General features: G+C 35.2%; 3 protein-coding genes across 9 annotated transcripts in view; 1 reads left to right on the forward strand and 2 right to left on the reverse strand.

Moving 5' to 3' along the window:
• The window catches only part of LOC120769076 (uncharacterized protein KIAA0513), an 11,394-nt gene extending 9,779 nt beyond the window's left edge, over positions 1-1,615 (reverse strand). The window contains exon 1 of the mRNA XM_040095936.1: positions 279-1,615. Within this exon, the coding sequence (XP_039951870.1) occupies positions 279-482 (204 nt within the window). The 5' untranslated portion in view covers positions 483-1,615. The remainder of the gene's footprint in view (positions 1-278) is intronic.
• An 8,057-nt stretch (positions 1,616-9,672) lies between these two features.
• On the forward strand, positions 9,673-38,506 carry LOC120767787 (E3 ubiquitin-protein ligase lubel). 6 transcript variants are annotated; one of them, XM_040094040.1, is made up of 21 exons: positions 9,673-9,940; positions 10,409-10,792; positions 19,867-19,967; positions 20,040-20,244; positions 20,308-20,444; positions 22,399-22,527; positions 23,082-23,426; positions 23,699-23,983; positions 25,113-25,416; positions 25,486-26,838; positions 27,223-27,443; positions 27,507-27,602; positions 28,161-28,265; positions 28,324-28,807; positions 28,939-33,668; positions 33,755-34,021; positions 34,091-34,396; positions 34,467-34,618; positions 34,688-35,065; positions 36,506-36,674; positions 38,121-38,506. In XM_040094040.1, the coding sequence occupies exons 3-21, from the start codon at positions 19,893-19,895 to the stop codon at positions 38,154-38,156; spliced, it is 9,777 nt and encodes a 3,258-aa protein (XP_039949974.1). In that variant the 5' UTR covers positions 9,673-9,940; positions 10,409-10,792; positions 19,867-19,892; the 3' UTR covers positions 38,157-38,506. The 6 variants fall into 6 exon arrangements, with proteins under 6 accessions (XP_039949974.1, XP_039949977.1, XP_039949978.1 ...); XM_040094043.1 differs by lacking the exon at positions 9,673-9,940 and having other exon boundaries at positions 10,145-10,792; positions 28,939-30,672; positions 32,716-33,668; XM_040094044.1 differs by lacking the exon at positions 9,673-9,940 and having other exon boundaries at positions 10,145-10,792; positions 32,716-33,668.
• Positions 38,507-52,979: 14,473 nt separating this feature from the next.
• Positions 52,980-72,089, reverse strand: part of LOC120769375 (serine/threonine-protein kinase meng-po) — a 50,012-nt gene continuing 30,902 nt past the window's right edge. For both annotated transcript variants that reach the window (XM_040096343.1, XM_040096342.1), the window contains exon 2: positions 52,980-55,027. In XM_040096343.1, coding sequence (XP_039952277.1) covers positions 53,694-55,027 — 1,334 coding nt within the window. In that variant the 3' untranslated portion in view covers positions 52,980-53,693. The remainder of the gene's footprint in view (positions 55,028-72,089) is intronic.

Below are 72,089 nucleotides of genomic sequence, written 5' to 3' on the forward strand. Positions count from 1 at the left end.
GTGGGATCCGTTTTTGGAGCCGTTCTTGGACCACCTTAGATCTGGAAACTGTCTTTGAATCGAAATTTTAACCGAGTTAGGTAGGTAGATAACGCATGTAAGACCTTTAGTAGGCGCATTTTGAAACCACTGGTTCTAAAATCGCCTCTCAACCTAACCTAACGCACTTAGTCACTAAAAAAATAAAATGGAGTAATATAAACAAAATTTATGATAAATATCCAATATTTCAAAATTTCCTACGTGTTGGTTCTTTAAGTAAAATATCTCGCACTCACCTTATTCGAAATACCGTTAAGCAGCTCATTGCTATTCCCAAGCACCGTTAGAAATTTCGACTTCAATATACCAATGCCGGGAGTGCGGCCCATAAAGCTTTTGATTTTCGAGCGTTCGCCACCCGGCGGCGTAGGCGGACAGGTATTCAGGTCCACCATCTTTTTGCTGCTGCTGTTGTTGTTGTTATGCTTGTTGTTCAGCATTCACACCAGGCGCTGCACTTAATTAATTGCTCATACGCCGTGTAGGCGCGCGGTAGTAAGCTGGTGTGCGACCTTGTGCTGCATAAATGCATGCGTTTTTTGTTGTTTTTTTTTATAAAACTTTTTTGTTGTTGTTGCTGTTATTAATTTTTTCTTTGCTACAATTATGCGTTAAGCAGTTAAAATGGACAATTTTTTTATATGTATTATTTTATTTTTTCTGTGTTGTAAATACGCGCACGTGTTTATATATTTTTCTATTTTGAATTGCTTTTTTGCTAAGTAATTTTAATTAAATATTTAAAACGTTAGCACAAATTGCACAACATTTTTGGTCAGCTGCACATATCCATATGGTAAACGCTCGTCGACCAACTGCTGTGAGTGTCGTGTGTATTACGTTATCGGCATAAAATTGCGGCGTCGGCGGCTGGCGGCGTGGCAAGAGTTGGTGGCGGAATGCGATAGCAAACGCGTATATGCAAATATGCGACTGCAGAGGCATGCCACACAGCGCACACTAACGCACTATTGTTTAGCGCGCTTATGTGTGTGTGAGTGTGTGCGTTCGCCTTTGTGTTACTTAGGTATGTTTATGGGCCAGCAGCAGCATTACCGTTGTTTATTGTTGATGTTATATCGATTTTTTCCGCTGCAGCTACACACGCACGCATACGTATAGCGGACTTCATATGCTGTCTTCACCGTTATGACTGTCTACGCGTGTGTTTGTGTGGCTTTTTTGTATATTTGCAGGCCTCCACGGCGGTACATGGCCAGATATTTCGTCAAAAGTGCTGCTGAATTGAAATTTTTTTTTGCTGCTTTGGGCAATTCTTTGAAGGTTATAATTTGGCAAGCAACGGACACGCCTACCAAGGTTGTACGACTGCTGCGTGGAGTGCAATAAAAAGTTCGCTGGTATATAATGGTTAGCGGGGTGAAGCGTCAGCAGCTTAATTAACACATGACACAGCGGGGCGTTTTAGCGCAATGTTTTTTGGAAAATATATATAATTTTTGCTGGAAACCCACCCAAATTGGATAGCAAGCTTTGGTTCTTACTTATGTGCGTTAATTTTTTTTCAAATTTTGGTGTTTTAATGATATTTTTTAACTTTTGTTATTATTGCTTCAAAATACTTTTTTTGATAATTTTTTGAATATATTTTTTTATTGAAATTTTTACTTTATATTTAATTTTTTAATTTTTTTTAGTTATTTATTTTTATTATTTTTTTTACTTAGTTTTATTATTTTTTCATTAAAAAAATTGTTTATAAATTTTTACCATTTTTTTTTAATATTTACTTTTATTATTTTTTTCTGCTTTTCATTCATTCATTCATTTTTTTAAATTATTTTATTTATTTTTTTAATTATTTTATTTTTTTGAATAATAAAATTTTCATTTTTTTATTAATTTAGTTTTCTTTTTTTTTGTATTAACTTTTTTTTTGCTTTAATTAATTTTTTTAATTATTATTTTTAATTTTTTTTCATTATTTTATTTTTTTGATTTATCTATTTTTGTTATTATTTCTTTGTTTAATTACTTTGCTATAACTTTATTTTAAAATATTTTGTTTGTTTTAATTATATATTTTTGTTTATTTTTTAATGTTTAATGTTTATTTTTTTTAATCATTTTTTGCTTTAATTAAAATTTATTTATTGTTAATTTTTTATTATTTATTTTCATAATTTTTTTAATTTTATTTATATTTTTAATATTAAAAAATTTTTAATACTTTTTTTTCCACTGCGCTGCCTAACTGCACTCACACACTTTTATTGCTAATAGCCAAGGCACTTTTTAGACGCACGCTTCTACATCAAATAAGCAAAAAATATCAATAAACCGCAGGAAAATATTTTTCTCTTACTTTCCCTCACCAAAAAATATTAAATTAATTTCCACAGCAAACTTAACACCACTTCACTGCGGATTTCCAATTTGACTGCAGCTTTTACACAACTCGCTGTTGCAGCAACACTGGCTGGCATTCGCCGCGCTCGACAAGGCTAAGCTGACTGCCAGCGCTACAATTGTACTCACGGCAATGTCCTTCGGTGCTGTACACGCCTCCAGCACAGCGTATAGCAACAAAAGTCGCGCCTTTCACGCTGCTGCCGAAAAACTATGCGGTCAGCGAGTGTGGGCAGCGTGTGAAATCAATGCCAACTTTTAGGCGCGTTAAATGCGCTCGCCGCACAATGGCCGAAGACAGCCTGACAAACGAGTGAAGTTACGAGCAAGTGGCGTAAATAAGTAATACCGGAGAGCGAATGGGCGTCGTATCCCAAAAAGAGAGAGTGAGAAAGCGAGAGTGAGCATCAGCGAAAGCGCTTTGAAAGCATAGAAATCTAGAGAGTACCAGCGTGAGTTAGTTAGAGCGCGCCCTACCAGCACTCAAAAACTCTCCTAAGCAAACATAATTTCTTAATTTCCACACACATTTCCTTAAAACACATACACAAATGCACGAGCATGTCATCGTGTAGGCGCGTCTACACGGCGTATGTGCAACATTTTGTTTGTTTACAGCGCGCCATCAGCTGTTTCGAAGCTTTTGCCTCACACCGGCTGGCATTTTTCGCAGCTTTCCTTTATTTACACTGCTCACTTAGGTGCTTATGCGCTCTTGTCGTGCGCTCATTTTGGCAGCGCTCTTGCTTCGCTGTGTTTTCAAGGCGAAAACTGCATTTTTTTGCCACAATTTTCTTTTACGCAGCTTCATGCTCACATCGTGCTAGCGCTCTTTTCTAAACTTTTTATTACCTGGTCTTTCGTTCCGCTAGTTGACATCAGCATTTTCTTCGTTTTGTTTACATTAGCGATTTCGAAAGCCGGAAGCAACAAATGCGCATGTGTTTTGTTTGTAGCTTTGTACGTTTGTTGCTGTTAATTTTGTTAATTGCGGCAAATTCGGCTTAATTCGCTGCAATGAATATGAAATTTCCGTTACACGTGCATACATATGCATATATAAGTATATCGAAGAGCGAGTGTATAGCGTTGATGTTGATGTATGCATGTGTGTGTTGATATAAATATTAAATGAAACCAAGAAAACTGTAATTATTACTATATTTTCTAAAATTGATTTTCTCTAATAATACACAAACTAATGCAGAAGTCTTTAAAACAGATGAAAGAGCAAGAAATTCTTAGTAGGTTGAAACTCATTGGAAATGAAAGATAAAATAACATATGTACACTAAAGGAACAACTAAGGAAGGGCTAAGCTCGGGTGCAACTAGCAAGAATCAAAGTCAGGGAAACATCTTATCTTATTGTAAAACGTCAACCAGAGGATCGGAATCTAACAATTTTATACATACATGTACTTTATATCTTATATAAAATTGCACTACACTGACCGACATATTCAACATAAGGTTTATTAGAAAAACGGAAACGGGTTGGAATAGTATCGGACCAAATCATGCTACACGTGGTGGCTTTTTCTGTGTTCACATACCGGCGAGAGATATGTGGATAGGGAGAAGAAGCGTAGTCAGCTTTGTCGTCGAAGCTGGGTGGGCTGGTTTTAGGGAGAGCTTACTGTAAGGAGCGGCTCGTCAATCTTGCTTCAAGCTACCGATCCGCAGTAGTTTTTTTCTGGAAAAATTGGCTCATATAAAGATGGTAGTAGACTAACTGCTACCAAGTGCAGCCTCTTTCAGAGAGGTGTATATTCACTCCAACAGCTTTCAAAGTTATTCGAGAAGTATCTCTCCTCACCAGAAATAGCATCAAGTTACTTCATTATCAGGCTCATTTGGGTGCCGGTCATCGCGGAATCGCTGACAGCTACACAGCCGATGAGCTAAGAAGAGGTGCTCCGATAACATCAGTGTGGGACCGAGTTGAATCTCCGGTTTCAACTTTCGTTCTAGCACTGGACTACTACTAGAATATAAATATAAAATATCCTGTTTTTAATGAGAATCTTGCTTTCAAAAATAATTCGCATCCTCTCCGAAACAATGATGTCGTAAAATTTCCAGAATTGGGTACAATCAACCAGTGAAAGTGAAACATCTACTTAAAAAATAAAAAATCAACAAAATTATTTTCTTGAAATATACTCTATATATATGTATATGATTGTAAATAAACTCTAAATTGGTACTCATATTTGCTCTTAGAAAAATTGATACTCATATTTGCTCTTAGAAAATATGAGTATCAATTTAGAGTTTATTCACAATTATTTGCTCCTTTCGATAATTATGGCGAGAAACAGGGAGATCTAAAAGACCAGTGTTATCTTTCTTTGGGTCTTCAATAAAAGAAGATAAAGATGTCAAATCCATATGACAATTACTGAACAAATCTTCGGAATAATATTTTTCAAGAGGGTCTTTACAAGTTACCGTAATTCTAGGAATTCGTGGTTTCTGAAGCAAAACAAAAAACGGCACCACAACGTAAAGGCATATGTCCTTCGATTAAATTCATTTTTTAATAACGTTCTGCTGAAACTGTAAAGTTAAAACATTGGCTGTGTTCGAAGATACCTCACTTCAAACCGGCTGAAGGTTGATAATTCGCAAAGGTAATGTCCTGTAATGTCATCATCCTCTGCACATACTTTGTATTCTGTCGACGCCACTTTACCAAGTTTCTGATGTTGTGATCTCAGAGGTAGATGCCCTGATGTACCGCTACAATGTTAATTAATGTCCTCTTGCCTAAAAGTAGAAACTTTACTTATACCCTGTCCATCATCAACATAACACCAAAGTAGTTTTCTCGTATGCTCTGTGTTACTAGCGTTCTAAAGTGTTCCTCTAGAGTCCACTACTTCAAGCAACTTTTAAAGCATTCCTGACTGCAACATTTCTATATGACCGAGGTGATATTTAGCGATTTACCCACTAATAATAGTATAGTTATTAACTTCTGTCATAACATTTAGCAGAAAGACTTAGTAAAATCTTTAATTGCCGCTTGGCTATACACCAGACGGTTAATGCGCTCGCTAGCTAAAGCATAACCCCACGTGGGCCTTCAGTTAGACAACGTCCGGAAATACTGTTGTACGACTTTTACTCATATAGTTTAAAGCCAGTCTCAGTAATGGATTCCAGGATTCCAGCTTTGAAATCTCAGTGAATACATAAATTTCACCGTCGAAACGGTCAAACACAGAACCATAGATCCATTATTATCTATTGGAAATTATAAACGTGGTGTTTAACTCCCCAGAAAAGTAAGAGCTCACAGTCTAACACATTTAGTTTCAAATACATTGAGAACGGCGCAAAATTAATGAAATCTCATTTGAAGAACAAGCGATCACGCGTAAGCTAGTAGTCTCACACGTCTAAATTCAGTAACCAGTTGACATCAGTTTCAGCCAACTCAACCACTTTCAGATCCCCTTGGACAACAAAAAGTTGTTGGGAAAAAGTTATGTTTTTAAGTTACCATTTTGAAACAAACTTCAGTTTTTTCCTAAAAACTTTAACTTTTTTAAGTGGCTGGCAAAAAAAACATAACGATATACATATCAATAAAAATAATCTTGATTTCGAGGGAACCACGTCCACATTTACGGAGCTAGCAAACAACCCCGCATATTTATGCATTTCAAATTCCTGAAATTATATTGATTACTTGTTTCAAATTCTTGTCTGCATTTTATACAGCTGCCAAATCACATACTGAATAATAGGCGCCGAAAATTCTGGCTAAAAGAGAGTCAACAATAACAAACCATCTAAACAAATGGAACAACTTTTGAGTGAAATGCAGCCAGCCTTTTGTTTGTTTTTGTTTATGTACGAAGCTTTCATTAGTATATACAATGTTCATAGAAATAAAACAACAAAATTAATAAACACACTGCATGAATGCATTCATTGATTAATTAACTTATGGAAATAGCATATAGATTAAAAAGAAGGCGTATTCACGCATAGACATAAACTATAATGACAATAAAAAATTACAAAACAACCAAACCGATAATAGAACACTTCATCAAGCTTTCAGGTAATGGTGTCAGGGTTCTCATATCCAAAAACTTAAACGGAAACGCTGATAGAAGAGAAATAAACAATAAACTAATGCAATAAATATATTGAATGCAATAAAAAATATTCATCTCATCTAAGCTTTTATTTCTACTTAAATTTTTCACTAGCACAAATCTAAGTAGGTAGAATCACTAATAAAAGTAAATAAATGCAGTTCAGTTTAAAGGAAAAATGTTTACAAATATACGTAAATTCATATGTTTGATGATTACAAGTATTTTGCTCTCAATCTACGAAATATTTTTATAGTAACAACTGAAGAGGTAGTTAGGTCAACTGGAAACTCTGCGCTTACAAGTATTTTGAGATATAATTTTTGTCTTACTATAATTCTCCGAGAGATAAAGTAGAGGGTATTTTCATAGGGTCGCTACAAAAGTAGATCGATATGGACAGCAAACAACGCCATATTTTTTCCGCTCTTTTGCCATTTTTCTTCAGTAAGTTTTGTCATTTCATCATGGAAAAGTTTTTATTCAAGAACGAGTCGAAATTATTAAAATTTTCTACCGAAACTCCGAGTCAGTAGCCTCAACTCTAAGAGCGATACGTCCAATTTATGGTCGTCATAATCGTCCTGTCAGATCTACAATTGAGCGTCTAGTGGAAAAATTTGAGTCAGGCACAGGCCAAAATGTTCCCATGGCTGTGAGACAAAGAAGTGCCCGTAATGTCGAGAATATTGCTGCCGCTAGAGCATCAATTGAGGAAGACCCAGATCAGTCTCTCTGTGACGTCGTTGTGGCGAATTTTGCGAAAAGATCTTGACCTGCATCCATACAAGATCAAAAGGTCTGAAGCCGCTTGACCACCAGAGTCGGCGTATGTTCGTGAATTGGGCTGAGCAACAACTCGAAAATGATTTGGATTTTCATCGAAAAATCAACTTCAGCGATGCGGCTCATTTCTCACTGAATGGTTTCGTCAATAAGCAAAACATACGTTATTGGAGTCCGGCAGCATTGCATTTCAAAAATATTATAGTTTAGTGCGATTCATGGGCCGGCGGCGTCATTGGGTCAGTCAATTGGCTGCCTCGGTCGTGCAATTTGACGCCGTTAGACTATTTCTGTGGAGCTACGCCAAGTCTATGGTCTATGCCAACAAGCCAACGACGTTTGATGAACTTCATATGAATATCTAACATGAAATTTCAAGTATCGGCCGATTTATGCTTGAAACCCGTGGAAAATTAGGTTCTGTGTCTGGATTTCTACAAGCGTACCCGTGGTAGCCATGCAAAAGAATTCGTGTTCCATACATAATGGTATCGAATGTAAAACTTTCGTAGCGCTTTTATTGAAAACCCCTTTAGTTATAAGGCTTCAGTACCTTCATCAAATTTTGTTTTTTTTTCGGAATTGTTTTTGCAACAGCATAGCAAGCGCTAAACTTGCTCAATATGCATTCAAAGTTATTCAAGCACGTCTTCTATCTTCACTAGAAATAACATCAAGCTACTTTATTATCAGCCTCATTTAAGTGCAGAATCGCTGGCAACTGCAAAGCCGATGACCTAAGAAAAGGGATCACTCGTGCCTTGCTCACAACGGAGTGGGACCAAATTGAATCTCCGTTATCATCTTTCGTTATAGCACTGGACCTATGCACTTCGCATGCGCTTAACAGGCTTTGGTCAACGACTAGTATCTGTGTGACTGCGGAAGCGGTTGGTCTCGATTAAAACTCAGGAGACCTTTTGAACTACTTGCCCTTAACAATATGTTAAAGTTGTATGGAAGAGGTAAGTTGGAAACAAACAGTCACTTTCTCCTCCATTGTCCAGTCTTTGCAAGCCTGAGATTGAAACATTTTGGAAGGCTTCGAACTAAGAAACGAAGCTGAAACTGGCATTTTTCTTTATTGGCGTAGACAACGCTTACAAGGTTATAGCCGAGTTTACAACAGCGGATGCTATTGTTTCCTTTTCATTGGGGGCGTTTTTTTACGTGGCGGGTCCCAAACGCAGCGCACATCGTTAGGGAGGGATGGTTCGACTTCTCAATTTAGCTCTCCTTCAAACGAATGTTCTTTAGCTACCCAGAGGATACTTGGTCTAAGACTTGGTCGTGAGCTGCTTGAGCCATATGTAAAATAATTGTTTCTGACCTCTCCCAAGTGAATGGCGCTCAGAGAACTTTCCTCACCTGCGTGAACTACTACATATGACTCCATCGTGCTGATATTAACACCATTAATAAATTGGCTCAAAACCTTTTGTCGATATTATATAAGAGTTTGAGGTAAATCAATGGACCGGCTTTGTTAGCTGTGAGATCTCTTTTAGGATCGACCAGTTAATCATACCTTATCTGACCAACATTCTTGAAACAATTTTAAATATTAAAGATTCAAAAACTTGCATAAGTTTCTTGTGAAAGAAGAGTTGTCTAAACTAGCTTGCAGAAGTTGGAACAATAGCGAAACATTAACAAAATATGAGCTAGTCTTCTTCTTTATTGGCGTAGACATCGCTTAGGAGGTTATAGCTAGTAAGTGCTAGATGTCACTATATAATAGAAGTTGGTCGCACTTGAAAGCTTAGAAAACGATCTAACAACAGACGGATTATTATAGACACCAAACATTTTCCGATGAGATCCAAGGTAGTTGAGGTGCTCCTCAACGAAACTATATTAATACTATCAATAAGAATTGACTTGTTCTATGAGCAGAAGACCAGTTTCATGATCCAAAATAGAGCAGAGCACTAGTTTCATGAACCTAAATGAGTATTTGGTAATATCATATTAGTTCTCTTACAACAACTACACAAATCTTGACTGAAAGAGCAGCCGAACCACGACAGAGTCCAAATTCCGCTCGCATCAAGCAATTGTAACAACAAATACAAAACCGCCGACAACGCCAACTAGAACGGATATAACATACAGACCGGCTGCTATGGCTGTTGGCCAATGGACCAGCCATGGTCGTTCAGTTGACAAACACAACGTGAGCGAATTTTCAATTTTCCGGCTACGCTGCGGTATTGCTCATCCTCACCGACACCCAAACGACAACCATTTGAAATACAATAAAAAGAATATAAAGAAATTGTGAGCATTAAAATTTTTGGGGGAAACATCGCATGCGAAAACCGACAATACATTCAGTTTGTGAGTGGAAGAACGACGATCGAGACGACGATCAACGAGATCAAGTGAAAAACCAGAAATCGACCAGCCGCCGAGCAAACGGAAGCAGACGACAAACGCGCCGCAGTGCCTTGCTTGCTTGCTAGAAACGCGCGTTATGTAAGCGTTTGACATTGTTTCGCCACTTTGGCTGCCAAATAATTGCAGTTGTGCCGATTAAGATCGACTAAAATATCTTTAGTTTAATAAAAATTTTCGCCAGTGAAAAAGTGCTGTAATTAAAAGTTAACGAAACGCGTGCGTGTAACGGTAATAAAAGTTGTGGAAAATTGTGACAAAACTAACGGAAAAAAGTTGGTGGAAAAATTTATTTTTGGAAAGTGTTGACACACGCACCACAGCGCCGTCTTACATACGCATATAAGTATATACATATATATAAATAGCTACGGAATATCCGTATATGCATATATTAAATATATATACATATGTACTCAACTCAACTGTAGCAACTTATATGAAGTGTTGTGTATGTGCATTCGCTTGTCAATCAGCATTGCAGCACGTTTTGGAACACTCCATACACACATACACACACACGAGGCGTATATAGTCAATCACACACGCATACATATGTGTGTGTATGTAAGTGCAGTGTAGTGCAAGACTTGCAAGTGAACTTAATAAATTCTGCATTTTGTGTGCAATTGTTGGTGTTGGAAAAGCGAAAACTTCATGCAACGCATTTGAAATCGTGAAATTTTTTTTTAAAAATAGCACAGAAAATTTTCAAAAATAACACAGAGCAGCACCTCCCTGGGCTGGCTGTTTGGCTGCTTGGCTATCTGGCTGGCTCGCTGGCTGACTAACTTAACTTGCACATCTTGTTCATATTTTGGGAATTAGTGTGGCAAATAAACACACACACACACGCATATAAGCAAAGCTAAACTACACAAATACATACAGGCAAAGAGATACTGGCAACTCAATATTGCCTGTCAACGAATTTGTGTGTATTTTGATTAATTAGTGTATGTGTGTGTATTGGTGCGCGCTGCTTGATTAAAACACAACAACAACAAGCATAAATTGCATTTTGGCGAGGAAGCAAACAAAAATTTGTTAAGACAACTAAGGAAGTAGCGGCACAAATAGCGGGTAAGTGGTTGCCGGGTGTAAAGCTTTACACTACCTGATTTAGCTAGGCGTCTAATATACTATACATATTTATATCGTCACCTAAAATTCAAAATAACTTAAAATCCCTTTTCATAAGTTTACAGGCGAAGAAGAAACGATATATTAGAAAACACTCATATTGAAACAAAACTTGAGTTTTGGTTATAAAATGGTTACATACTAGTTACATATTGGTTATATATTAGTTACATATTGGTTATAAAATGGTTATATATTAGTTACATATTGGTTATAAAATGGTTATGTATCGGTTATATCTAAAAACGGAAACTGAAAATTTTATGCTACCTACATATGTATATGTACATGTACATAGGTATGACGTAGTGAATCATAAGCAATAAAAAACTCAATTTCGATTTTTTTATGATACGTTATTTTACGTTTTAAGTGACGATATGTATTATACAAAATACATATGCATATATTGCCGTATATAGTGCTAAATATGCACATTATTGTTATTAGTGCGCTAAATTAAATTATATTTGGCCACCTTCTTAACGTTGTCAGCAGCTGTTAATTCACTTCCTCAGCACAAAATTAAGATTTTGTCATTGATGGCCAATACGCCGCTATATGGCGCTCACATTTAATTGAGTTATATTGCCTATATACACTGTTCATACATATGTCTGTATATATGAAATTTGGTAAAGAATTTCTTGTCTTTCTTACATTAGAATTTTTTTCGTTAGAAAATGTGATAAATAGCTAAAAATAAATAGAAAATATTTTCATCTCCAGACTGATTTTTAGCGTTAATATTTTGCTTTTATTTTAGGTTATTTTAAAGTTGCTAACTTTTTCATACAGAAAAATATTTTGTAAAATTCAAGAAAAACAAGAAAAATTTAACTTTGGCTGCACCGAAGCTAATACACCTTTCACAGGTGCATTTCTTTTAGTACCTATGTGTTCAGTTTATACGGAAGCTATATGCTATAATAATCCGATTTTGAATGATTTTGATTGATTTGAACAATTTTTTTCGGAGATTATATTATTACCTTAAGCAGTAATCCATGTCAAAGTTTGTGAAGATACCACGTCAAATTCGAAAGTTTTCCATATAAGCCCTTGCTTCCGATCGTTCAGTTTTTATGGCAGCTATATGCTATAGTCTGCCGATCTGAACAATTTCTCCCGATATAACATTATTTCTATAAATAATAAACAATAACTCATACTAAATTTTCTGAAGATATATCGTCAACTGAGAAAGTTTCCCATGCAAGTATTTGATTCCGAACATTCAATTTGTATGGCAGCTATATGCTATACTTAACCGATCTGAACAATTTCTTTGGAGATTACTTTGTTGCCTTAAAAAATAATCCATGCCAAATTTCGTGAAGATACATTGTCAAATGTGAAAGTTTTCCATACAAGAACTTGATTCCGTTCAGTTTGTATGGCAGCTATATGTTATAGTGGTCCGCTATCGGCAGTCCCGACAGATGACCAGCTTCTTGAAGAGAAAATGACGTTTGCAAAATTTCAAAACGATATCTTAAAAACTGAGGGACTAGTTCGTATAGATACAGACAGACGGATAGACGGACGGACAGACGGACATGGCTAAATCGACTCAGCTCAACATTTTGATCATTTATATATATACATTATAGGGTTTCCGAAGCTTCCTTCATGGTGTTACAAACTTCGTGACAAAGTTAAAATACTCTGTTCAGGGTATATTATGCCTTTTCCAATGTATCATGCCTTGCTCTAGACATTTCCTGCAGTCATCTCCTTCTGTCAGATACATCTTGCGGGCGTCTGTCCCCACTAGTGACTAATTAGTATTCCCATCATGTACCTACAGTCTCTTCTATCGAGTACCAATAAGAATTTTGTGTACTTCCGATATACCGTTTTTGCACATTTCTTCTGCAGTTTTAGTTTGATTTTTTTCACCATGCTTCTGTCGATATCGTCGTACGGACAATGCATGGATTTCCCAATATTGATCACGTTTTCGGATGTTAACCGTAGAATCATGGCAATCTCATCCAGTATTTCAATGGCCTCGATGGCTTTGTAGCCTAGCACCCAGTAGAAGTAAGTTTGCTTTCTTCTGCCAACACTTTTCACTGCTACCCTGCTTCCCATGACACTTCTGGCCGATATGCGGTACGAGGTTACTGTCTTGATTACTGCTTGACTGGCTACGTAGATGTTGACTCTGGAAATGCTGCAGGTGTATTTGAGGCCAGCTTCGCGGCTTGCGCGTAGCTAACATACCTTTACGACAGCTTCAAATATTAAAGTAATGCTTTAGATAAAAATCCATGCTAAATTTTGGGTAGGTATCTTGTCAAATAAAAAAATGTTTCTCTTAAAAACTGGATTCTCATAGTACAGTTTGTATGGCAGCTATGTATGTGCTATAGTCCTTCGATCTAGAAAATTTTTTCAGATATTATAGTAATGATTTGGGCAAGAAATGATGATGTGACGTTCGCAAATTTTCAAAGTGATATCTCTAAAACGGATATTGCTAAATCAACTCAGCTTGTTATGCTAAAAATTAATTTTCTACTGTGAGCAAAAAATAATAAGATTTTGTTCTTAATTTTAAAATTCTTAATTTATTCTGCAAACTCTATGCCGTCCACTTCAAGTAATTCCCAATGCCCCACTACTCTTGTGCCAACGTTTTTTCCAATTCTCGAAACAGTTATTAAATTCGCTTACCAAAATAAACTATAATGCGCGTAGCGATTCACGTTTAAGGTCTTCAGTTGACTCAAAACGGTTTCCCTGCTGTATAGTCAGAAGTCACATGGAGCTAAATCAAGCCAATATGGTAGTTGCAGCTCGACATTGGTTGAAAATTTGACGAAAAACTCACGAAGAATCAATGCAGTATGCGAAGTGGCATTATCGTAGTGCAAAACCCAAGAGTGGTCGGGCCATAATTCTGGCCTCTTTTTACGAATAGCTTCGAACAAAGACTTATAACACTGAATACTATTCCTTGTTGTCTGTTTGGCCGGTCGGAAGGAATTCGGAGTGCACCCTACCTAGATAATCCAAGAAAACTGTCAACATAATCTTGATTTTTGACCTGCTTTGATGTGGTTTACTCGGCTTCGGCTCACTTTTGCCTCGATATTCGGCCGATTGATCATCTGTTTCCGGGTATAAACATAGATCCAAGACTTATCCCCAGTAATATTACCTTTCATGACATTTTGGTAGTCGGAAAGCATTACTTCACTGACATTAAAGCGACACTGTTTTTTGAAAAAATTTAGTTAATTTGGTATCAATCGTGCATTCACTTTTTTAGGCCTAAATTATCTTTCAAAATTGTTTTCACTGGTCCTTCCGATATTCCAATGATGCCAGTAAGATCTCCCACTGAATATGTTCGATTCTGAAACACTAATTCCTTTGTCTTACCACGTGGTTCGCTGTCAACGTGTTCTCGACTCTCGATTTTTTGTTATTAATGACATAAACGTGGATGTTGTTCGACTTTGGCTTTGTAACACAGCTCTTTTCTTAATTTACCATTTTCTTGACATATAACCATTAAAGTCAGCAATTAGTAGGACTATCCCTAATTACTATATCAATTTTGAACGCGATCTGTCCACCAGTTTGTGAACAGCAGCTGCTTAAATCGGTACACCTCAGTATTGCGTTGCGATTTTTAAAATGGATAAAAATACCGAAAAAGGAGTTTGTCTCAAATTTTGCATTTCTAACCAAATGTGCGGAACGTTAGGTAAGGCTTACGGTGATTTAGTTTTATCAAAAACACAAGCCTACGAGTGGTACAAAGCCTTCACAGACAGTCGAGAGATCGTTGAAAAGATGCCTTGTTATGGACGACCTTCGACCTCTTCAACTGATGAAAATATTTATAAGTGAAGTATGTGATGCTTGAAAATCTTCAGGCAACTATTAGAGAGATGGCAAAAGAGCTCGAAATCTGTATCGACTCCGTTCGAATGATTTTGCTGGATATTTTGCATTGTAACTGCCAATGAGGCATGGGTTTATGAGACTGAAATGCAAATAAGTCAACAATCATCGGAATGGAGGGAAAAAACGAGCCGGAGTCGAAACCAAAAAAAAAATCAAGGTGGTGCTCATTGTTTTTTTTTTGATATTCGTGGTTTTGTGCATCATAAATTTGTTTCGGAGAGACATGCGGTCAATAAGTAGTTCTATTTGGACGTATAGAGGTGTTTGCGAGAGAACATCCTTCGAAAAAGGCCGGAATTGTGAAATAGCAGTTCATGGATTTTAGACTATGATAATGCATCATCGCATCGAACCACGATTTTGACCGAATTTAAAACCAAAAACGCCATGAATACCACCGATCAACCACCGTATTCATCAGATTTATCACCGTGTGATTTGTTCTTGTTCCCCAAACTGAGATTGCCCCTCCGTGGAACCTGTTTCTAGCTGTGTATTTATATAATATATATTTAACGTCATCAAAATTTACACTCACATTCACGTATTTATACAAACCGCAATAAAAGTCATATAAAAATAAATATGAACACCTTCGAATATTTCTTGCAAATTATATTTTGAGAGATCAGACGATTGATCGCATTTGTTAATTTGCGTCACAAACGTTTCGAAATAGTAGCGTGCCACAAATATTTGTGTGTGTATGTATGTATGTATGTTTATATGCTTTCATACCATGTATTTATAGACGTTCTCTATTGTCTCTGCCACTTTTGTTTATAGTGTTGTGGTAGTGAAGTTATGTTTTTGGTCCACACATTAAATTCCTTTCAATGCATATGTTGAGAGATGTACACATAATCGCAAGAGCAATGACCACTTTCTAAAACATGAAATAACAAACAAAATAAAAATCGAATTCAGTCATTTGTATAATTGTTTCGCAAGTAATTCATAATGAAATGTGTTGGCAAATATTTCATCGATAAGGATTTGAAGTCAAATAGAGTAAAAATGATTCGAAAAACTACTACTGTGGCCAAAAAATAGTAAGATTTTTTAAATTAAAATTTTGCGCAAAACTTCATTAGTTGAAATATTCTTTTTCTAAGTTGACGTGACTTTCAGTAAAATATGTGCAAAATGCCACATCAAAATAATCATTAGTGTTAGTATACGCTTCTGTTGCTGAAGTTCGTGAAGTGCATTCGGCGATTTTTACGATGAGTGAAATTATTCAACAAAGAAGTTCCATTAAATTTTGTACTTGGAATCAAATTTTCGAAACTTTCAGATTGTGTTGGAAAAAACCGGCGATGGTAATTTTTTTGTCGCGAGGGTTCCTCGTAGAGTTTTTGATTGGCACAAATCATTCAAAGAAGGTCGAGAACATGCTGACGACAAACCACGTCCAGCATGGCCATCAACATCAACTGATCATCAACACACCCATAAAATAAAGGAATTGGTGCACGAAAATCAACGATTAACAATCAGAGATCTTACTAGCATCGTTGGAATATGGGAGGAATAATTTTGAAAAATTATTTGGACCTAAGAAAAGTGAAAGTACGATTTGTTCCGAAATCACCCAATTTTTTCGAAAAACAGTGTCGCGTTAACGTCTGTGAAACACAGCTTTCCGACTACCAGGATATCAGGAAGCGTATTATAATATTAATCAATATATCGTAGAAAATGTTAGCCAAAGCCGAAAAAACCACATCAAAGTAGGTCAAAATGAAGTTATGTTGACAGTTTTTTTTTCGATTATCGAGGTATGGTGCACTCCGAACTCCTTTTGATTGCACAAATTGTCAACAAGGAATACTACATCAGTATTATTTGCCATTTGCACGAAGGTATTCGTAAAAAGATGCCGAAATTATGAGCCGACAATTCTTGGTTTTTGCAGCAATTTCAGACATTAAACATGAAAGGGACTTGATTTTGATCGGTCAGTTTGTATGACAGATATATCGGATATTGGCGATTACAAGAAATGGGCAGCTTCATGAGGAGAAGCGGACTTATACAAATTATTCGCTCGATATCTGAAATACTGAGAGATCAGTCCGCGTTTTTACCACACAGATAGACCGAACAGTGTTATAAACTTAGTGGTAAACTGTTCAGGGTATAAAAAAGGAATTCCTCGAAAAATTCTCAAGAAGTTCGCCGAATTTTTCGTTGCAATTTACTGCTCTGAGTTACGCTTAGAATTCCTCATTAGTATCAATAAAATTTCAAATGGTTTTAAAAGATTTTATCTAAATTTAAAGTAGGTTACTAAATAACGACCTTTGTGGCCACTATCACATCGCGGGTTCTTAAGAAAGTTTTTCGCAACCTTTAAATCCTGTGTACTCGAAATATAAATTTTACTCGAACTATAAAAGAAAAAGAAAATTGTATGTTCTTCAATACGAATCATTATTATTGTTATTAAATTTTCTATATGCTTGTTAAAAGCTGCGGCTGGAATGGTCCTCAGTGCCTTCCACAAATGGCTTTTAAAGACTTCAATTGACTAATGGCGGGTTCCTCGAAAGGATTTTTCGGTAAAAGTCACAAGGAGTCAAGGCTGGCGAATACACTGGCTGAGCGATAGCATTTAGTGTTTGCCCAAAAAGTCAGTCACACTCACTTTTAAGAAGAATTGTTTCACGTAGACGCCGCCAAAGAACCGAAATGTATTCGTTATTAACCCTTTGACTCTGTGGAATGAATTCATTGTGAATCACACTACGGTAATCAATCAAAGAAACCGATGAGCATCATTTTGATATTTGACCTATTTTGTTGTGTTTTTTTCGGTTTCTCGTCATTTTTGGAGATTAATCGCTGGATTGTTGTACAGTTTCGACGTCATATTCTTTAACCCATGTCTTGCCAACAGTTATAATGGGTTTGAAGAATGTAGGGTCCTCAGCTACGATGTCAAGCATCATTTTAGCGACATCTACTCGACTTCATATCCAAGACATTAACCAAAATGTTCAAATCGAAAAGAGATGTTGAGATACTTACTCTTTTGATGCCAAGACGACGATTTTCAAGCAAAGTTTCTTCAACTTTTCTGATATTATGGTCATCAACAGAGATGGACGACTCGCATGTGGCAAGCTTTCGATGACTTTATGACCGTCAATAAATGCTTTGTGCCACTCAAAGTCTTGTGTTGGTGATAAAGAAAACTCCCCAAAAAACTTCTGCACCGATTCCGTAGCGGTGATTCCATTCGAAACACGAAAATTCAGCAAACTTGTTGTTTAATTAATGTTGTTATATGGATATTAAACTTCAGGAACATAAATAAATTAAAGGCAAAATCTGTTGTGATTGCAGCTTCTCGACGTCGAACCTTCCTTGTATTTGTTGACGTGCGTTATTTGGTGCACATAGGTGGGTTCATATCTTCGCTGCAACAAGACAGTGGTCCGAGTCAATGTTATGACCTCGGAGCGTACGCACGTCTAAATCACTGGAGACGTGTATTCGGTCTATCACAACATGGTGGCTTCTCGATCCAGTAACAGTCAGGTAGCTTCATGAATTTTCTATGCTGGAGTCTAGTACTACAGATAACCATATTTCGGGCCCCTGGGAAGTCCATCACTCCCAACCCATTTGGAGATGTTTCATCATGAAGGCTGAATTCACCGACCGTTGTGCCATAGATATCTTCTTTGCTCACCCTGGCGTTAAGGTCGCCAAGAACGATTTTGACATCGGGCAGCTCTCATCAGTTCGCTCCAAGCGCTCATAGAAGACATCTTTGGCCACATCGTCGTACTCTTCTGTCGGGGCATGGACGCGAATCAGCGATATGTTGAAGAACTTCGCTTTGATTCGGATTGTGGTTAGATGTTCGTATTCCGGATTTTCTCTCCCACCACGAACTCCAAACCGAATTTGCATTCCTTCATATAGCGATTGTAGTAAATGCCACAAGGACCTACTCGTTTCAGCCCTTGTTCCGTCCATCGCACTTCATGGACGGCGGTAATGTCGACCTTTACTCTTACGAGAACTTCAATGAGTTTGGCAGCGGCATCCTTCCAATTAAGGGACCTTACATTTCAGATGCATGCCCTAAAATCGTAATCCTTAATGCGTTTGTTGTGATAGTCATCAAGAGGGGGGTCTCTCATCCGAGGCTGTTGACCACTAATGATGTTTTTTTTACGTGACGGGTCACAAATCCAGCGCACAAACTTGGATAGGGATGTTTGGCCTTCTCACGTTAGCTCGCCTTCAAACGGATGTTTTTCTGGCTACTCAGAGGATACTTTTTTTAAGACCGGAAGTCGTGGTCGCTTAAGTCATACGTAAAAGAATCGTTTCTGGCCACTCTCAAGTGAATGGTGCTCAGAGAACTTTCCTCACTGGTATGAAGTTATATCTACATGTGATTCAGTCCTCCAACAGACATCACTTACTGAAAAATATAGAGTTATGCTCTGTTGCATTGAATTAAAGAGTAGTTGGAGCCCTTTCGTTTTCTCATAACTTTGCTCAAAGCACTTAATCTCTAAAGTGGTAACTGCTAAGGATCAGTTATGGCTAGTTTTATTTTAGTAATTTCCTTGATCGGAATTCCCTTCTAACTGATTCCAGCCAGCTTGAACAAGTAGTTCACGGAAAAAATTCGTATTATAATACTTTTTGAGAAAATGATATTTTACGAGAAAAAAAATCAAAATGGACGCACCACTTGTTTGCACTTAAAGCAAATTATGTCAGCGCTACAAAGTTGCCTGGCTATAAACAACACATAAATATAAATGTATGTATACACGCACTTACGAAGCGATACTAGATATGCCATGGAACTTCATAAGCATCCAGCAGCACATTAAAATTGTGTCCAAAACTTTTACGATCAGATATAAAAGTTATTTTTAATTATATAGAACAATTTGACAACAACACAACAGATGCAAATGTTGTATATTGAATGCTGCTCTACACCCTATTGCATCCTAGTATATGTATGTATGTATGTATGTATGTATGTATGTATGTATGTATGTATGTATGTATTAAAGATGAACTCATGAAATTGTTTGCGCATCTATTTTCAGACAGTTTGACTCGACCAGATAGAAATATGGCGACGCATTCGAATGCGAACACTTTTTCAACCAAACTAAATCGTAATGTCTTGACTATGCCAAAATGGGTGGTACGTAACTATAATTATTCTGAACATATTTCAATTATTATTTTATATTTTTATGTGCCATATATTTTAAAGACGGAAACCCACGATCGCATCGGCCCGAAACCACCACCGCCACCATCACCCACGACGTCGGAAAATACCCTCAAAGTGCCAGTATTGCCACCGAAAACAAAAAATCTACCCGAGCCCGATTACGAAGTTATCGAGTTCTCTGGCCAGCAATACTCGAATGAAGTTCTCAAAGCGGGCAGTCGTTCGAAAACTCCAAGCACACCAGGTACCCAGGAAACTCATATCATTTTAAGTATTGCTTTATTGATTTTGGCTTAACTTCTTACAGATGCAAAACTGAAATGTACGCTCTGCGGTTCGCATAATCCCTGGGTCACATGTGAGGAGTGCGCACAGCAGATCTTTTGCGCTTCATGTGACGATATGTTTCATAAGCATCCCAAGAGGCGTACGCATGTGCGAAAGGTTGGTATATCTTCATAAGTAAAAAGAAATTCAAGGTTCTTCGAATTTTTAGTAAAAAATTGTCAGTGCCTTCTTCTACTTTGTCATAACTCTCTCCAATGTTGTTGTGTTTTTATCCGACGTATGAAAGTATAGAATATTTTTATTCGCTATCGAATGACTTTTAGAAGAAATTACCGAGAAAACTCTTATAAAACCTTAGTCGAAGATCAAAGCATTCTTGTTCTAGTTGCTGTCTGTACTTTTCTAAACAAGGATTCAAATGAGGAGAGTGTTACATAGATGGTACACTTAGATGTTTCGTAATGGGATTTAAGATCTTCTTTAGGAAATCATTTAAATTTAGGAAATTGTGAATATTTTCCAGCAGTGGAAACAAGCAAGTCCAATAGAATGTATCTTTCATTATTAACTTTATAACTATCTTTATCGATTTTTTAGAATTCGATTAAGTTTTTTCGAATGAAAATCGTATACCTCAAGGTCAAGACAAATCGACTCGGTTATGTCGGTTAGAATATCATATAAACCTTCGTTATCTCAAAGGTCTATTAAACTAAAAAGCCAAAATCCATCTATAAACTCCGCTATTTGTTTATATAATACTTGTATTATAATCTGTGGAAAAGTATTAGAACCTGACGGGTACTTTTACAGCCAATAGCTGACTGTGTATTATTTATTTATATAAAGGACTGGAGAAAAATGCTGGGGGATCTCTAGAACTTGTATAACCGATAATGACCTATAGTTTTCCCTTTGATATTTTCATAAAGAAAGACACAACAATTAAGGTTAAAATCATTCAAAGTTAACCAGTCGATATTCTTCAAATAATTTTCGATGGAACCTCAGTGTCTCTCAGGAATTTTTCGTTTTGATTTCACAACAATCAAAAATGTCTCGGGTTTTGGTGGAAGATTTTGAAATTACGCTCATTGAGAATAAAGAATTTTTTTTTTCAAAAAAATTCTGAGTTCGTCCTTGAGCAAACCGTTTGACCTGTAGCGTCAAATCGAAAGTGTTTAGGTGATCAGTTTCCGTTGATGAGTTGTAGCCCAGTCTTCGTCCTCATGATGACTGCCAAAAATACAAACATCATCAAGTGAAGCCAATACTGGGTTCGCAAATCTTCTATAATATCTTTAAAAAAATTTCGTTTAGTTCAACATGAGCTCACTAGGGAACATTCAGTCAGAGATGCCTACTCTTTATCTACAAAATTTGAAAAATGTGATATTTTGCATGATTATAGATTAAAGATTATAGATTATAGATTATAGATTATAGATTATAGATTATAGATTATAGATTATAGATTATAGATTATAGATTATAGATTATAGATTATAGATTATAGAGTATAGATTATAGATTATAGATTATAGATTATAGATTATAGATTATAGATTATAGACTATAGATTATAGATTATAGATTATAGATTACAGATTAAAGATTACGGATTATAGATTATAGATTACAGTTTATAGATTATAGATTAAAGATCATAGATTATAGATTACAGATTATAGATTATAGATTATAGATTATAGATTATAGATTATAGATTATAGATTATAGATTATAGATTATAGATTATAGATTATAGATTATGGATTATAGATTATAGATTATAGATTATAGGTTATAGATTATAGATTATGGATTATAGATTATAGATTATAGATTATAAATTACAGATTATAGATTATAAATTACAGATTATAGATTATAGATTATAGGTTATAGATTATAGATTATAGATTATAGATTATAGATTATAGATTATAGATTATAGAATATAGAATATAGATTATAGATTATAGATTATAGATCATAGATCATAGATTATAGATTATAGATTGTAAAATAAAGAGTCAACAACAAGAACTTCCTTACATATTTCACTATATATTAATATGTTTGTGTATTTCATCCTGTCCTCCACTAGGCCATTGACCAAAGCCGTCCACCATTGCCGCCGAAAATTTTACCCGGACAAAATGGACCAACACCACCGGTGGCGCCACCAAGACGCAAGGCACGCGGATTTACACCACTACTGCCGCGCAAGGAACAGGTACGCTTCTGCACGATTTCATAAGCGATTTCGGTACCAAGTCATAAATAAAAGCCTCATATGAAAAGAAAATAATAAACTAAAATCTTAATCTCTCCACGACGTTTTACACAAAGCTTCCATAAAACAGAGCGCGCAAGCGCCAAATCACAACGCTTTAATAAAACAAAAAATATTATTTATAATACTGCCTTTTACCTCGAGAAACTATTTGACCAGAATTTAGCGTATTAATTTGCTGCATTCTATGAAAATGATTATATCTTATGTACATAGTTCTACTTTTACTATTTTTGGCGCTAAACATTTTTACCAAGCACTAACACAATTGTCAAAGTTTGCTCAAGCAACGCCTTGAAAATGTGTGTGTCAATAAAAAATTCAAATTTTCAATTTCGAACTCAAAACAAAGCTCAAATTATTGAATTCTTCTCATACCGTAATACTCGTACATGCATTTGTACGCTGAGTTTTGGATATCAGCCAACAACACAACAACATCCAATTGTTTTAAGTGTACTTTGCACAATTTGCCACTCCTCAATTCCAATTAGGTCAACACGAATACGCTGCCAATACCGCCCTCGCCGACACCCTCATTGAGGAGCACCTCCTGGCAGGATCGCGTTAGTTCACTCAAAAGCGGATTGAATCTGATGAATCGCCCTTTACCCGATACACCGAAGACGCCGACCAGCGAGCACACATCGTCACGTTCGGTCACACCCAAGTCGGTCTTCGATAGCATACAACGTCCACCGTCCGTCACATTGGAGAAGATCAAGAGTAAGGCTAGCGCCACATTGGATCGTATGACCTTGCTGCAGCAACGCTATCGTCAACACAAAGAGGAAAGTCTGAAGGGCAACACAGATCATAGCGGTTCTGTTACAGATCAGGTAAATATAAAGTGTTAGGCTTATATACAAAGTTCCCAACATCATCAGCTTGTACACGCCGGTAAAAGTGGTGCTCAATTAAACAACTCAGGCACTCCATCAGAAGTCCACATGTTCGTGACGTACATACATAGCCCTAATTCGTTTGTTATTGTTTTTGTTTCATTTATGTTCGTGCGTCTGTACATAAATATGTTCCACTGTGTCACCAACCACTACCAACAACAAACAACAACAACGCCACACACCTTGTCAACACAACCACCATATAGAACCTCTCATTCGATCAATGGTCAACCATCTCACCGTCGCCATCACATTTTCGCTCAGGCAGCATGTCGTCCGGGATCAATTCATCTCATTTTGACCTCACGGATGATACACATTTTCACAATATGTTTAATCAACGGCAGATGCATACGGCCGCGGCACAACAGCAACGCGCCAATGGTCAATTGGGCACACGTGGCATGAGCACGTCCGTCTTCAATTTGAATCACATAAATCGACGCGCGCCAGAGCCACAGCATGCGTGGATGAATAATCCGATGCAGCAGGTGAGTAAGAACTAGAGTGTTAAGTTTTTTGAAGTGCTCTCAATAATCAAGTAATTACTCTTACAAGAAACTTTCTTAGACTTTCTTATGCAATGCGTAGAACCAGATCTCATAGTACTATCAATGTTCATTGACCCAAAAAAATTCATATTAATAAAAAAATTCCGATCCAGTCTCTTCAGATTCTTCCGTTCAGATCAGTCCATCAAGCCGTGTATTGAACAAGCCTTGCTTCTCCGAATCAATGCTATCATTTAGAGACTTTTGGTCGTTCCTCAGTTGAGTGGGTCAAGAACCATTGAACTATATCTCACAATACTATTCTGATCCTTTGCGACAAAATACTCGCTTTAAAGAAAAACCCGTTGTAGAACTGGATATGGAAAAAAATGAGAATGAGACTGGAAAAAGCGGCCAATATCTCTTCACCGGACCAGAAAAAAACTATTTTCATTTAGAGAGTTTTAGTTTTATAACTGAGTTGGTTGGATCAAACTGTAGATTCGTTGAGTCAGATCTCACAATGCTACCAAATTCCATTGACGCAAAAAATTTGGATTTAGACAAAGGTCCTATCTGATGGCACAAACAAACCCGTCAAGCTGTAGAACATGCTCTACTTTTTTATGGAACAACCTCTACTTTATCGGACCAGCGAAAACTACTTTCATTTAAAAAGTTTTAGTCTAGTTTTGAGTCGGGCAGGTCAAACCGTAGAAGCAGTGAACAATACTACCAAACATAATTCGAGGGAAAATTTCGTTTTGATGGAGAAACTCTTCTAAAATTGGATTTAGACAAAAATCCGATCCGATCTGGTGAAACTAGAAAAGTCCATTAAGCCGTAAATGGAAAAAGCTCTACTTCGCCGGATCAGCTAAATTTAGGCAGTCAGTCTCTTTTGAATTAAGTTGGTCAAGCCATTGGAGATTCGTGACGATTACCTTATCAATTAATACTAAGGGAGTTAGCTTAGAGACCAAAATTAGATGGACGGACACTCGAACAAGACTTTGACCAACATGAACTTGTTCATAACTTATGTATTGTCTCATCTTCGATGGTTTAAGAAAACACCCTCATCAGAATTAAATAAAGAATTAACGAATTCACGCAATCTTCTCCACAGGCTCAGTCCATGGCTCATCTGAACTGCGCAACCTGTGCCAGCCCACAGCCCAATGCCTGGCATGCCCATCAACAACGCATGCCAATGAATATGCCGAGCGCGGAATGGGGTAATCAATTCAACTCACAGCAACAGCTTAATCGCTCAAATTTATCACTCAATGTTGGCGCCGGCTATATGTTGCCACATCACCATGGCGCTGGTGGCATGATGGCGCCACCACCAGTTTTCATGAACCAAACAGGCATGATGGCGGGCATGTATCCTTATCCCTACAATGCGGGTATGCCAGTTATGAATCCAGGTAAGAATTAAATATAACATTAAATTTTGCTTTCTTGCTAAATCATACGTTTCCTTAACCGCTTTTTAGGTCTGATGGGCATGCCACCGCCCACGCGTTCACGCGCCACCTCACGAGCCGGATCACGCGCCGTTTCACCGGCGATGAGTCGCAAATCTATGCCGGTGCGCCGAAAACAACGCACCACCAGTTATGTTGAGGATGAACTCACCGATGATGAAGACTCCGATCAAGACGATCGACGTTCGATTGTTTCAAATCGTTCCGGCATGACTAACACGCTACGCGCACGTCAACGACGCATATCGAGTGCTTCTCAGCTGTTGGATGATGAAAGCGAAACGAATCCACGGCAAACACGCGGAAAGCTACGTGATACACGTGATCGCCGCGGTTCAATTGCTAAGTCAGTGCAAAGTGATTGGTTACCTGGTCGACGGACGACAGTGAATCAAAATAACACTGGCAACCGTCAGAATGAACCGGGTTTTATCAACACACTCAAGCCCACGCGCATTTATTCAGACTTAGACTCAGAATCATCGGGCACACGTGCATTGGTGCAGGCTAAAATACAAGAGAAACTGGATAAGGGTACAAAGCGTAGCAGTTCCAAAGAGAAAGCAGCGGAGGCTGCGCGTCTAAAACCCACTAAAGTTTCTACAGAAGTGCAAGCAGGCGGTAGTCGAACGATTACTAAAACGAACGCTGAAACTGAAACGAAAACTGTGGCAGCCGAAAAATCGGAGATCATGAAAAGCCAAACGAACAATGCCGAAGAGACTGAGGAGGAAGAGGAAGAAGAAGAGGAGAGCGGTAGTGAAGAGACTGAAAGTGAACAGGAAGAGGTGGCTGCGGTAGAGCCAGATACTGTTGAAGGCAAACGCATAGAGGAAGACAATGCACCACAAGTAGTGCCCGCCGATGAAGCAAACGAAGATGACTTAGGCCCACCACCTTCAACACCAGACCATGAATGGGAGTGCGAGTTCTGCACATATGTTAACGAACCCAACGTGAAGATCTGTTTGATCTGTTGCAAGACACCTAGCAGTGTGCCGCGCAAGACCTCTACTACAACGGCTCCCACAGAAACCCTCATAGTTGAGGAACGACCAACAATGGTTAAAGATAAACCATCCGTCAGTCCAGAAAGACCTACCGCATACAAAGAGAAACGATCCAGTAGCACAGAACGAACGAAAGACAAACCGAAAGACAAAGTTAAAGAGAAAACAAAAGACAAAGTACACAGTACAACCAACAGCACCACCGCATCTACTGGCACGGTAACCACTGCACCAAAACGCAAAACTGGCGTCACACAGAGTATCATAACTAATCTGACGAACGGCATATCGAAGCTCAAGATCACCTCATCCGAGAATGAATCGGATAACTCAGCGCTAGCGAAGAAGAAAGGTAGGAGCAAGAAAATCACATTTTTGGAAGGAACGAAAATCAATTAGAAGCTCGTATAGACATAAACTAAGTGTACCACAAGTTAAAGATATACTAAAAATACTTACTATATAACACATAAACCTTTTAATTTGTTACCCTATGTTTCGGTATTTTACTTTTGCAACAACAATTCTTTTTAATTCTTTGTAATACACACTGACTTTTTTTATAAAAACAAATAAATTTAAAATAAATATACTTTCATAATGCTTACGACTATTGTTCCAACCAAAAACTGTTGTTTTCTTCCATTGCAAAGTCCCTCATGTCCGTATACATACACAGAAGTCCCGCTTTAGTCCGGCATCCGCCTAACATTGAACTCTCTATATGAACTTACAGAAACCGTTGAAGATGTGTGGGCCGCTTTAGATGATAACATACAGACCACAGCTAATGAGGTAATGCGTAAAGCGGAAAAGTCCAAGCAGAGCAACAAGGTCTCAACTAGTTGCGGCACTTCACCCGTAAGGGAAGTGACGAAAACTAGAGATATCTCAAAGATGCAACGAAATGTGAAGGAGACCGGCACTTCACCGCCACCGCAAAGTATTTCGACTCAAGTACGCGTTATTGTTCTTTCTAAGTTGTTAGTTGATTTGTATGTTATTGTTGTTTTCATTCAGACCTACGATACGGTACCTTTACGGCAACGCGAACCAAGTGTAACAGAAACTATGCCCACTGGAAGTAGCAGTATGTTTTACAACGAAAATACACAGGTTTGTAGATAGCCAGGAACTGCCTCTTATCAAATGGGTCAAACGTCACTCTACACTATACAGGTTTCTAAGTTATACCTACAGAAAACCTTTATCTGTACAATATCATATTGTGTTCGTAGTTACACGGGAACTTGGGCGTATCAAGTCATGCAAATCTCACTCCAGACCACACAATGTTCATATTTGTTCATAGTTATGCCCACACAATATCTCCATCTCTACTATATGTTAAGTATAACATGTCCTGCAATCAAATCCTTATCATCCTTTCATATCTCTAGGACTTTAAATAAAGTAAAAGGTTTCAAGAACACTAAAATCTCACCCAAACTCTCTAAATATTTACTGAGACTTAGATTACGAAAAAAAGTAATATAAAAATGTCAAATTAATCGCAGAGGCCAGTTCGTCCACATATGAGCCGAACTTACATATTGACAATTAGAGTGGGAGTGAACTTTGCACTAATATCCCCAATTTCAGTCCAATTTACTGACACTACTGTATCAAACTACGCACTTTATACGAGTATAATTTTCATATTAACAATTCCAGCTACATCGTGAAGTACCCTCACCTCTAAGTGTTTTCTCGCCAGATACGCCGCACTACGAGCCTAGGCACAAAGAGCCCGAAACTGAGCTATTTATACTACTGAAGGTAAGAAAATTCGCTGCAATTTTTTTTTATGAAACATATACAATTCCTACACATCCAGGAAGCGGAGCTCTACAAATTCACACCCGAAGAACTACATGCGGCGCTCAAGTACTGCGGTCCTTCAGTACATCCGGTACAATGGTTACGTGAAAACTGGCACAAGCTCATACAGACCGTACAAAGTTTGTCGACGAAATATGGACAGGAACGTGTTGAGAATATTATTGGCACTGTATCACAGGGTGAGGCAAGAGATGCACTACGTCAACATGGCGGTAATATATGGCAGGCAGTATCGGAATGTATTGAACAGCGACAGCGGAAGTACCGCGAGATCTCAAGTAAGGGCAATTACTCGCGTGAAGACATCGTAACTGCGCTGACGATACATCAAGGTAATGCGGATCTGGCGTTACTGGACTTGGGACGTACGCAGTTGAAGCCATTCTTAATGCGCATACGTGGCTCACCAGCTGGTGTAGAGAATGAGAGTGGCGCAAATTTTTTTGGCGGCAACTCAGTGGAGCATACAATTCAACCAGGTTAGTGTGAACATTTTGGTTACAAACAAATTCCTTACAGTCAACAGTCTTAACTATACCAACACTTTTGTTATATTTTGAATTTCACCGTTTTTTGTTTCTCTCTCTATCTCTCTCTTTCCTCATTATAGAAATTCATGATTTCCTCAGCGCAAACGCTTCGGAATGCTATCAAACACCAAATGCAGCTGGTGCCGCTTTCATAACCGATCATCCCACGCTGTCACACGCATCATCTACTAACGAATTACGTAATACCATGTACGATAGCATTTACCGTCATAGTCCTTATAGTAGAGAGGCATCATCAAGCCGATTTCATCTAGACGATCCCGCATTTAATAATCAAAACATGCTAAAAGATCTCGAAACACTTATTGGTAATATTGAACAAAATCAAGCGAAGCAGAGTGAGCCGATGCTCAAAACTATGGAGTCGATGTTGGCCAATAGTTTAGGCAAGAGTGAAATGGATAATGAAAATGATCCCGAAATGATGCGCATACTAATGAAAAGCCCCATCACTACCTTACATGCCAAGCGTATGACTTCCGAATCAAATAGCAGAACTCAGAGTCAACTGGATGTGAAGAACTTTGTTTGGCAGCATATTCAAGAAATAGTACCGAACTTGGTGCAACAAGTGGAGTTAGAACTCATGGAAGAAGATGCAATGGAAGTCAATGAAGTTAAAGATACTCCATTAGAGCAAAAGGTAACACCACCAGAGCCACCACCAATCGATGCTGAAGAATTCATATTGGAGGAAGTCATTGGACCAAATATTAAAGAAGCATCAATACGAGAGTTGGTGCCACCCGAGTTTATATATGCGGCAGAAATTGCCACTTTCCGCATGGAATTCGATCGCGCATTAGATAGAGATCATGAGGATGAGTTCGAATTCGACAGCTTTGAAGATGCTGAAAGAAGTATATATAAAATGTATCACGCTCCTGAGGAAACGAAAGTAACTCTAGAAAGTAAGGCAGTTCCAGAGATAGAAACCGAACACGAGCAAATTGCAGAGGAGAATATAATCGCAAATGAAACTCGTCCTCATGAAGTACAAGAAATAAGAGCTGATATCGAAAGTACAACAACAAATCAGAAAACGATGGGAAATGAGACGCAAGTATCAGCACAAGCTGAACTCATGGAAGACAGTGCAGCAACAGTACTTGAAAGTAAGGTTATTCCACCAAGGACAGCTGAAACTGAAGAGACAGTTCATGAAATAGTTGAGTTAGCAAATGAATCCGTAGCCATAACCAACGAAGAAACTTCTACGGCACTAACGGTTAATGAAAACTCGGAGGTACCAATAGCGATTTCAAATATTGCTCCGATCGAAACGCAGACTACAACAACCATAGCAGAAACACAAAACCCTTTTATAGATGAAACCGCCAACTTCAGCATGGAAACGTCTGTAGCTACTGCCATAGAGTCACATGCGCCCCAGAAAATAGAACAACCAGCTGCTGGAAACTCTGTTGAAACTACAAGACTGAGAAGAAATGAAAAGATGCAGAAACGTCAGAGAAAGAGTCAGTTACAAAAGAATGCGAATAGCTCTGAAGCAAAAGCAACGGCGGCTATTCGAGGAAATGCTAGTATGGACCGAAAGAAAATAACTGAGCTAGGAACTCAAAACGAGGCCATAAAGAATGAGGGTTTAACAAATAACAACGGAGCTATGTCTCACCATCAAACTCCAGAATCGGCTGAGGATCAACAGGCAGATACGAACAATCCACTTAACGCAGAAAATATTACAGCAAATCAACAAGTTTTAGATACCAAAGAACGTCAACCGAAAGTGTCGAGAATTCCCGTACGTCGTAGCGCAAGTCGACTTTCTGGTGAGCAAAGAACAAAACACCCTAGTCAACTAACTATTGTTCAAGCTAGTAACAAACTAACAACTGAGAATGAAGTCCAAGCAACTAACAATCCTCGAGATGCATTAGAACAAGAGGTCATTTTAAGTCAAGCAGGTGGAGAAGCAGAGGATATAAATATGATTTTAGAGAACGATGCAATTAATGGAAACACTATAGGGGAAGAAAACCAGATAGATAATAATATGGAGAGTTTGTCCGAAAAATTGGGAGAAACAAATCAAGAACTAAATGAAGTCGTCGAGGAACAAGCTTCTCAGATATTAACTGCAGAAGTCAACTTCGCGGACAACGCGACTTTCGCGCACACGGAAACAGTTAAAGCTGAGGAGCCACTAATAAATGGGATAATACAAACTCTTCCAAGAGATGAAGACTTAACACATCACATGACTACTGAAACCCCAGGAAATACCAACTATAATAAACACAACCAATTGGAAAGCGAGATGACTTTGGACGAGGACAGGACTCAAACAGAGACTGAAACAGAAGCAGAAGGTCAAAATACTGAATTAACTGAAGAACTATCTACTAGTACTACAAAATTTGGAGATAATACTGAAGAACTCAACAACCAGACAAACGAAAAATCACTTCCGGTGATAATGTCTGAACCAGAAGCCAGCACTCAAGAACTTCAAACCCAAAACAAAGAAGGTCCACCGTTGCAGGCAACAGTCTATGAGACAACTCAGGCAGAAAATAATTCCCAAGAAAGTGCACAAGATACTGAAAAACAAAATGTTTCGCAATTAACAGTTGGAGAAACTGTACAAGTAGAAATCAGCTCTGAAGGAATTGTGCACCGAGTGGATGAAAAGGTAATCTTGCTGATGCCGGCTGAGCAAATCATTCAAGCAGAAACTGAAGGAAATATCAACCGAACTGTGATAGAAGATGTGGATACAACTAGGCACGACGAGACGACAAATCAACTCGACTATGTTGGAGAATCCTCTGTACAAGCTGCTTCTGAGAAGTCGGCACAAGAAGACACAATAAGTTCAAACGTAGAAGAATCCAGCAATCAATCAACTTCAAAGGAAACTACTCAAACTGAAAGCACCGCAGAAGTACAGAATAGTGAATTACCAACTAACGAAGTATTTCAAGATGCAGCTGAGCTTTCCGCGGATGAAGAAATTGACAATAATACAAGCAGACCCGCTTCCAAACTCGAAAGCCATGATGGTAACGAAACATCTGATGCTGAGTTATATAGCGTTGAAAGTGAATTCTCTAGTCAGGGACAATCACGTTCTGTGACTTCGGATAATGCTGTATTGCTTAAGGTCGACAACACAACAGAATTGCCATTACAACAATCCACAAGCGACACAGCGATAGATGCAAATCTCAGCAAGACGACAAGACAGACTGCACCTTTGGAGTTTGTGCTTTCTCCAGATGCCTCAAAACAAAATCTCTCCGAGCTCGTTGAAGACACACAACGCCTGATTAAGCAAATGAAAGACGAAATAAATATAGAGGACTTCGAATCTTCCGAAGAGGAGTACACCGACGAGTATACAGATGAAGATGAATATGATGATGATGATGAGGAATATGATGAAGATTGGGAAGGCTCGCTGGAAGAAGAAGACACAGAATATGATGAGGGTGAGCTAACTGAGGACGATATAGATGATGAGGATTATTTTAATGAAGAAGATGAGGAAGGTTTGAGTGCTGAAGATGCGGAAGGTGAAGTTAAAGAAGACAATACCGCTGCGGACAAAGTAAACGAAATTATAGATAAAGTTTCTAGAGCTCCTGGCGAAGAAAATAATACGGAACATGAAAGTGAAAATATTAGTGCCACGCATACCAATGAGAAAGACACTATCATTACCCCATCATCTCATACCGAAATCACAATAACCGTCGATACCCCAAACTCAAACTTAATTGATACAAATCATGAAGTCGCCAACAATGCTTTATTGACCACGCTTGAAAATGAAATTGTGCCTGATTCTAATGCTAATGCTAACCCAATAGAGTCTTCAACTAACGAAATCGAAACAGAGAATCAAACACCCGAACTGCCCGTAGAAACCGTACTGTTAAATGAAAAGAGTATTACAACAACATCAGACAGTACAAGCAATGATGATAAGGTAGACACAACTGCCTCAACTGAGTTGCGAATTGAGAACGAAGTACAAATTGAGACAATTCCAGTCCAAAACCAAGAAGGTGAAGATCAAAATATAAGCATAGAGATTATCCCTGCTGAAAAGGCGATCAACGTTTTAAACCAAAAGACTACAAAAGACCCCGAAGAACAAAACTCAAGCAAGATTTTGGAATCTAAACCTGCCACAAGTCCGAAAACTGGCGTTGTAAGTAAGATACCACAAATAAGAAACGATGCCCGCGAAGCGTCCACTTCGAAAGCTGCCCGAAACGCTTTGAACAATGCACGAAACGATAAACTTACCACACCAAAGAACAGTGTAACGACTGTTAAAGCTCAAGCTGAAAAACCGAAACCCAAGGAAAGTAAAATACCAAAACAGGCAGCAAAAAAGGTACCCTTGCGCTCGAAATCCTTCTCCGGACCACCAGGTCCCATTGGCATTTCTTCGGTAAAGACCATACAGCAAAAGTTTCTGAATCAGCAAAAACAGTTAACCACGCGTGTAGAACCAACCAAAAATCCACCAAATGTAGTACGTAAGAAGTCAATAACCGAAGCTATTACTAAATTTATGCCCAGCACTTCAGCGGGTGCCAGTAGTTCTACAGCTACTGCGGTAACCAGCATTTTCCGCACCCATCCACGTATACCTAAGAAGAAATATCACGAGACATGCTTTTCAGATGATGACTTTGAGACGACGACGAGTGAGGAAGAACCGGAACCGCTGGAGATACGTCAACGTAAGATAAGTGTGCCAGTTTTTCGGGCATACCCCAGCGTACAGGAGCCGGAAGTTGTGCCCCCAGAGGTAATTATTTTACATTTTTTGTAGGGTTGTTTCGGTGCAAGATATGAGCTCTGTATATAACATCCATTATTTATAATTATCAACAGGTGCTCGTTCAAAAATTCATCGAAGAAAAGCTAGTCGCAAATATTGCTGAAGCGCAAATAGCCGCCACTTTGGTAAATATGCGGTTCCAACAGGATGTTTCACTGTGGGCGGCCAAGGAATGTAGTGACCTTGACCAAGCCATCTCTATGCTACAGCAAGAGTGCGAACTCTGCATGGGCACATATCCCATGAATCAAATTGTCTCAATGCTCAAATGTACGCACAAATGTTGCAAACAATGTGCCAAAACATATTTCACAGTGCAGGTAATAATCCCAGCACCCCATAAGTTCGTAACCCTATAACAAAACCATTAACTTTTAATACTCCAATAGATTACCGATCGCAGCATCAACGACTGCACTTGTCCGTTCTGTAAGCTACCCGAATTACACGGACATAACGAGCATGAGGACGAGAATTTAGAATACTTCTCGAATTTGGATATCTTTCTGAAGAGCATTTTGGACGAAGAAGTGCATGAGTTATTCCAGCGAAAGCTAAGAGATCGCACATTGTTGCAAGATCCGAATTTCAAGTGGTGCATACAGTGCTCATCCGGTTTCTTCGCGCGGCCCAAACAGAAGCGACTCATTTGTCCAGACTGTGGTTCCGTGACATGTGCGCAGTGTAGAAAGACGGTGTGTAGCAACAAATAGTTCCATTTCTAGTATAATATAAATATAAATACTCCACACTTCTTGCTTGCAGTGGGAAAAGCAACACGAGGGTATTTCGTGTGAACAATTCAAGGAATGGAAGGAAGCCAACGATCCGGAAGTGCAGGCACAAGGAGTTCAAGAGCATTTGTCGCAAAATGGCATTGATTGTCCGAAATGTAAATTCAGATACTCGCTAGCCAGGTTTGTTGCATCAAGCTCTACTATATTATGGAAGCCAAATTGAAAGCTATCTTTACTCTCTTCTTCCAGAGGTGGCTGCATGCATTTCACTTGCACCCAATGCAAGTATGAATTTTGCTATGGTTGTGGCAAACCTTTCATGATGGGCGCCAAATGTACCATATCCTCGTATTGCGCCAAACTGGGTCTGCATGCACATCATCCGAGGAATTGTCTTTTCTATTTACGTGACAAGTTACCCATACAATTGCAAATGTTACTTAAACAAAATAATATACAATACGATGAAGATCCTACAGAGTTGTCTGGCAACCACGTGGAAGATGCCTCAACGTCCACACCGAAAGTGCCACGTTGTCCAATTCCCTTGCAAAAAGAGACTCCCACCGGTATGGTAGACACAGTATGCAGTGGAGAGGTGCCAGATAAACATGCTGGCATGTGTCGGTAAGTATGAAGTGAAGATCGGACTTAGTCGGAGTAATATCACTGTGGAACATTTTTGGGATTATTGTCTTGGGGGCGAGAAATTCCATGTCAGGGTGATGGTACTAGGTCAGTATAGTAAAACCCTCAAAGGGTTTGGCGTTCGTATGTGACAGTTTTTTTTATGACCTTTTAAATTTTTTCCTTATCTTGATGTTTTTTTGCTTAGTTGTAACAGGAAGTCAGGGTGATACTTGGAATTTCTCACCCCCCAGATTAGCTGTTGTACTGTGTATTGATACCATTTAACCTTAGAATTACCACTTTTTTTGAAATACCGTTTTTTCGGAAATCTGTATAAAGTGATAAATGAAAAAGTGCTTACGGATATTCTAACCAGATGCACTTGCTAACCAACTACAGTTTAGAATCAGATGTAATGAACCGATAAGACTCGAGACTACAACGAGATGCCTCTTGATGTCTCCTATCAGATACATACACAGTCCGGTCCGCATCCTCCCAGTTAAAGAGCATAATGAACTCCTCTCTAAGCAGTTTCTGCTGAGGCACTTTCATAAAAATTATCCTTGCAGTCAGCTACTTGTAGCGGAACCACCTCTTAGGAGCATCAAGAGGTCCTTCCTCAACTACGTTTACGACATAAAACAATACGCTGACCAGACTTCGGACGCAACAAACTTTAGACGAACTGATCGCCATTTACAGTGGAGCCATTAAAAACTTCACCGACTCCCACTCAGTGAATGGCGTACTTGGAGTCAAACCACCATTGCAGATGACGAGCTCGAGTTGCCGCGAGAATCGAGAGTGGCCCTTGTGCAGCTTCATTCTGGATACTGTAGCTGGTAAATTCCTACTTATCCAGGATCGACCCTGACATATGGAATATATGTGCAGCATTCCCGAATGACTCTAACCGCCTCTTTGCATGTCCTTACACATCTGACACCCCTATCCCTATGGTCAGACCCCGTCGAAACAGCACGTTTTCTGGACCTACCGTTGGATGACTTAGATGGCAACTTATCCAATCTTAACCATTCTAACGGGGACTAGATAACCGTTACTACAATAAAAACATTCCTATAGGGGCTTAAAAATCGATTGAGTTTCTAAAAATCTAAAGTAGAGCAATGGCAGATCCACCGAAGAGAGGTCTTTGACTGTCAAAGCCCCCAAAACCAGGAATTTTAATTCAAATTTAGAAGAGTTTTCGAAGTTACATCGCTACCAAAACTATGTTGGAAGGAAAAGCACTATCTTCCGAAAGAAGATCTGGATCCGACACTGAAATTGAGGATATACATATACATAGATTATATTGTATGATAGGATTTTTTTTTAATATTATCATATGCAAAATCGTACCCAAACATCTTCCAGTCTATTGTTATAAAGTTTCAGAATTGGTACTCACTTTTTGCCTTCAATTTTCAGCACCCATTACGTCGAGTACTTGACCGCCAAAGTGGCTAAAGCGCGCATTGATCCACTGCCCATATTCGATCTAACCGATTGTGTGCAAGAGTTACGACGACGAGATATACGACTGCCGGAACGAGGTCCATGGGATACAGATGAAATCTACAAGGGCATGTGTTCTGAGGTAAGTTGAGAGCAATGATAAATACATGAGTATAGTCTATATAAGGCTATTATTAGGTCAATCCACCAAGTTTAAGCAACATTCTTCATATCCCTAGTTTTATTAAAAACATTGTTTGTTGGCAACCTTATAATTTTTATAAAACATAAAGTTTTGAAAACTAAAAAAACAATTTAATTGAAAATTATTAAATTAACGCACGTAGCAAAAAAATATAAAATAGTGTTGCCACATTTTTGTATTTTTATTAAAATGTTTTACCCTCTAAGGAAGTTTAACAAATACATTTGACATGGGTATAATAACACATACCATATTACAAGGACATAAATTTAAAGTGTTGCCATCTGGCTGTAATTTTTTTTTTTAATTTTTAAATAATACGTTAACGTTTTCCAACTCACTCACTTCACTCTCTGTGGATGTGACAGAATATTTTTTCCGCTCTCTTAATATTTATTTACGTATAAAAAATAGGCTTTAGGAACCCTACCACTTTAACAACAAAAACAATTATTAGAGTTGCCACCTTTTTTATATTTAATTTGAAAAATATAAATGGGTATGCAGAAATACGCTCGAAAACAATATGTTGTAAGCGGACATTAATTTAAAGAGTTGCCAACTGAACGTAATAATTTTTTCTACTTTTATTTTTTTTTTTTAATAATACATTAACACTTTCCAACATTCTGTGGATATGACATAATAATTTTTGTCTACTTTCTTAATATTTAATTAAATATAAAAAGTAGTTCTAGCAACCCTGCCACTTTTACAAAATTCATAGAAATGAGGATGGCCACCATTTTTGTATTTAATTTGAAAAATTTAAATGGGCATACAGAAATACGCTAGAAACCAATATGGTGTACGAAGCCATTTATGTATAGAGTTGCCTTCTGACCTTAATAATTTTTTTTATTTTTATTTTTTTTAATAATACGTTAACACTTTCCAACACTCTGTGGGTGTGACATAATAATTTTTTCCGCTTTCTTAGTATTTAATTAAACATAAAAACTAGGTTTTAGCAACCCTAACACTTTTACAAAAAAAAGGGTTGCCACCGTTTTTTGTATTTTATTTGAAAAATCTAAATGGGTATGCGGAAATACGCTACAAAACAATTTGTTGTAAGCGGACATTAATTTAGAGAGTTGCCATCTGACCGTAATAATTGTTCACACTGTTGATATGACACAATAATTTTTTTCCGCTTTCTAATATTTATTTAAATCACTTTAAAAAAAAAATATTGGAGTTGCCACCTTTTTGTATTTAATTTGAAAAATCTAAATGGCTATACAGAAATACGCTAGAAAACAATACGGTATACGAGGGCAATATTTTTAAGAGTTGCCATATTACAACATTTTATTTAACGTAAAATAGATTTATATTTTTAAATAAACAAAACTCACTGCTTGTCATTCTTTCCAACAGGTTATAAAGAAAAATATTCCGCTGGAAACGACATGAGACAGTGTGCTGCAAGCGACTTGGACCAATCCACCAGATACCCAACCATAGGCGAGCAACATATGAACGATATATGTATGTACGAGCGAACGATGTTGTGGACTGCAAATATTTAGGAGGAAGAAGCGGAAAAAATTAAAATTGAAAAAACACAAAAATAATGTATTATTTTCAACAATATTTTCTTTTTTCTTATTTTCCACTTGTTCATTTCCTTATGTATGTTTATATTCGTCGCAGTCCACTGTATTTCTCTTATCCACGCTACTAATCCATATTACTACGAGTAAATGTTCAATTTATATTTTCTAAAGCTTAACTAGTGAATAAAGTATATACAGAAAGATAAATGATTTTTTCTTACTTAGATGTTGGCTTCTGTTTATTTAGACTTCACTTACTTAAGGCACAAGCAAACACACACATTCATACAAGTGATTATAGGAGATATGCGCGCGTCAACAAGTATTAAACACTGTCAGAATTCAGGGTCAGAAAGTCGCAATCTATATACATATAAATGTATATATAAATATATGTGTGTATGTATATGTATGCATATGTATGTTTGTAGACACCATATATACCATTAACAAAAAAAACTTGTATTGTGGGCGCCATACAATAGCAATTCATAACAACATTAATACAAATACTCACATTAACATATCACAACGCATCACATCACATCACTGTCAACGCGACATCACGTCAGTGCACTCGTTTATTACAAATTTCCGTTTTAACGTATTTCGCACATGATAAACGGCTGATGACCGCTCAGTGGAAAAATACAACAAATAAAAATAAAATAAAAGATAAAAATAAAATATAAATTAAAATTTAAAATAATTTTTGTTTTTGTAAAATATCTCACAAATTAAGTTATACGCTTTTCATGCGCTGACTTTGACGTGTAACGTCGTCACGCTCGTTATTTTAGTTTGCTTATCATAGTGACTAGTGTATATTTTTATACGATTTTCCCATTTAAATAAATACTCTCGCGCTGTATACATTTGAAAATGATTTTGTACAAATCGCATTTTCGAAAATTTAACATTTTTATTCAGCATACAGTGCAATAAACCCACCTTTCAACACGCCATTCGGTATTTATTCCATTCGTTCGATGCACTTGCTTCGGCTACACGCGTCAAATAATTTCGTTTTATGGTTCGTACATTTCCCGTATCAAATTTTCAAAACATTTTCTAGCACATGTTCTAAATAATTTTTCGATTTTTTTTTTTTGATTGTTTACATATAAGTTATGTCTCGAAAGGTTGTTATGAGAACGTCCGCTGTGAAACGTAGATGATTTTTGCGTGGGCAATACCCCCTAATGTGTTGGATTTGGGTGTGAATTTGTTTAACACTTTGAGTACCCTCTACCATATATCTTAACAAAGAAACTCCTTAAAATTTTAAGACTCTAAAGAACTTGGATAAGATATTGAACTGAATAGCGAAATCATTTGAGACTAATGAAAACTTGCAGTTAGGTTTTAAAGGAAATAGATTTGACAAAGGTAGCTTTTGAGAACCAAAATAATAAAATCCTAATGAAAATAGGATGACGAAGCACAAATAAAAATTCGCTTATAAAATCATTTTCCAGAAGCTTACACGCTCAATCTCATCAAAAAGGCACCTGTAATGAAAAAACCCCTTAAATAAGAAAAGATCTAGCGCAAACGACGTCGTAGTATTATCCAATTAGATGATATCTAATTCGAAAGCCTTTCCAAACCACTTTTTTGCTAGGTACGTTTCTTTTCAACCTTTCGTTTTCGATTTCAAATTACCCATGTCTATTTTCAGACACATCAACGGTCTGTACACAGAATAAAAAGTTAAATCCATTGTGTTTTGAATAGTAAACTAGCTACTGGAAAGCTGGGTATATGAAAGAGTACAAACTGGAAGTAACAGAAATTTTCTCCTTCTTCAACCGCATCCCTGAAAACTTAGATTACTACGTCGCAGAGTCTAGGTGAGCTTATGCCGGTTCACATGCCGAGAAGAAATAAGAGAAAGGGCGAAGTGGCCAGAGAAGAGACACAGTGAGCTTCTTCACGAAAGGGTTGAAGCTTAGAAGGAAGGTTGTAGGGGTAGTTTCTGCAAGAAACTTCCCGTCAAGTATAAATTTAGGCTACTGGATTACAGCAGCGTTTTTTAAAGTAAAGTAAAAATTAAGCTAGCAGTAGATGTATTACTTCGAAGGCGAGCATTTACTTCAACACCTGTTCTCACTATCGATTGCATCTAACTACTTCATTATTAGACTCGTTTGAGTCCCTGATCATACCGGAATTATTAAAACCCGCAATGCCGTTGAGCTCGCAAAAGTAAGTACTCTTGTCCTGTTTACATCGGGTTGTGAACGAGATGAGTCTACCTCTAACCCTACTACTCTACCTCTGGAATATACCTAAACATAGCAAGCGCTGAGCAACAACTTTTTTGTATGAAGGTTTTTATGTAGGAAGGTTAAGTGTAAACATCTGGGCACTTTTTCGTCCATTGTAGAGCTTTTGCAAGACTAAGGTTCAAACATCCCGGCTTTCGGCGAACAATGAGACATGGCCGAAACTCATATCAGCCATCCCAACAAATTTATGATAGGCTCTAAGCGCATTGTTGATTTTTGAGGACCTCTCCGATTTAGGTATCACAATGGAATGGTATTCTCAGCTGTCCAAGTTGAATGCTTGTTTGGATCGAACTTTTCGGCTTACCTAACCTAATTTAGCTCCAGAACTACGAAGAGATAAATTTCACAATCCAATAGTTTTGAATTAATTAAAAATTATTTTTTTGTGGTATTATATAGGAAGGTACGAGAGAGCGCGGGAGATAAAATCCGGCTGTTTGGTATATCTTCTCATCCTTAGACTAAAAACATGGTAACATGATAAGATGTCTTAAATAAAGATTTGTACATTAACCGATTGGAGGATGGTGTAATGTGTAGAAGTTCACGGAAGTTGGGAAAGTTCTCTGAGCGCCATTCATTTGGGAGTGGCCAGAAACTTTTTTGACTTTGCCCTTTGAAGAATAACATAACCTAATATTATACTGAGTTATTTCGTTGATTGGAACGAAGGTCGGTAGGCCAGGACAATGGTTTTTTTCTGCTCAAATTAATCTATAGAGGGTAAAGGTTTATAAGGTAGAATAATTAAGCTGGTTTTAAAATATATAGGACTAGTGATAGTCTACAAGTCTTTCTTAGAGTATTTACTAAGAGCTCTTTTGGAAGGAAGCCACGAGCGTTAAATAGTCCTATTCTCGACGGAAACTTAGTATTTAAAACCTCTTAAGTTCCTCGAGGAAACAATAAAAATAATTAATCTGCAATCAGACCCATATACCCTCAAAGGGTTAAAAATATTTTTTGTTTACTTACAATTGTCCAATTTTAAACTGTCCGCTGATGGATTTGTATTATTCATAAAATCCATTTGTTTAGATTTAAATGTTTATGACTTTAAAGGTAAATACTAAATGGACACAACAATGAATGGATTCAGCTAAATTTAATTAGCGTACTACGTCAGGTGTATACATAGAAGTATATATGTTTGTCCTACGCATATCCAATTATATTTTCATGTGGGGGAACATCCGTTAATGTAAGTGACTCAGGCGGTTGTCCATGGATATTTACGTAATTCAAATTTTTAAATTCTCTGGAAACAAACAGCTTGATTAATAAGCGCCTCAAAAAAATAAATATATGTGGTACATACATATATACATAAAAACATATTATAAATCATTCCATAAAATGATAAAACAAAACACTATTGACCTCTTAATGGGGTTACGTCGACAGCAAACATTTATTTTCCTGCCACTATTCTGATACGCGGCTCCAGTTGTGATAGCTAATTGATTTCAGCACTTTTTTATGCTTTTGTATGTAAATATGAACGATTACTAGACAAAAAGTACTTGCAGGCAAATGGCAATGAAACTGAAACCCTTAGAATACGCAATGTTGTGTGAGAGTTAATAATGCGCGAACATAATTACGTGAATAATCGAAAATCATGAAACGAAGCCACTTGAATGCTCTGGTTTTGGCATACGTGGGTGCATTTGTAAGTTCAAAGGTTCCTGAAAACTTGCAAAAGGGAGATCTTATGAGATGAGCCAATTTTTAGCCATAGACTTCAAACCTGCAGAAAACTTTATTTGTCCATAATATGTATATTTTACACCATATATTGGAAAAAAATTTACACCAAATAATACCGAATACCACAGAGGTGCTCTCATAAAGCCCTCCAACTTCTATATACGCCATACTTAAAGACCCCTCATTTGGGCATAAAAAAAGAGAAACCATGATTGGTTTCAAATCATTCAGTTTTTTCGAAAAATATCGTCGTGTTAACGTCTGTGAAATAATGCTTTCGACTACCAGGATGTTATGAAATGTATTATTAATGGCGATGAGTCTTGGATCTATGCTTCTAATCCTGAAACAGATGATTGATCGGCCAAATATCGTGGCAAAGGTGAGCCGAAGCCGAAAAAACCACGTCAAAGCAGGCCAAAAATTAAGGTTATGTTGATGATTTTCTTCGACTATAGAAGTTTTGTGCACTCCGAATTCCTTTCGCCTGGCCAACCGTCAACAAGGAATACTATTTGAGTGATAGGCGTCGCTTCCGCGAAGCTAAATATTCGTGAAAAGAGGCCGACAACTTTTGGTTTTTGTACCGCGATAATGCCACAATCACCGCATTCAGCTGATTTGACTCCGTGCGACTTCTGGCTATTCAGCAAACTCAAAAGACCCCTCCGGGGAAACCGTTTTGAATCAATTGAAGACAATAAACGTGAATCGCAACGCGCATTGATGGATATTCCGAAAATTAACTTTGACAAATGTTTTGAGGATTGGAAAAAACGTTGGCACCAGTGTATTCAGGACAAGGGAGATTAGTTTTTCCCTCAAACATATACATACCTTGAAGAATAAGTTAGGAATTTTAAAATTATGAACAAAGTCTTATTATGTTTTGTTTATAGTAGTATAGGAAGCAGCGTCTGTCCTCACTAGAAATAGCAACAAGCTACTACATTATCGGATACGTTTCGGTACCTAGTCATAGCGGTGCGACAGCAAGATCCTTGGCCTATATTAAAACATAGGAGATCTACTGAGCTACTTGCCTTTTGCAAAGATCATCTTCCCGCAATCTCTCGCAAAAATCTTGTCGGACGAAAGTTGGCAAAGTTATATGAAAGAACATGTCGCACTTTCTCCTCTATTGTTGAGCGTTTGCAAGACAGAGGTTTAAAGATCTCGGCAATCTTACTTTCAGAAAGAACATTCTTTGGCATTTAGTTTTTTAATATTATCTCTTTCAAATGTTGGCAGCGGCTACGTCTCAGGTGGTTCATTCGTTGCGTCCAATTTCGATGATATGTTCAAGATAAAGCTAAAAGAACTTTGTGGATTTGTGATGGTTCTATCTATTATATATGAGTTTTAAATACCACAAGAGACCGGGGTTCAAAGCTATCCAAATGAGATACCTGTAAGGATCGACCCCATAGCCTAACCAAATCTAGGTACAAATCAGTCTTACCAAATGTTTTAAGAGAATATCACAAATCCAAATTGTCTGGTGATTTTTCCTATCGAAAAAAAAATTCAAAAACGAGCAATTTTGTGTTTCCAATGTAATGCCGGTCACGGAATCACTGAAAATGAAGCTCTTAAAATCATAGATAAATTGTCTCATACAAGTCATCCATTAATCTACGTTAATAACGATAACATCGAAAAAGTTAAAGAAGTAAAGTGGTTGCAAATCGGTCTGTTGACACTAGAAATGTAGCAGAGGATCTTAAGTTCTCTCATGGATCAATACATTTTGGTTAATCCCCGTATCAAAAGACTTCGTTCGAAAAACGACGTTGAGTATAGGTCGCAAAAGAGATGCTTAACAGTGTAGCTGACGAATCTACATTCATCAAACGTATCATTACTGTTGACAAGACCATGAATAAAACCATGAATATAACTCTCAAACAATCTAACAAATTACGTTCTAATAATGAGCCGAGACCGAAGAAAAAAACAAAATGCGCTGAAATCACTTTAAGCCATTCTAAAGGTATGGAAAATTTAATTAAGCATTGACATATTTGCATTGGCTTGGAACTCTGTTTTGAAGGCGATATTAAAGTTTTGTATTAGAAAACGTTAATATGTAGTTTTCTTTATCAGCACAGGTCAAATGTGATTAGATGGTGGTTAGTAATATAATACCAAGTTGTTCAATAACACTGTCCTACACTCATTTTGGTGCCTAAGATTTTATACCTGATTGTGGATGTCTTTTGTGAGTTGATACGAGAAAACAAGTCACATTTTCCATATCAGCTCTTGTTCATAAGAAAGAAGAAAAAACATCTAGTAGCGGGAATGTGGTTCATCCTACCTACTATACCGACTCCTGATGCGCACAGAGCTGCACCAAACCAAAAAATTTTTTTATAGGCCAGTGTAAGATTTGTCGTTGGAATGCGACTTTCTCTGCAACATTTGGAGCGTTTTAAAAAGGATAAAGTGAATTTTGTGCGTCGATTCATCACTATGACAAGCGTTTTCATCAATGGAAGAGGTCATAACGGCTGTTGAAGCGTATTTTGCAGACCTTCCGAATTCTCATTTCAGGGATGGGATCCACAGATTGGAGGATCGTTAGAGCAAGTGTATTAATGTTCAGAGAGATTGTGCTAAATAATAAAGTTTATTTTGAATCATAAAATTGTGTTTTTCTTATCAAACGACAAAACTTATTGAACAACCTGGTATATAGTATAGGGAACTGAAAAGACATTTATCAGCTTGGCTTGTATAAAGTTTTGTCTCTAGATCGTTTTCTCGTCCCCTGGCCCAATGTTTAATACTTAGCAGATACATCCACAGTGTTTCAAGCATGTTATCATAAGTGAGCTTATTCGTAGCCTCCTAATTGTATACATTATTATAATATTAAGTACTCAATTACTTTTGAACTGCACCTAGTAATGAGAACTAGGTCAATGAACTCATATAACTTTTATAATTGCTTCCGGCATATTAAAAGCGTTCAATTGTCTGCCTTCTGTGATTGCTTTCTTATTACTAATTGTACTTAGGGCAATGTTTTTTTTCTGCAGCAGACTTTGGTTGGTGTTGAGAGTATTAGGTAATCTAAACCAACATAAAAGAGTCATCATAATATTTAATATAATAAAATAAATCATATATATATCATATAATAATCAGAGATTAATAAGTAAGTTGTGTTACTTTCATCCTTTAAAGAAATTGTATATATTGTAGAATCGTTCGAAGGGCTTCCGAAATAGAAACAATGAAATTACTACCGGTTATACGAAGCGTATATTTTCCAGGAGTGAACTCATTGTAAGATAGCAAAAAGTTCTTTGGATATTTGTATAAATTTCTCACATAATTTGTGGGATCTATGATGACTCCTAAAAATTTTTGATCCCATCGTCAACGAATGACGGATTCTGTGGGAAATTTTTTATTGCAAAAAAGCTCACGGAACTTTCGTTCATATTCGCTGCCTGGCACTCTTATACCATACCTCCATACTTTTTTCATAACTTACAATACCAGAAAAAACCCCACTACCTTTAAAAATGTGATCACTACAAATTGACGTATTAGGGAAGAAATATTGTATGAGTAATTATATATTTCTAAAACAATTCATTTGGTGCAAATGAAGCGCGTGGCAGAATATAAACAGACTTTACCAACTGTATTCAGGTTAAGACGATTTTGTATCGATTTCGAATGCCTAAACGGTAATAAAAATTTCTAATAACCTCCAACCAGCGTTTTGCATGCATATTGAAAATATCGGAAAGAGGTCATTTTGTGGGCAATCAAAATTTCTTTGGTCGAGAAATGCTCACGATTGCCTTGGAATTATTTATAGAAAGCGCGAGCTTAAAATAAGCTCATGCACAGCGTGGTATGCATTAGAAAAATAAATAATCGCACGTAGAATATTTATTTGTTTATTGTTACAACTTTTTATTGCATACTATCTGGGTGTGAAGTACAAAAACAATATGTGCATATTTATATAAATTTTCTCCGATAGTTTAGCAAGGCGCTTTTTTTGGCGGTCAACTTGCGGTTAAAGAGATCCGTATATTCAACATGTATGTATGTAGTGAATATGCGCAGTAGACAGCACCTTCTTAAGTGATAGATCAACACGATTTTTAGAGTGGAGCTCTTATTTATTTTATTTTAAATGGAATACTCGAAAATATGATATTGTCCATGATACATAGACAACTATGATCAGTCAATGACAGATGGACTGTGTTGAAAAAAAAAATACATAATTGGTTTTCTCAAATCTCTCTTCTTAACTATAGAATTATCTATCTATATCAAATTACCAGGTAAGACTCATTGCTCGCTGGACATAAGTTTGATATGTCAGGGTCGATTCTAGGAAAACACCACAGCAGAAACTGCTTTGAGAGGAGTTCATTATGCTCCTTAAATGGGAGCATAGGGGTCTCACTTCACAGGTGTTCGATGAAAAACATCAAGAAAGATCCAGTTGTAGCGCGGAGTGCAGTGTTCTGGCATGTCTGTAGCTTCCTCGTCTGCGTTTTACTGCATCCAGGCGACCATATGGGTGCGGCGTAGTTAAGGACTGATCAGCCGATTGCCTCGTATATTGTCAACACGTTTCTTTGTCTTTTCCCCAAATACTGTCGGCTAGCGACTTTTAAGGGAATTTTATTGCGGCTTTGTACTTTGGCAATAACCGCTGGCGTGTGAGGAGTGAAGGAACAAAGGCTGTCTAAAATCTTAGGGTTATTAACAGCCTCCGTCCAGTTAGTGAATATGGTCGTTATGGATTTGGTGGGGGAAAGTGTTAGGATCCTTGTAGCATGAAAGGTCGGATGATTGTCGACCGCTCACAGGGTCAATGACAGTTGGTTAAGGCCACGAACTATCTGGGCGTTAATAATGCTAAATGTTGTGGTGGTGCTGTGCACTTTTCGAAAGCCATGCTGGCGGTTTGCTAGGCTCAGGTATTGAAAGAAAGTCGGTAGTGGCAAAGCATCAAATGTCTTCACTACTGGGGAGAAGAGAGTTATCGAACGATAGGACTCCCTTTGTTGGCGTGTTTCCCAGGTTTCAGTAGTGCATCCACTTTTACGATTTTCGACACATCGGTTAATTGAGGAGTGATCAGCGACAGGTTGAGGAACTTGGTAAGAAATTTTACTCCCAACGATTTTGAGCTGTTGATGATACTCTGAACCTTCTCATCGGTGAAAGTAAGTGGTGCGCAGTTTTGTGGCATTTTGCGCAGCTGTCGGGTAACACATCATTTGGCTTTGTCTACCGAGGAGTGCAGTAAATTGCCGGTAATATCGTGCTAGCTATTACAGGTGTCCATAATTCTGGTGGGAGCTTCGTCATTCATTGGGCAGAATGTCGAATCGTCTACTGTTCCGCCAGTTCCATCCATCAACGATCATTTGACAGGCAGGAATGCCAAAAGTTGTGATGCGCGTTAAAGTCATCTGCACCAAACGGTTTTCACCACGAAGTAACGCATCTATGTTCGGGTGATATGATGTCACAATTGTCTAACATTTTAGCGAATGGCGCTACAAAAATTCCGAAACCGAAAAAACTACTTCAAAGCCGGTGAGATAATCGTTTTCTTTGATTGCCGTGATGGGAATTTGTAAACGACTGGATTTGTGTGCAGACAATTCATGATTTTTTCACCATGAGAATGTGCCATTACATTCTAAAGAGAATGTAAATGACTTTTTGGCCAAATACAAAACGAAAATTTTTGTTTAAGCAACGTATTCGTCAGACTTGGCTTCCTGTAACTTTTTTCTGTTTTCGAAACTGAAAAATCCGTTTCGGAGAACGCATCATGATTTCATTGAATTCGTTGAGCATTTATTGTATGAAAATTTAATGAACCCTTGATGCATTATCCCCACAAAACTAATACGGCTGTGTAAACTGACGTTGAGCAATACCAAAAGCTCCGTCAGGATCGGAAAGAACCTCTCCGAGCCGTTCGATACCAAACGACGTTTCAGGCAAGGCGATATCGTACCATGCGAGTTCTTCAATCTACTCCTGGAAAAAAATAATTCGAACTGCAGAACCAAATAGCCAAGGTACAATCTTCTATAAGAGTGCACAGCTGCTGGAGTACACCAACGATATTGATATCGTTGGCCTCAACAACCCCGTCATAAGTTCTGCTTTCTCTAGACTGGATAAGAAATCTAAGCAATTGATACCAGACCCCCGAGGGCAAGACGAAATGTCTCTTGTCATCAAACAAACATTCGTCGCACTCGAAACTTGGCTCCCACGTCACTGTTGACATTCATAACTTCAAAGTCGTATATAATTTTATCTATCCTGGAAGCAGTATTAATAGCAACAACAGAATAACTCTTCTCTGGACGAACAAAGACCAAATTCTTCAAGTCATTCATCATCCCCGTCCAGCAATATGGTGCAGAGGCCTGGACGATGACAACATCTGATGAGTCGGCGCTACGAGTTCTCAAGAGAAAGGTTTTGCAGAGCATTTATGGTTCTTTACGAATACCGCTATCGATGGAACGTTGAGCTTTACGAGATATACGACGACATAGACACAGTTCAGCGAATTAAGAGACAATGGCTATGCTGGCTAGGTCATGTCGGGCGAATGGATTAAAACACTCCAGCTCTGAGAGTATTGGACGCAGTAGCCGCGGGAGGAAAGACCAAATGGAGAAGGTTATGACTACACTTGGCATATCCAATTGGCGTCAAACAGCGAAAAGGAAGAACGACTGGCGCTCATGTAAACTTTGCTATAACCGCATAAGCGGTGTCTACGGCATTAAAGAAGATGGTTAATATTTCCGTTAAATCTTCTTTAAACTTTCGCAAGTAAAATATTTCAAATACTTCCATTTCTCAATCTATTTTTTAGCAAACAACGTTGTTCAATCCCAACAACACACAAATTGTCGCGCAGTTTGCCATCCCCGACACCCATAAATCAACAAAAGCTCAACCATTTCGCCGTCTCATCTTCATCTCATCGGAAAGAAAAACTCATAAGGTTTTCTGTATTTATATGTATTATCATTTTTTATTTTCCTTCTGCCAATCTCTTTATATATATAAATATTAATTTTGTACATATATATGTATTTAGTATAGACAAGTATATAAATACATCCGCAATAAACGCTGTAATTATTGTTTTTATTACTACTGCAAATTTACCAACAAGTTGTTGTAATGCTTTTGTATATTTTATTTTTGTTTGTGCAATCATTCGAGGTTCGTATTTATAGCATGCGATTTTTATTATTTTGCAGGAGTCTATATGAATACAATATTTTTTGTTGCTTAGCACACAGCAAATCTTTGTTTACTACTATACTAGGCGCTTAAAAAATGTATATTATATGTACTATATATGTATATATATATTTTCATTTTATTTATTTACTGTTATATTGCCATATATGCTACTACAACTACTGAAAATACTAAACGAATCATTTAAATAATAATATTTGCTGCTTAGGAATAGTTTTTGCCAATTAGCTTTTTTAGCCTTCGGTCCGTACATTGACTAGGAATACAATTTTTTTACTAGACTAGAACTTAGGGTTAAATGCCTGAGCTATTTTTTTTCTAACGCACTTCTTCTTCCGCTTTTCTTCACTAACACACCAGAACACAGGCGGCTCTTTTTGTTTGCTGTTTTGCATGTACAAATTTTCTGTGTATACATGTATACATAGATTTACTGCTAATATTTATGTAAAATTGCTAATTATAACTACAGTTAGATAGAAATCACATTTGCGAAATCGACTGACGTTGACTTGAGAGTTTACCACATGACATATAGCGAATTTTATGCGTGTATATTTGAGTATATTTGCCTTTGACAAACTGTTGGTGATTAGAACTTGATTTTTTTTTTTAATTTTCAAATTGTTGGTAGTTACAGCTTGACTTTTTTTTTACAAAATTTTTGTAAAATATTTTTTTAGTGTTGTTTTTATAACAGGAATTTCAAACCGATTATTATATACAGTTGAACTACCCTAACTCGAATCGCCACAATCCACAAAATAAACTTCCAGTTGTGGAAGAAAATTTGTTTAAAATTTGACTACTATTGCCAATTCAAGAGTTCAAAATATGGAGAACATCGAATTATAGCAGTTTGAGTTATGGAAGTTCAACTGTATATTACTATATGTAGTACAGTAGCTTCAAATAAATTCCCAATTTGTATATTTTCTTTTTTCAATCCCATGGTATAAATGTCCTAAGCTTATAGGTGGTTCAATTTTCTTAATTTATATTACTCACATAACCTACAATTGTGTGGAATATTTCGTGCAAAAACAATTTTTTTTATTAATGAAACTTTTTTTTGATCATCTCACAAAAAAACTAAAAAGGCAAACAAAAAAAAGAATAATTTAATGAGTTATTATTTTTATAAATTTGGAATTTGATATTGCTAACTTAAATTTATTTTAAGATGCATTATTTTTTTTTTAATTATTTCATAACATTTTTATACCTTATTTTGTTTTGCTTTCTTTTAATTTATTTTGGAGCATATTATTTTATACTACTTTGTATAATTTGATTTAATAGTCTTTCTATTTCATTTTAAATTATTTTTTTTTATATATAATGTTTAATTTTTTTATATTATTTTTGATTTTTTTAATTTAATTTTTTATTTTAATTAATTTGATTTTTAAATCATTTAGTAAATATTATTTTGTTGGTTTTCTTAAATTAAAGAATATTCATTTTGCGTTAAAATTTATATGTTATTTTGTATTATTTTATTAAAAAAAATTTATTTAATATCTTTTTTTCCTTTGTTGTATTTTAATTTAATTTTGCTTTTTTTGATTTGCTTAATTTTTTACTGTTTACTCATATATTTTGCTTTGTGACATTTTAGTATATTTTGTTTATTTTTATTTTATATTTTTTTACATATATTTTATTTTTTGTTACATATATTTTTTATTTCATTTTCTTTATTTATTTTATTTTATTTTTTTATTTTTATTTATTAACTTCTATTTCAATTTCATTTTAAGATAATTTTTTTAAATTGTAAAGAAATATTCATTTGTTTAAAAAACTAAGTTTTATTATAATTTTTTTATTTTTATTTATTTTGTATTATTTTATTAAAAAAATTATTTAATAACTTTTTTCTTTGTTTTATTTTAATTTAATTTCGTTTTCTTTTCATTTGCTTAATTTTTTACTGTTTACTCATATATTTTATTTTGTGACATTTTAGTTTACTTTGTTTATTTTTATTTTATTTATTTTATTTTTTATAATTTTTTTAATTTTTATTTTATTTCATTTTGCTTTATTATTTTACTTTATTTTAAAAAAATTATTTAATTTTATTTTTTTTATTTTATTTTATTTTATTTTATTTTATTTTTATTTTATTTTATTTTATTTTATTTATTTTTTATTTTTTCTTATTTTATTTTATTTTATTTTTCATTTTTATTTATTTTATTTATTTTCATTTGTTTTAATTTATTTTTTTATTTTATTTTACTTATTTTATTACTTTCCGATTTCTTTATTTTATTTTATTTTATTTCATTTGATTTTATTTTATTTTGTTTTATTTTTTTTTTAATTGTTAAGAAATATTCATTTTGTTTTCAAAATTAAATTATCTATCAAAAGGCTATATACAATTTTTCCATTTTTTTATTTTCTTTAATAATTTTTTTACATTTTTTTGTTTCATTTTGATTTATTTCATTATATTTTATTTTAGTTCAATTTCTTTTCTTATATTTTCTTTATTTATTAATTTTTATTTAAATTAATTTGGTCTTTTAACTTTTTTATATAATTTGATTTAAATATATTTTTTTAAATTCAATTTTAATATCCTTTTAATTTTTAAGAAATATTCATTTTGTTTTCAAAATTAAGTTCTTTTTCAAAAACGATACAAAATATTTATGGCTTTTGTATATAATACTCTCAAAAAAATTAAAAAATTAAACTTAATTGTTTTCCAAAAATATATCAAATTTTTCAACAATATCATATTTCTATTATATTTCCATAAAATAAATAAATTTCAAAATTATATTTGTTTTTAATAAAATTATTATTAATATTTGCTTTTCCATATTCATAGAATCAGTTGTTCGCAGAAAACAAATTTCCTAATAATTTTAATAAAAAAAATTGTTAAAAAGGTGTAAAAAAATATTATTTATATAGTTAAAAAATCTATGATTTATTATTAATTTTTTTATATTTATTTATAAAAAATTGTTTATATAATTGGTGAATATAATAAAAAATTTCATATGAAATAAATTACTAAAAACATTATTTATGAAATTATATTTGGAAAAAAATTTAACTAGATTTTTTAACTTGGTTGAATTTTAGTGATTTTTTTCTTTGGAAAAATGTGATATTGATTTTTTTAGTCAAATAGGTTTTTTTAATATTTTATTAAATCCTAAGAAAGTTATAAATAACTTTTTTGAGCATTTAATATAACTTTAAATTGAGTTTAAATGATTTTTTTATGAAAAATTGCTAAACTTAGTTTTTTTTAAACAAATATAATTTTAAAAGTTTTCCTAAAAATGTAAAATAATATTTTATAATTGTAATATAAATATTATTTAATAAATTATATTACTTTAAGTTGATTTTGGTAGCATTTTCATATGGCAAATTTTACCATAAATTATTTTTTTTAGGCAAATAAAATGTTTAGTATTTTTTTATCACTTAAAAAACTGTAAATAAGTTTTGAAAATAAATTATATAAATTTGAAATTTTTTCTCCTTAAAAACACTGCCTTGCTTGCAAGAAATACCCCACAAAACATACCATGGATTTTTTTATATTTTGTGATCATAATATTTGGGGAAGGGTAAGCTAGTACAAAATTGATTAAATTGTTTCGCTTTATTTTTTTATGAATGTATAAACTCCCAATGTACATATTGCATATCATATGCAATTTATTCTTTTTCTTGCTTTCGTCATTTCATTGCATTAATATTAAATAGTTGGCGCAACACGCGAATATGACTCACTATCTCTCTCGTGTGATATTATACAATAAATTCTTGTGCATTTGGTACTTGAATATGACTTATTGTCGATATGACCTGTATTGTATACATTTATATATAATTATATTATTTTTTTTTTTTTTACTTTCTTCAACGCCACTTAATTCTCACGTTTAACATGTGATGTCTTGTCTTCTGCGCGCCGAGCACGCGTTATGTTTGCGTTAGTCATGGCTGGCTAACGCGGTTTCGCCGCCCACCGGCGCAAAGCATGCTGCAAACGATTTCCAAAACTTAAACCAATTTTTACGCGCGTTTCTCGTAACCTTTCACGCGCCCACTGCTGTCTAATTGGCCACCTCTAGCGCCGCAAGACTTTCGATATCCGAATCGAAGTTAGCATCGCACGTCGAGAGCCACTCAATGACACGGCTACGCACCACTGTCTGATCGATGGAATTATCCAAACCATAACTGGACATCATACGCTTCAGTTTCAATTTATTTTCATCGGCGGACAGACGACCTTCACGCTTATTCAAATAAATACACGAATCCTGATCGGGATTCGGTGAGATGAGCATCGCTGACTTCGATGTCGCAATGCGGCATTCAACCCAACGATCTTTCATGTATTTCATGACCTCGGTTACTTTGCAGCGATCTTCCGGATCGTGCGTTAAATACTTGCGGAAGCAACGCATCAGACGCGGTGAAAAACGACGGAAGCCGTCAGGTATTTTTGTTGTCTTGCGTTGTTCGTATTTCATAAAGTTCGAATATTGTGCATCCTTCACCCAATCGGCCATGTGCCATGGCGGACTGCCAGTCAGTATGTTGAACAGCAGGATGCCGAATTGCCACGAATCGCTGGTGGGCATGCATAGAAACCGTTCATTTTTGACAATCTCCAACACTTCAGGCGGCACACAGCTGGTCCACGTGTGCTTCACCTTGTGCACCAGCAAACTCTTCTTCGTGGTCGTGCCGAAATCACACAATTTGACACGTGAGAAATCCGGCGTGAAGACCAAGACATTTTCCAACTTAAGATCACGATGCACCAAATTCTTCGAATGCATAAAACCCAACGCCGAACTCAATTGTTCGCTGATAGTCTTACAAGCCGACTCATGCAAACCATGTGGCCCCAAATTGGCCGCCAGATCACCGTACGGCGCATGTTCCATAGCAAACACATAGTAATCCTTCGTCTGGAAGGCCACATTGTAAGCGCTGAGTATATTGCGATGATGTGACAACTGATAGTTGAGGTGAAACTCCTTTTGGAAGTCCTTCAGCGTGGCCAACTCGGCATGTACGGCCTTCAGCACCACCGACGTATTTGTGGGCCGATGATGTGCGAGTAGTATGCGTGCAAAGCAACCTTCGGCCAGCGTCTTCTCGACATCATACTGATCGGAGAATGTCATTAAGGGCAATTCAATATCCGGCACGATATGTATGATGCCACTATCATCCTTGTCCGGCTTCTTGTAGATGCTGCTACGGCGACTGACAGAGGCGCTTGAATTGGGCACTTCCAGCTTTGCGCTGGTCACCGGTGATAACAGTGAATTGTTGTTCGTGCAAGTGCTGCTGTTATTGTTGCTGTTCCTGCTGTTCGTGCTGCCGCCATCGCCGATCGAGCGACGCAAACGGAAAGAGAATGAGCGTTTCTCTGTAAACAAAAAGAAGAAGGCGAAAGACGAGTATGAATATAAGTTTATGAAATAGAAGCGTGAGAATATTGCTAAAAGCTTTTAAACTCATAATATAAATAATATTAGAATATACATATATATTTAAAATTAATTTAAATATACTAGACATCTTGTATTTTTTCACGTTATCATTATTTTTAGATTGGCTATCCCAATTGTTGTCATCAACATTTTTAGAATAATTTATATGTAAGAAAACATGGAAGAAACCATAAAGTTGCAAAGCGAAAATTTTAAAAAATTTTAATTAAAATTCTTTTATGCTTGCAAGAAATGATTTTATACAATCATATGATATATTGTGACATACAAATCCCAAAATAATCGCGATGTGAACCAAAAATAACCTTGAAAGTAACATGACTATATGTGACCAAAGGCTTTTCGGAACAAACGCAGCAAATTTCTCAAGCAATGCCTAATCATTAACTGAATTGCAAATGATAAAAGCTGAAGTGACCTATTTATAGTACGATCGAGAACCATTGTACCTATGCGTGATTCCAAAATTTCCTCCTCTAAGCTACTCGACCTCAAGCATTACATTTTACCAGTAGGAGGTATAATGACAGCTTATCTTTGCAAGGTTATTCCAATATTTGATGATCTGTAATTATCGTGGTCTATAAATATTTTTTTCTTTATTACTCTTTTTTGGATCATAAACCACCTACAAAGTTGCGCCTTGTCCCAGGTGATTTTGACGTAGATTAATTCGCACAGTACCCACCACCTTCGTCATGTTATTATGGATCGGTCATGTGAATCTCAGTTAGGCGACATCAGCCAAATGCTACCCTTTCAGGTTATGACCTATAATATAAGTATTTCTCGAATAATAGTCTTCGAAATTCTGGAAATCTCTCTAATCTCTCTCTCCCTCTCTCTCTCTCTAATCATATGTAAAAAAATTGTTTCCGGCCACTCCCAAGTGAATGGCGCTCAGAGAACTTTCCTCACTTCGAAATTCTGGAAATCTCTCTAATCTCTCTCTCCCTCTCTCTCTCTCTAATCATATGTAAAAAACATTGTTTCCGGCCACTCCCAAGTGAATGGCGCTCAGAGAACTTTCCTCACTTGCATGAACTTCTACACATAGCTCCATCTTCAACGGATCGACCAAATTTTGACCGTTCCATGCTTTAATTCGCTCATGAAGTGCCATTCTTCATAATATGTGATAATATTATAGAACTACTAAGTGATCTCCAGAATGTGTAATGAATGCCAAGCAGTTTAAATACTTAGATTATATGTCAATATATTAGCATTTGCTCTCAGACTCAGTCTCGGACAAAAATAGCATTTCAAGGGTTAAGAAATAATATGAAGACTAAATTCTGGAATGCATTAAAAAAATTGTTAACATTTGATTTTTTAAGTGTTTTTAAGATATAAAAATAGAACTTCACACGAAAACAACGACGCAATATTTCGTTTATGATGATGAAGAAGCGAAATGATTGATGAAGTGCATAAAAAATTTGCGGAGTAGACAAATTAATTGCGAGAAAAATGTGGGAGTACATGCATATATAGTACATAAGGTTTATATGTCTTTTTGAAAAAATATTTTTGAAGAAATAGATCTGTATGTGTCTTTTATAAAATATTTCTAAAGAAAATTATGTGCTTATAATGAAATGCCAAAAGGCTAAGCATTGTAAAAAGCAGTGGAAAATAGAAATCGAAAACAGGAAAGCGAAAGAAAAAAATTTAAAATAATGTAGAATAATGCATAGAGTGAAAAATACTATACAATAAAATTAATAAATGGGATAGTAAAATTAAAGAAAGTAGAATCAAGTAGGTATATATGTATTTCCGAAGCAAAAACGATAAATGAAATGAAATTGAACAAGTGATAATAGAAATATGGAAGCAAGGTCTGGATGTATAAAATTAAAATGTAGATTAGTGTAATAGCTGGGAATCTTAGTATAAAAATTTCCGAGCACTTAGCCGCAAAAAAACAAAATTGGGGTCCTATTATAAAAGAGCTTCAAAGCCGAGCTGCAAAAGAACGCGCCGCTCTCACTCGATTAAAATTTTCGGCTTGTCGTTTAACTTTACTTTTTACAGCTTTCTAAACAAAGAATACACAAATCAACAAAAGATGCTAGCTCATTCTAGTTCTATTTTGATTTTGAGCAGGAATTGGAGATTAATACTTATATGAAGTTAAGTGGCCAGCGATATCCCCATTTATTTTCAATAAAAATATTCAATTTCAAATTAATAACAAACTAAGGCAGATTGTCATATTTTTAACAAGAAAAAGTAAACTATTTAAAAATTTAAAAATACTGTGTGTACAAAGTAAGGCAAGAAACATAAGCAAACAGCTTTTTTGAAAAAAAAAATTATGGAGTTGTCAGCTGTTTTTTCAGTTAGTGAAATATTAACCTGCAACATGTTTTTCTACAATCAGTGAAATATTAAACTATAATTAATGGTATCAAATGATAAATCAAAGAAATCAATGAGAGTATGAAAAATTATTTTATAGAGTTTTCCCCCTTTTTAACATTCAAATATAATATTAAACTACACTTTTTGAAATACATATCCGTATGTTGTATGTATAAGTGTAAAGATCAATGAAATTATTATTTCTTAACATTATTTTTAGAGAGTTGTCACCTGTTTTTTCTAAAATACAATATTCATCTGCAATTTCTGAGGTAAGTTAAAGAAACTAATGGTAGTAGAAAAAATTAGTTTGTAGAGTTGCCACCTATTTTTGTACAAAAAATAATATAAATCTGCAGTTTATGAAATACTTATCTAAAGTTTTAGAAATCAATGGACTTAGTTAAAAAAAATATAATTTTCCACAGAGTTGAAACCTATTTTTTACACACAAATAAATTAAAATCCGCAATTTTTGAAATATTGAGCTAAAGTTAAAGAAATCATACAAAATTATTGTATAGAGTTGCCACCTATTTTTTTTACATATATGTAAGTATATTATAAGTCCGCAGATTTTGAATTATTAAGCTAAAGTTAAAGAAATCAATGGAATTAAACTTAAAAAATATTTTTCATATAGTTGCAACCTGTTTTATTTTTTCCCATATAAAAATATTATATGGAATTCACAAATGATAATTCAGCATCTTTTTTATAACCTCACCAATTAATCTATGCAAAAATATTTTATATACATAGTTGCCACCTATTTTTATATATGTACATATATAAATATAATATAATTTCCCCATTTTTGAAATATTAAGCTTAAGTTAAAGAAATCATTGGAGTTCTGTTTTTTCAAATTCTTTCCATAGAGTTGTCACCTGTTTGTTTTTCAAAAAAAAATTTATTTGAAATTTGCAAATGGTAATTCAATATCTTCTTTATAACCTTAACAATTCATCTGTGTAAAAATATTTTATATATGTAGTTGCCACCCGTATTTTAGCCGAAGCAAAAAATGCCAATAAAAAATTAAAATTCAACAACTTTTTTATAACCCGACTAATTAGTTTATAGATAATTAAGGGCACTTATGAGCCATCTATCAGCACAACATGGTGCATGGCAACACGAAACTGTAAAAAGCTGACATAAAAACTACAGTTAGTTCTACTAAAATATATTTATAAATTTGTATATATGTAGATTTGTATGTATGTATGCACTCCCAAAAACGCCTTTACAACTCATCATTGACGTAGCAACGCTTTGAGCGCCGCCGCCCATTTTATGATCTTAAGAGCAACCACAGCAACCGACCACTTTGGCATTGACCCGCCGCCAAGCTATTAAATATAAATTATTAAGTGTGAATTTCTATTAGTCAAATCTTCCGAATTGCACAAGCAGAATTTGCTTTGTTTTTCACTTGTTTTATTTTTTTTCACTTTTAATTTGTTGTAATTTTTTATTTGCCTCTTTGTGCTACGTAGAGAAAAATACTACTAGAAATACTATATTTTGCAAACAAAGCGTTTATTTTTAGCAACAATTAACATGAGTATAAATAATATACATTAACGTAAATTACACCAAGCCATATAGAGTATATATATATGTATATCACTGTGTGTGGGTGTGTAAAAATTTATAAAACAACTTTGTTTACGATATTTATTATTACAACAGCAAAGCTTACACGTCTTCCGTTCTGTTTTATTTATTTCCGTATTGTAGTTGCAGTAATGAATATAAAAACATCAAATGCAATACTGAGCGATCATAAAAAACTTTTGAAATTAAATAATTTAGCTAATTTATGCATAAATTTTTGTTAAATTAAGGGTTGCCACCAGATAATTGATGTTTTTCTTTAAACCGCCATCAAAAAGTGCAAGTCACGAAAAGATATCTCATAACAAATTGAGCACAATTAAGGAATACACAAACAGTTGAGCAATTAGCAGTTAAGCAATTGAAATTCTAAAACAATTTAATATGGAAAATTATCCATTACGCAATAATTTAAACACGTCAAAGCGAAATTTTGATTGCCTGGACTTCACGCTTCGCGTTTTGATTTATGCTCGCAATTCGATTGCAAAATAATAGTAGCGTATTGATACTTAATTTGCAATTGAGTAGCTAATTAATTACTAGTAATCTAATAGAAGGTTCATCTATAAATTTGTTTAACTAATAGCCAAATTAGAATGATTGAATGTACTCGTAAATTATGCTGGACTAAGAATTAATGGGAAAAGTGTGTTGCAGTAAGTTTTATAGACTTTTCTCGAACCAAAAACCATGAAAATTTCTAATACAACTAATTGCTTTTCAATTAATATAGTAGAGATATGCAAACTATAAGTAAATTTCAAGAAACTGGATGCAGAGCGAAAAATATTTAAAATTTCAGATTTCTTCGAAAAATTCTCTAGTCGTGAGATTCAAAACATAACATAAAAACTGTGTTGCCACATGAATGCAATTTATTATTAGTAAAGAAAACAAAAGTTTATTTTAAACGGTATTTTAAAAATTGTAAATTTTGTGGAGTTGCCACCATTATTTAATTGTTTAAATATTTTTAATAATAAAACTTTCTTTAATCAAGAAATAGTTGTAACACCTTCATGTTCTAATTTAAATTATCCAGAGTCATTCATATGCGAACCCAATTTTTGAGGTTAAAAAACTCCATGTAAAATACTACTTGGAATCACTGTCTATACCACTAATAATTTTCATTTTATCTAACTGTTTCGCTCTTTAACTTCAAATATTTGTACTAGTGTTTTATGGGTATTTCTTAATTTAGTCAACTAGCATTTCTATACTTATATTTATTAATTGACTCAATTAAGAAACTCTATGAAATTCTTACCGAATAAAAGTGTGTTAGCAAAATCAGATCATGAAAAAAATATTTTTACAATTTCAGCTAGTAAATTATTTGATTTAGGTTTTTGAATCTTTAGCTTAAATTTTTGAGGTTAGAACAACTCCAAACAGCAAATTACTTGAAATCACTCACTATTGTTAATTTTAATTTTTATACATTTTTCGCTTCTTAGTTTAAATTACATGTACGTGATTTTAAAAGTATTTCTTAATTTAGTCAATTAGTAACTTCGTATAAGCATTAATGTATTCAATTTATTAATTGACTAAATGAAGAGGTTTTGTGAAATAATTTTTGCTTATCAAACAGTATGCATTTAGGAAGAATTTAGACTAAAAAACTTTAAGATGATGTTGACACCTATAAAAAAAATTAAAATGCATTTAATAAAGACAGGTCAGGAACAAGTATATTTACAATTTAAGCTGCTAAAATATTTTATTTTGTTTTCAACTTTTAGATTCTTTAGCTTAAATTATTTGGACGAGTATACATGTCTTATATTTGGTAAACACAAATTATTTCGGAATGTTGTAATTTAGTCAATCAGTAATTCTATGTACGAATTAATGTGGTAAATTTGCTAATTGAATAAATTAAGATGCACTTTGCAATAATTTGCTTACCAAGTATAAGATAATTAGAAATATTAGGCTAAAATATTTAAAGGCGGAGTTTCCAACTATTCAAAAGATTCAAAACCCATAAATACCGTCAGATTGAAAAAAAATTAAATATTTATAATTATGGCTACCAAATTATTGAAATTAATATGCACTTAAAAAGATTTGTATATATTTTAAGGGGTTACACCATATAGTATATACCACTTGTAAGTCACAAAAACACGTTTTCGTGAATAGTTTTTAAGAGGTTTTTTTTTTATAATTAAATAAATTATAAATAAATAAAAATAATCTGCATTTACACAATTTAATTTAATGTAATTGGTGATTAATTTTGAAAAAATTATGAATTCTCTTGATCTCATTGTAGATCTCTGACGGTGGAGAAGAGTCTTCTGATTAAAACGATTTATAACCCAAAAACTAAAAGTATTTTTATAACAATCGATGAATATATGTTATGACTGAAAGACTATATAGTCAAAATTTTATTTTTTGACAAAATAGCAGTTTTCCAAAAAACGTTTTTTGTGAAAAATTTACACTTCAGAGTGCCTTAAAAAATCGAAATTGCTCTCAAAATTATTCTTCTTTGATCATTTGCTGGCGAATGTATCTAAGAACATCATCCGTTTCGGATAAATTTCCTCACTGAAAACAGGGTTTCGAAAAAAACGCGTTTAAAGTTTTGGGAGCCGATGACAATTAGTTAAGGTTCTGGTCTAGGATTTTGAAAAAATCGATTTTTTTTTTGCATATTTTGAAAGTTTAGACTTTTTTTTGAAAATGGTCAACGCGATAACGACATCCTTACTAATTAAGAATCTTCTTGTTTTTTGTGTTTTAGATCTCTACCAGGGTTGAAATCACGTCAACCAGGACGCACCGTTTCTTTTGAAGCCCCCACTCCACCGGCCCGTATCTCGACGAATTTTGTTTTTTTTTCTTGCAATTTTTTTTTATATTATAAAAATGTCAATAAAAAACATATAAGAAAATGGATAGTAAAAATGTTTTTAATTTTTTTTTATCTTAGTTTAAAAAATGCCTAAAATTCATGCGTCTAGACCAGAATATCCCCTTAATAAATGCCTTTAAATACGCTCATATTTCTGAAACTATTTGCTGGATCAACTTCAAATTTTTGGAGAATATAGTAATATATGTATGTATATATTCCATTTTTCATATAAAATTGTATATGCTAGAAATGTTTTACGAATCATACCGATCTGGCCGATTCCGACAACTGATCAACCAAATATCAAATACATCTATATATTACATTTTAATCGAATATCTTAAAATCTAACCAAGAAGTTTGTATGATCTTTAAAAAGTAAACTTTGCTTTAAAAATTGCCGTCTCGAAAGCGGTTTTAGAGACATATTCTTTCATGCGAAGTTGTTCAGTATGATCCGTAGCATATTTCCAACATAAGTGATTTTTCCGTTTTTCAGCTCGAAACCGGTTTTAGAGCTATAAGTTGTACAGCATGATTTGTAAATTATTTTCCGCTTAAGTGATTTTTCTGGTTTTTTCGCTGCCTGTATATCAATGCGCTCCCAAAAGTGAATATAATCACACAATGCTTCAAATTTAATTACTATAATCAAATTATTTCGCAATAGAATTTTTAGAATTGTGACATTAAACTCTAATGGAAATTTTAATGAATTTTTCATGCAATTTTTTTTTTGTTTGTGTTATTTAGATATAATTTAATAATTTTGTTTAGAAATATCTCATTCAGCTATAATGGAAATTTTATTAAGAACCTTTACTTTATTCTTTTTTCTTTTATTACATAAAAATATAATTTAATAAATCCCCTGATTAGCATCAAAACAGCTGTGACCTAATTTAAGTCATTGCCATTAGTTAAGAAATCCTTTTAATCCAACTAATTTAGCTAATTTGGTACTCTCCTATGTTTAACCGCTACGCACACCGCTGCCAGCTACAGATTGCTTTAATGTTTATTTTTTTTAAGTTAGCATATATTATTTTTCTACAAATACATGTACATGGCTGCATAATACTATGTATTAACAGTGACATTAAACACGTAGGTGGTCTGTTTGTATCCACCTGACAATTATTTTAAACAAATTATGACTTTTCTTTGGAAAAACGTCAGCAAAATTTATAGCCAAAAAATAAATGACAAGCAAAAAAGACTGCAAAAAATTTTAAATTCAGAAAAGAAATAAAAAATAACGTGATTTTTTGCACGAACTGATTTGATTGGATCACTAAGCGAAAATAAATAAAATTATAATGTATAAATTTATACACACTATGTAGAAAAATATTCACGTATGTAACATACATATACACATATGCATGTATGTGGATAGATGTGCTCCGTAAAATCTCAAACCACCGTAAATGACACAAAACTACAAAATAAATTTTAACTTTGTGATTTATAACTAAACTACGCCACTTTGATCTGGACAAAGCGCATAACAAGCAAACAACTAAAGCGCAAAAAGTATAGAAAAAAACATATAACATAATACAAAGCAGCTAAATATAATATAAATGATATTTAAAATCATATATTATACAGATCATATGTGCCAGACGCAAATTTAATGCGCGCCTAATGCCAGAGGTGACAGACGAAGCATTTTTGAACATATTCGAAAATCAAAAAATTGTAAATAAATATGCCAGCATGTGTGCCATATTGCTTACATATAACAACAACAACAAACAGCTTTCACGCTTGCGAAATTTGGGGCGTCCAAGCGTCTGAACGTGATCCAGCGCAGGCAACATAGCGATTTGTGCTATAGAAATGATTGAAGCAACAACAAATATAGGCATTGACATGTGGACTATATATATGTACATATGTATTTGAAAAACATTTCAGGAAAAGTAGCGCGTCATTTATAAAGCTAATAAAGCGAAAAGCTTAAAAGAAATTATTAATAGCGCGCTTTATGCCAAACGCTTATTGATTCCGGGAAGAAGTGCCTTGTCGCTGTTTCGCTTTCTAAGAAGTAATTTTTTTCCACTTTCACTGCAAATGATGTACATTTGATAAATGGCCGGCACGGGCATGCGGCTAAAATACACGCTTAAGTGCTTAAATAGCCGACTATCAATTGGAGCAACACTGCTGACGTCAGCGCAGTTGGTAGACAAGCGCAATACGCATACGCCATGGCGTACGCTGACCGTTGCACAAACTCCCTGCCCGGACAGTGCGTTTAAGTGCTGCGTATAAACATTTTTTGTGCTGTGGCAAGAGAGATGTAATATAAATTTTTATGCGTAGTGATATGAAAGTTCTCTGTAGGAAATGTTAGCTAAGTGGGCATGTGAAATATGCGTGTGGATATTTAGAGTTAAAGAAGATTTTTATTTGAAATGTATTCAAGAAAACAAAAAATATCATAAATGTTAGTATTTAATCTTATGATATTCAAATTATAACAAGTATAAAATCGCATAAAATGGTGGGCACTATTTCATTAATTTATAACAATTTCTAAAGTTTGCCAAAAATGCCATAACTTGACTCATTTTCACGGTAATAATGCGTACTTTTCCGGCAATACTGATTTTTTTTGTCGTTTTTGAGTAATTTCCATCAGGTTTGAGTATTTTTATAAATACATTTTACTGAAATTTTACTGAAACTGAAAATTTTTCATCAGCTTCATAACACTTTTTCAAAAAATAGAGCCCTGCTCCCTCTTACTGCGAATTTTTCAAGAGATTTTGAGCATTTTTCAAAATTAGTGTATTCCAGTAAAAATTTTGCACGAAAATAATTACGATTTTGTTTATGCTATAATCGTTATTTATTACTACTTATTTGTTTAGTGTCATTATATAATTGTTTTTCATGGGTTATTTGCGCCAAATTGCTGGTTTATTTGGAAATTTTATTTATTAATAACTTTATTTTTTGATTTGTTGTATATATTGTGTATAAGATTTCGAAATGGGTGCCAAATATTCAATTATTTTATATGTTATGTTTCTAATAATTTTAATTATTAAATATACAATGCAAAAATGCTTAAGGAAGAACAAGTTTTAAGGAAAAGTTTTGGAGTTGAAGAATTAGAGCTCTCAGTTAAGGCTGCGCCATTTGATATTCTTCATTATTTTGCACAAAAAAGTATTGTTTTTATCATAAGTAATGTGGAATTTTGAAACAAAATATTTTTGTTTTTAATAATATCGAAATATGTGAAAATTTGGATAATTTATACCCTTCAAAATACCTTACTAAAATTTTAAAACGATAACTCAAATAGTTTTTGAGTTACAGTCTTCTAAAGTGTAGCCGCTCAATTCAATCAGTTACAAATGGTCACCTAAAATGCAAACTGCTTATCAGCAAAAAAATTCCAAATTGAATTTCAGATATAACCAATACACAACCTAAAATTCTGTTTCAATATGAGTGGTTTCTATTATATCGTTTTTCCTTAGCCTGTAAACTTATGAAAAGTGTTGTTACGCTATTAAGCATTTTAGGTGACGAAATATTTATCTTTTAAGCGAAGTTTTTTCAAAATTTAATATTTCAAATTTGCTGAAGTGATTTCTCGGAGACAAATATTCCTACAACTATAAAATTATTCAACATTCAAGGATTATATAACAGCATTGTTATCGGAGTGAATTCATTACTCCGTATAAGAAGCCGCCCTTCGGATAACTGAAGAATTTCTACCTATGCCTGTCACTTCTGCTTGAAAGACACTAAAGTGGTCAGCCAGTCTGATAGAGAGCACCGGACAGAAGACACCCCCTTCAACCTACCGCTTCAATCAATCCGTGTAAAAGCAACTCTGCCCCAGCCAGATATCTCTCGGAGGTTTGCGCGCAGAGAAGATGTCGCTGAGAGTAGGCTCCACCGTGCAGTGTTTCAAGTTAGCAGAAATGCAGTCGAAGTGAGAAATGATTTCGGAATTTCGCTCCCTGAAACTTTTAATGAGTCTAGTTGCGCTGAGTCTGAGAGCAACCTTCGCAACAATGTATTTGCCGGCTATACGAGCGGTTATTATACTTACTTGTATGTAGAATGGCATTAAGTGCCAACATTGGTGTTATATTAAGCCCTCGACCAGGCAAATACACCATAGGCAATCCATAGAATTTCATCCTCTTCTCAGCTTTGGGCTTCCATGACAGCTTTCTATAGTACTCTTACTATAAACGGACTGAGCCAAACATTACAGCGGATTCGACAAGGAGCGTATATTATATTTCAGTACTCTGCCAATAGAATAATGTTATTCGCACCATATTGAGCACGATAAACCAAAAACAAAACATTTAGGTATTTTGAGTATCCGACTTAACGGCGTATTTATTTTCAATACGCCCATTTCTACAGGACCCATACACGCATATGTTTATTTAAATTTGAGATATAAACAAATAATTATCATTGTTATGGCTTTTATATGTTGCTGCAACGCATTTACGCATTTCGGCTGAGGATGTTGCAATTTTTCTGCTAGGCCCACTCCCTAACAGCTTGGGCATTGTGGTCGACTGTGCGGATTGTGGGCCTGTACTGCTGCGGCTGTTGTTGGTCATTTATGGCCGCCGCCTGGCCGCTTGGCCCATTGCCTATTTGTTTACGAGACATTACACAAATGTGGTTGCCCCTTTTTCCAAGATTTGTTTTTTTTTTTGCTCTTATTTTGTATGGGTTTTCGCCTTTTTTGCGGTTGCTTTCGTTTACAGTACGCGCGCAGGCACTTAAATATTTATCTCTCGCCTCGTTCTGTTTGTTTTTTTGCCCTGCAATCGTTTTGTGTGTGTATTATCTTTATTCTTTACCAATCATCAGAATACACATTGCCGTTTGGTCGTGTAGTTAAGAATAGATTTCAACTTTTCCAATTGGATTTTGGCCCGCCAGCAAGAAGCTGCGCGACTATTGCTCACTTTACGAGTAATATTTGTCTCCTCTAAGTTTTCTTCTTTTTTCATTTTTCTTTTGTATGTGTGTGTGTTTCTTTATGCATTTCCACACATTTGATCCGCCGTTTTGATCTGCTCGCCAGGCCGGGCGCTGTTGCTGCTCAACGGCGATCAACTGTGGCCACACCAGCACCAACAACCAGCACTGCAAAATACACAGTCGCATCTGCCAAGTGACCACCGCCGTTCTGTCCGTCTGTTTGTGTCTCCGCGCACCGCCGGTGCTATTGTCTACTTTACAACACTTTGGGGGCATTGCTGACGTCAATGGATCAGCAACACAGCCAAGTTGCCAACTACTTCCCCGCTGGTGGCACCCGCAACGTTGCCTACACTTGCATTTAGTTAACCCGGCCGTTTGCTGTTGGCACGGGGAAACACCCAGGCCGTTCTCTACATTGTGTATATATCAAAAAAATATTGTTGTTGTTGTTTTTTTTTGCTTTATAAAATTTTCGTTTGACTTTAGTCGATTTTGTTTTTTATTTTTTGGCTAGTTTTGTTCTTTGTTCTTTTTATTTTTTTATTATTTTTGGCTTTGTCTTTTGTGTTTGCTTATTACTTAGACGTTGTTGTTGCACGCAGCTGCCTGTTCGTGGACGAGCTGTCTGCTTGCTGGCGATAAAGCGTTGCGTTGCGTTGTGCGTGCCAAAAGCCAAAAGTATCAGCGGCGCTGGCATTAATTTTATACGTATAAAAAGCAAGCACCAACAACAACAAAACAATTTCGGCATAGTGTCCATTATCTTTAATTTTATGACCAAACAAATAATTGCCAATTTTTCGGCTCGCACATTTTACTCGCGTCTTCTCGTTAAAATTGCGTTAAATGATATGTGAGTGTGCGTGCTTTTGAGCGAGTTTTTTCCAAAATTTCTACATTTTGTTATTTTTCCTTTAAAATTTGAATTGCATTTTATTTATTTTTTATTTTTTACGTTAGATTTTTTGTCTCTCCCTTCTTTACGGCAGCAAATCTGGAGGCGATACGTGGAATTGCAAATGGTGTGGGTGACGCCTACGCGTCCGCGGAGCTAGTCAACTTAGAAACCTGGCAAGTTTCACAAGCAGACATTAGCAAATTCATTTTTTATTTAGAAGAAACTCAAAAAAATTATTGTTGCAAAGCCATTAATTAACTTTATAGACCTGCGACGACCACGTCCTGACGAACGCATAGAGACTAACATATTCCAGCAGTTGTCAAGCGGAATTAAAAATCATAAAAAAAATAATGAACAAGATAAATATAAACATATGTATATATGTATGTATGTATTGCTCCTAGTTAAATCGTTTTCAGATTAGTTGGGAATTTTGAAAAAATCTAAATTAAAAAAAATCGATTTTTTCCATTTTTATTAATGATACCTTTAATAACAATATACTATTAAATATTTTATATCGACATCCTTCTAAAGCGTAGCCACTCAGTTAAGTCAGCTCATCAGATCGATATCTTAAGTTGTTTTTGGGTTACAGCCTTCTAAAGAAGAGCCGCTCGGTAAAATTAGTTCTATCGAATTATCTTTAAGAGAGTTTTTTTTCGAAAGAGAATTTTTCAAATTTTTTCTTTGTGCAACTCGGAAAATGTTGAATTTTTTCTTCAAAAACTTTATATGTACATATATTAGGGTGTGTCAAAAATCCAAATTTTGTTTTCACTTCGTACTCAGAATTGGTATGGAAACCTTTAAAAAAGGCTCCCCAAGTATGTATATGCAACTCGAAAAATATTGAATTATTTTTCAAACATTTTTTTTATGTATATTAGGGTGGGTCGAAAAAATATTTTTTTTTTTTCGCTTCGTACTCAAAAAAATTGGTTGATGGACATTTCTAAGAAAGGATCACCAAGTATGAGCTCTAAGTTGTAACGGCAAGGTCCTCAGCCTAACGATCTTATTCTTTTTTTTTCTTATTTTCAGGTAGAAAAAATTGTATCTCACTTCCAGCTATTTCAAAAAATATTTTGTTTTGTGAAATTTGTAGAAAATTGGGTGCTCTTCAAAAAGGATCCAAAAAATTATTTTAAAAAAATAACCTATTTTGACCCAGCCTAATGCATATATGATATGTATATTAAAAATTTAAAAATAGAATTTTTTAATTCCGAAAATTGCCTTTCGTTTAGGCTGTCTCACTAGATGTATCTCTTAAGTCCATAACTGGTAACGGGAAGGTCTTTCGCCTAACGATTTTATTTTTTTTTCTTATTTTCATGTAGAAAAAATTGTATCTCATTCCTCATGTTCCCAAAAATCATCTTTCGTTTAAACTGTCACACTAGATGCGAACCTTAAGTCCATAACATATTTTCAGAAAGGAATTCGAAGGTTTCATGTTACACTAAAAGAGAAATGGAATAGCGAAGATGTGAATTTACTTCGTAAATTCCATAAAATTCTCCCGAACATTCAATTCTCTGTAGAGTGACTCTTTAAACAATCCAAGAAATCATCTCTAGAGACATGCATACGAATTTATAAACTCATAATATTTCCAGACAAAAGCTAAGTAAGCTTTGTTTAGCCTTCGCCGTCAAAAAATTTGTTCAGTTATAAACACCCCTCCTCGATCTAGCATTTTCGATTGACTTTTTTATTCAGAATTAAGAAATTTGAGATAAAAGAACTTAAAACCCTGCTAGATACCTAATATTTATAAGCTAATCAATAATATATAAACTATGCTTCAATCAGCTGACATTTCCTCTAAAACTATCTCTATATTAGGTACGTGTCCTCGCTAATAGGTACAATAAATGCGCCCAAATGTAGGCAACGTGTTATTGCTACCCTTTAAGATCATATTAAACGGCGTGCATGCATAAGACGGCCACTGCTACAAAAACAAAACTAACAAAAACAGCTGACACTGAGCGTGTTATCTGCAAAAGTCTTCAGTGTATATGTAACATACGAGTACACACTTAAGTATATATGAACAGGTGATGCTAAAGCAAATACTTGTAGATATGTCTACAATTTCATGAAATTGTGTTTGTGGGGTTTTCAATAGTTTGGGCACCTGTTGTCACCACATCAACAACAATTCCTTGCGACTTGGCATTTTCAAGAATTTTTGTGACGTTGCAAGCTGAAAGCCTCTCAAGGCTCAAGGTAAGCTATAAACATTAGTCAAGCAAGCAGAACAATCACGTACATACACTGGTATATGTACAAACGTACACAGCTTGGACACGTGCAATATTAGTTTGTATAATAATGTACAATAACTTAAGCTGTGATACGTGCAAGCTTTTATAAAATGCACAGCAAGAAATGTGAACTCGAAAAAGGGAGGGAACTAAATAATAATACCACCAGATCTATGTTGGGTGTGAATCAACTATGGTACATTATATCACCCTGCGCCTAAATACAGGCAGCGTTTAAGTGCTCATTTGATTTAAAAAAAATTTTTATTACTTTTTAAAAGCTAAAGCAAATCTTAAAAAAATATCTCCTTCGTCACGCTGGCAGCAGACTAGTATTAGATCCTACTTAAGCGGTCCCTAGAGGGTATGTTCCATACAATTCAGTACATTTGCACGTAGTCCATAGGCATACAAAACAGTTTCAAGCCAATTGAGCCGGAAAATACATTTCACTTGCAGTTGAGTGACATTTTTCTTAAATTTTCTAAAAGCACTCTCCAGTAATTTCCACATATTTCACGTGCTATCTGCATGACATAGGTATATTATATTAGTTCAGGTCAGTGTGATGGCATGCTGAAAGCACCTGGGACATAAGTGTTAATGCTTGCCTTGTTTGAATTCAGAAGTGTTGGCAAGGTTGCAGAAGGTTGAACATGAGAAGTGGTTGCTGTTGGAGGATTTGTAAAGATTATATGTAGACATAAGTGTATATCAGCTGTATTCGAGTTAGAAAAGAAAAAGTGAAACTAAAATGGATGTATTATGAGAGAAGCAATATGTAAGCTTGGAGAATATGGGTTGGACATCCTGTTACTACTTGAGTCTGAGCACTCGAGTTTATAAGCAACCCCGAAAAATGTCTAATACTATGCAAAAAAGAGATTTTTAGTGAAATAGTTTGGCATTTTTCGCAACAATTTGGTTCGCTCCAAAATGTAGGCAAAATTTTTAGATATAATAGTAAAAGCTATATTTTTCAGTAATAAATGTAGGCAACGTTTGCTGAATATATCTATTTGATAGATTATTCAATGAGGAATAATATTTTAATATTAGTCAAACATCCATATTATCTAATAAATCATTAAAGAGAAATTTTCAAGCAATATCGCTCCAAAATGTAGGCAACACTTGCTGTAATATATGTATTAGATATATTTTTCAATGAAGAGTAGTTTTTCAATAAGAATAAAACGTCTATATTGACTTAGAAATATTTCCAGAGAAATTTTAATCTTCGCCCCTAAATGTAGACCAACACTCTTCTCATCGAATTTAAAACTAGTCCCAATAACGAATAGCTTTCTACAACAAGGAGACTTTTACAACGATTGTATGGCACTTTTCAAATTTTACAATTTTTTTAGCTCCGAAATGTAGGCAACGTTTTTAAATAATAGTATTCGATAGATTTTTCAATTATAAAGTATTTAAGTTGCATAATAAGAAATTAGAAAAAGTTTCAATTTTTTTTTTAAATTTCTTAGTTCTTAATATTTTTTACGATTTTTTTATAATGCTTTATTCCATTTTTTTAATAAATTTTTTTAATATTTTTCTTATTAATTTTTATTTTTTTATGATTTTTTATTTTTTTTCTTTATTTCATTACTACAAATGTTCGATACATTCAGTCACTTTTATTGCCAAAAACTTTTTTTCACTTTTTTTTATTATTTTTTTTTCACTTGCCTGCCATTTCTCCACATGCCTAACATAACCAGCTAATTTTATTAGCACCCCTACATAAACACACAGTCACATGTATGTATATTTATTTTCCAATTTAGTTACCACCACCTGCCAACATATTTATTTACCTAATTGAATTATGTATGCATTCATAATTTTTCCTCATTATTAAAATGATCTAGCGAAAGTTGCTCACTGTAGATTCATATAATAAACAGACAACCACAAAGTAATAGGAGAATTAT

Source organism: Bactrocera tryoni, chromosome 2 (genome assembly GCF_016617805.1).
Source record: "Bactrocera tryoni isolate S06 chromosome 2, CSIRO_BtryS06_freeze2, whole genome shotgun sequence".
Taxonomy (NCBI): domain Eukaryota; kingdom Metazoa; phylum Arthropoda; class Insecta; order Diptera; family Tephritidae; genus Bactrocera; species Bactrocera tryoni.

Excerpts from the sequence above, each read along its gene's own strand:
- LOC120767787 (XM_040094040.1), top strand. The coding sequence starts at position 19,893 with ATGGCGACGCATTCGAATGCGAACACTTTTTCAACCAAACTAAATCGT. Across the intron at positions 23,427-23,698 it reads GCGGTTCTGTTACAGATCAG|AACCTCTCATTCGATCAATG; the intron begins GTAAATATAAAG and ends ACCACCATATAG. Across the intron at positions 23,984-25,112 it reads TGAATAATCCGATGCAGCAG|GCTCAGTCCATGGCTCATCT; the intron begins GTGAGTAAGAAC and ends TCTTCTCCACAG.